Below are 72,089 nucleotides of genomic sequence, written 5' to 3'. Positions count from 1 at the left end.
CCATCATCATCAAGCTTCGGAATGGCAACTACAATCTGATCTTTAAGCTCTTTATCCGTGGTTATTTCAATCAACGCCCGAGCAAAGCTGCTTCTCCCCCAGTTTTCCGTGCACATATCGGCTGTATAGCCATCCAGCCGTTTTGGCACACCTAACTTGGACGCTAATAAGCTAAGGCCATCATCGGTGTAAGTTGCAATAGGAACATTATGGAGTTTTACCCACACCGGGACTGACTTAATACCCTCTTTCTTTAAGCTAACTGATGGAGACCACACATTTAAGAACAAGGGCACTTTCCGGATCAGCCACGGTCCTCCTTCCAGAACTTTCGCCATACCCTCTTTAGAATCAAATTTAAAGAAAAAGAAGCCCTCTGAATTCATCATAAGTTTAGCAAACCCGTATTTTGCCCAGACATTCTTAGCATAATATTCCACAACAGGATAAGGAAGCCGATTACCCAGAAAATAACCATATAAAACGTTCTCAAACTTATCCTGAGCTTTACGAATTACCTCTCGAGGAATGACCACATCAGCATCCGGCTTGGTCTCAGTCGAATCCAAACTTCTAAAGTTGACTTCCCGTTTCTTTGAGGACGTGTTCTTGACCTTATCGGCATAAGACATCGTATTAGCACACTTCACATGTTCCTCCCCCCTTGTGTGATCAGCCGTATTTATGTCCTCATGAACTGGAACAGTAACTTTTTCCAGTTCATCAATGATATTAATCATCTTAGGCTCCTGTTGAATAACCCCACGTCTCGATAACAACGGATTGCCATCAATTTTTAGAGGCTTGGAGAACAAAGACGATTTGTCACGCATGTCTTGGACATTCGATAACCTAGGGCCCTTCGAACTGATAAAGATATCCCCATGCAGCCTTTCAGTAAATGATTGAAACCCTAAGTCCTCCAAACCCTGCTCGCTAATAGGATTTTGAGAACTACCCACAGTTCCAGACACGTTGAAAGAATTAGACGTCATAACAAAAACATGCAGCGTAACTGAACGATCGGAAAACCAACAGCCAAAGCAAAACGACTATGAACCCTAGACAGAAAAGAAACGAAAAACCCTAATCCGGACTTCAAAAGATTAGAAACCAGGGTAGAGTCAAGAAAACCTTACTCAGAAGGATCGACAAACCCCAATACCTAACCCAGATCTATCAAGATGAGGATTAGAAATCAAGAAATCTAGGGTTACTTCAGGGTCGCCGAAATCGCCTAGGCAGCCAGAGAAAAGCCATTTCCATACCTTCTGTAAGTATTCTTTCGTTCTTTTCATTCGTTTTATCGTTAAAGTCAAACTGTGTTTGACTTTCTGCTTTGACCAGTTTATGGTCAACGCGAAGTTCGTTTGAACTTCATAACGTGAGCGTAATCACGATAGTTATAGTCCTCAGTGACTATACCTATTGATTTCCACGTTATCTAGGCTCAGTGACGAGTCGTAGTTTCGGCCAAAATGCGTTTTCTCACGTAGTTTGTAACCAAACTACTCTAGGATATCAAAACCGTTTGTTTTGATATCAAAACCTGTTTTCTAACTTAACTAAACATGTTCTAGCATGTTTAGCTCGTCACTTTTTAGATTAGTGCTTATGTAAAGTCGTAAGTCAAGCGGACTAAACACCCGCTTAGACTTTCGAACACGACCCGTTTGGTCGATCATTAGGATCCGACCAAACATGTTTAGTGACCATAGTAGCATAGGGAATAACCTTCCAAGGTTATACCTTATGGTCACCTAGTTTTAAGTAGTTTTATGATAAGTAGTTTATATGCCTTAGGTAAATTACCAAAATACCCTTTTCATGCATAATTGGTAATTAAGCATATGTAACCTAAGCTTTTGCCACGTAACTGATTATGTAACATATTTTTTGGGTAAAGGGTTACCCCGGTGAATCTATTATAAACCGCAAATAAGTACAAGTAGTGAGGATGAATTCCACACTAGTTCATATACAGGACATGCCCCATATATGTAAGCCAACAATCATAAAAGAACCTATGACATCACATCAAACCTAGCCTACTACACATCATGCAAAGATATCTAGTAGACAAAACAATACATAACCAAAATCTTCAACCTCCATCATCGAAGATGAAGTTGCCACGAACCGGCAGCCCCTTTAGACGAACCAATGACAAACTAACCATTGGAGATCTTTGTGGAAGAGGTGCTTGCCCCTGTACTAGAAGTCGAAGGATATGTACCCGAATCTTTAGTTTCATCATAGACAACTTCAACCCCGTCCTCATCTAAATCCACATGAACCTGTCTACCCCCTTTATTTCTCTCTTGATTTGAAACACCCCGTCTCCCAATACACTCGAGTGCAGAAAACGGATTATGAGTCTGGATTTTATGGGAAGTAGAAACCTGCTGAGAAGTAGCGGCCTTTTTCTTCCTATCCACCGGTCTGTATTCAAATTTAGGCTTCTGGTTATTAACTTGAACGCCATTCTTCTTTGCACTCTTCTTAACCGGAACTTCAGTAAAACCATCCTCGTCTACTATTGGCCTGTTAATAGGAGTTTTGGATGTTGAGCCAATACGTGTAGGACATTCCTTAGAGTCATGCCCAAACACACAGCAGTGAGCACATCTCGGAGGTTCCCATTCATACTCCACCCGAATAGTCTCGGTAACATATTTGTTTCCATCCAATTCAGGAATAGCCATGGTTACAGTGCCTTTCAAATCCTGATCAGCTGATATTTCAATGAGAGCCCTAGCATAACTACTCCGTCCCCAAGCCTCATTACACATATCAACAGTATACGAATCCAGCCGCACAGGAGATCCAATTTTTGAAGCCGGCATGCTTAACCCATCATCAGAATAAGCCACTAGAGGGACGTCATGCAACTTCACCCAAACTGCAACCTTTTTCAACTCTTCTTTTTTAAGGGTGTTTGTAGGGGACCAAATGTTGAGAAACAAGGGTTTGTTACAGATCATCCAAGGACCCCCTTCAAGAACAGCGTCCATTCCCTTTCTATCTTCAAACTTGAAGAAAAAGAACCCATTTGAATTCATCATCGTTTTCTGAAGACCATGTTTTTTCCAATTTGTTCTCACAAAGTAATCAACAACCGGATATGCAATTCTATCCCCCAGGAAGTAACCATAAAGAGTGTTAGCTAACCTGTTGTTAACTTGACGAACAAAGTCAATAGGCAGCACTACATCCACACCATCCAATGAGGCATCTGAGATTAGCTTTCGAAAATTGACTTTCGGTACTTGGTTAGCCACATCATTGGTCTTCCTAGCACTTTCCTCTTCACTTTGAGCCTGATTTGGATTACCAACCCGTTTAGGACCACTCTGCTCAACTTGTTTGTTTAGAACCACATCAGCATAAAAATATTGTTGTACTCGAGCATTTTCACCCTGTTCCTGCTTTCGGACACGAGCAGGGCTGGCATCATTTAGCGGGAGCACAAATGATACCTTTCGCCTATCAAAACCATTGCATAATCCTCATCTGGTGAATCCGAACAGCCAAGAACGTAGTCAGTATCATTCAGCGGTAACATGAACCGAACCTTCTTATTACCCACTTCTGAAACCGTAGGAATTTGTGAATTCTGTCTTGGCTCAAATGGTTTTCCGTCAATATTCTTGATCTTTCTCGCAAATACATTTGAATTTTCTGCATTTTGATCATCCATACCGCAGCAACACAAACCCAACTATGCAGCCGCAACCTCAATCAAAACAATCTCAGATGAAACGGATTGATTTGCTGAAGGAAAACAGATCTGCCTAGCCGATTTAAGCAATAATCAAACCAAGGGAATATAGCCGTAACAAACCTGAATATAGCCGATTCTGGTAAACCCTAATCTGATGTGCAAAACTCTCTTTAACACTATGATAATTCAGCCGCAAACAACAAAGCACCAACAATCCAAACAAACCGACAAACGAAAAGCAAACCAGAAACCCTAACCTAGCAAGAAACCCTAACCCATGAAACTCATAAATCTGATAAACGAATTGGTTAATCAGGCTGATATACCAACGAATCAATAGTTCAACCAAGGGATTTGCGGGCGGCGATTAAAGAGAATAAAAAACCCTAGACAAAATCGATCAGATCCTTACCAGAATTCGTATTAGATGTAAGACTCTAATGATTAATCTGAATAAGAAATCACGATGAAAGAGGTAGAGTTGCGTGAAGATCAGTAATCGCCATTACATAAAGAGGCATATAATACTTGTCATAGGACTAGTTAGACGTCTCGAACGCGCTTTTGCGCGCACGACGCGTTAAAGTAGCGTAAGCTACCTTAATGGGTCACGATGGGTCGAAAGCACTTAGGTTAGGTTCCGATTTAGGATGTAGGCTTTGTCAAACCATATCACATGAGTTCCAACACTCATTTGGTTTACAAGACTTCATTCTATCTGATCTTCCGATTTAGGCGTCTATTGTTTGACTAGTGGTTCGATTACTAGGTGCTATTTGATTTCTCTGGTTTGCTCGAGTTTGTTGAAGTTCTATTGATTGAGGATACTTTGCACTCCATGTGAGTACATAGTTCCCCTATTTTACTGTTCTTAAATGTTTTGGGGTGATTCATATGTACGAAATGTTTTCAAGGTTTAAACGATGATTTCAAAAACGATTAAAACGATTTTTACTAAACTAATAACGATTTCAATAATGTGAACAAAACTTGATGGTTGTAGTTACATAACAAATGACATTCATTAGCATTGATCAAGCCGACCAATATTAGGTTATGGTACCATAGGATCTGACAAATCCCGTTACTTTACTACACCCATGGTTATGTGTGGGGGTTGTGGGTAGCGACTGAATCTGATGTTTGTTTTCTTACCCTTTGGTGGTTTGTTAATACGATAAGCGAGAAGCGAGGTGATCGAGTCACGAAGGTTTGAATGTTGTTAGCGAGACGACCATAAATAAGTTTTCACAATTAAAACGAGGATGCTTTTAAACGATTTAAACGAGTTAACGATTTGGAAACTATTTGAAAACGATTTAAACAAGTTAAACGATTTGGGTAAACGATTGGTTTCTGGTTAGTGTTTAGATAACGGGACGGGTGTAATGTGATGAAAGCATGGTGGATACGCCATTGGTACTTCCTATATATAAGTGTTTTCAACATATTACATACCGTGGCGTTATTTAGTTCACTTGGGTAAACGATTTTGAAACGATGTCACACAAACGATGTTTTCTAAAGGTTATAAACCATACGAGTTTTAACGAGTTTTTACAAGATGTTTTACAAGTTGGTTTTCTAAAACAAATGTTTTTGGGGTTAAGAAGCATGGCTATGAGATTTTATAAACTATAATCAACTTGATTTGAGTTGGTTAACTATGTTGCAATACATTTTTCAAAACAAGGTTTGTATTTTGACTCTTGTAGTCTAATAAAGTACTGTAACATATAAACGAGCCATGATTCCGATACTCTTATAAAACCTATGTACTCGCCAACATTTCTTTGCTGACTAAGTTTTTACATATGTTTCAGGTGTTGTTGCTTGATGTGGTTTCTAGGATGCATGCGTCACTTAGGATCTGGACAAGGCCTTAGTGACATAATAACAATGATAGTCAATATTTAACGTGTTTGTTTGGTGTCAAGACAATGTAATAATTAATTTTATCATAAAACAAAACTATTTTGTATCTATGGTTGTGAAACAATAGCTTCTGTTGCAACACTCCCTGACGTTTCCGCCACGGTTTGTTGTCCTACGTGGTCGGGGTGTGACAGAAGAAGTTGGTATCAGAGCCAATGGTTATAGGGAATTAGGTTATTAGTAATGCTTTGACCTAGACTATAACTTTAGCACCCTAACACAAGTTTACTTGTGTTTAGAATTTAAAACAATACCGTCACCTATCCTTAGGTGATAACCACAACGAGAACACAAATCCGAATCTGCTTCGAAAATTAATCATCCGTTCTAGGATGATTGATTACTAGGTTTTGAACCCTTTGTTATATGGTTTTGAACCCTTCCAGTTTGATTCATATTTGGCTTAGTGCCTTTCGAATTTTCAAAAACTCGTCAAAGTTTGGGTCTAAATAATGTGAACACGTGCAAATTGGAAGAGTGAATGCCTGTACTCTGAGTTTTCTGTCTAAGGCTAGAGTGTTCGTACAAATCCACATAACCGGACCAGTCACTCTTACCTGGGAACTCTTGGGGTGAGTATTCACTTATAGGCGAGCATGTCTTCGCAATACATTATTTTGATTCATTTACTTTGATTAGTCACTGTGTGTCGTTTGTTTGTTCGAGGTAACGAACAATTGATCGCCTTCCTTGTGTTTTGTCAATGCCTCTTTTGTTTTTCCAATTGTTGATCTCGCTCGTGGATTAGCATTCAATCTGAATGCAAACGAGGCTCGAGCTGACAACCTCGTTGTCAGTGGTACCTTTGTTGTCAATGGTACGTTTCTTGTTAACAATCGACCCGCATCTATTCTTTTTGATTCTGGTGCCGATAGAAGTTTTGTTTCGTTATCTTTTGAACCTTTGCTTGCGATACCTAGAACTAAATTAAGGAAACCCTTATCTGTCGAAGTTGCTACTGGTATACCTCTTGTCCTCGACTCTGTTATTCGTGATTGTTAATTAAACCTTGATAACCATCTTTTTCCTATTGACCTCACACTGATGCAACTTGGGAGCTTCGACGTTATCATTGGTATGGATTGGTTAACCAAACACCATGCTGAGGTGGTTTGTTTCTGTCACACCCCCAAAAATCCACACGCGGAGTACCACCGCTTGGAGGCGTGACATGACCAGGATCAAGCCATCAATCATATCGAACATAGCGCATAATAGTTAAAGTAATTCATAAAACCCAATTCAATACGATTGATGTTCAAACCAAACTTTGTTTAAGTAGCGGAAGCATGTAAGTAAAACCCAACATAAATAATAATGTACGAAATATTATAAGTGTTTAGTAAGCATTCACGATCCATTGCCTACAACGACCTGCTCCTCCTTGTGCAAGCTCCATAAGTACCTAAGGTCCTGCAAGGCATGCAGCAGAGAGTCAACAACTAGTTGAGCGAGTTCACAGTGTACAGTTCAGTAATTGTAATAGTATGAGTAGCATTATGTTCGTTCATTAAGTCGTGTATCGTATTAGTTTCCATCGCGGGCCTCTCGGAATGTATGCGAAGATTTGGGGAAATACTCCCAAATATCCTAGACCATGTATATTTGTATCGCGGCCACCCTGACATTTCTTGCGAAGTTTTAGTATCTATAGTTCGCGGCCTTCCCAAGGCATGTGTGCGAATGATTAGTCATAATATCGCAGCCAACCCCTGGCGTGTGTGCGAAGATCAGTTCAATTGGTATACTAGTCTAGCCGTATCTTATCATTACTCTTCCTCACCCGAGGACCATATCATTAGGTTCTATTAATTCAGTATGTACGAATAAATCATCCAAATCCCATTCCCACCCTGGGAACCCCATGCCTTGGCTGTGTGAACTCACCTTGGTTTGCTCGGTATGATTAGTTACTCGTTTATCAGTTGATCAATCACGTCCTAACATGGTTACCAATAACAGTCAGTTCTACATGCACACAGACCACATCTTTCACGTACATTTAGTTCACAGATTCGTTGTTCACATAAAGCACACTTATTGTATATGTAATACACACATGCATTTCTACTTAACCTGAATACGAATTTAGTGATTAATATTCAGTTATACTTAACATACCAATCGATACATAACATATATGAATATGTGAATATTAATTCAGCCAAGTTATCAATTCAACTAAGAATAAAACAACATACCCAATCGATATATGAATATATGAATATTCAATTCCACTAAGAATAAAACAACAGTTCATGCACCAATATCAATATATGAATATTAATTCAACCACATGCCCCCCTGGCAATTCACATACAAATATGAACAACATGGTCGAAAATCATGAAGTGATCTTTATATTATTTGGCTGCACTTTCAATATAAATCACATGCCTACAATTCCAAGACAAATCGGCAACAGTTATACCCACCAAGTCACAAAGCATTCTTTAATCATAATCAATAAACACTACATAATCATGAATATCCTCTAATGACACACCACCGTAGGGTCCCCAGCATGTGCATAATCATCAAACAATTATCATGCCACACCAATGTTTACATATTACTATTTCATGATAAAACATATTACACTCTAGTTGATGTAAAGAAGTCCTAATTTATTCTTACATCTAGATCGTTCCATGTATCCAGAAAACGACAAGCATGAGCCATGCCATCATCAAGAGTCAGCAAGTAAATTAACAAGAATAACTTCATGTACTAACCGAAATATGAAGTGCCTAGTCTGAAAGGGAGAAGTGCTTCGGATGGGTGGCTGTCATCGATCATCAAGAATGAAAAGTAGAAGAGAACTAGGGTTTGAAATCTCATGTGCGACTAGAAAATAATGGGGACGACACCACATATATTACGCATAACATAAGAGTGCATGAGGGCTTTTAGGGTGTGGGCCGAGAAGTAGAACTGGGCCGAAGCCCTTTTGATGAAACTCTATGTTTCGTCACGTGAAGATGGACGACGAAACTCATGTTTCGTCGAGTTCTAGAGTTAATGAGGAACATGATTCGTCAGGGTTGTCACATCTTATAACTCACATAACTCTATAATATTCTCAGTCGTTCATTAACACATTAACACATTGGTTACTTTAGACAAGGTTCACGTAGATTATGTCACATAACGGTATGCAAAGGAAACAATTACATAAACAACCCCTAAGCACTCAATTAAGAATTAACACATCCACTAATCGCGTACTGTACATCTAAGTTACATCTAAGCACAACGAAAATCTCCAAAATACGAGTTGTCACAGTTTCTATAAGATTGTTCGTATTCCTTTGTCTTCTGGCGATGTTCTGGAGATACGTGGCGAGAAGCCATCTGGAGGCTTGAAGCTTATGTCGTGTACAGAGGCCCAAAGTTATTTGAGAAAAGGATATGTTGCTCTTCTAGCACATGTCACCGAGGAGAAAGACAAGAGTAAGAGTATTCAGGATATTCCGATTGTTCGGGATTACCCAGAGGTGTTTCCTGGTGAACTGCCTGGTTTGCCTCCAGTTCGTCAAGTTGAGTTTCATATCGACCTTGTACCAAATGCCAACCTGATTGCGAAAGCACCTTACCGTCTTGCACCATCAGAGATGCAAGAGTTATCGAAACAGCTTCAAGAGTTATCTGATAAAGGATTCATCCGTCCGAGTTATTCACCCTGGGGAGCTCCTGTTCTCTTCGTGAAAAAGAAAGATGGGTCTTTTCGAATGTGTATCGATTATCGTGAGCTTAATAAGCTTACCATCAAGAATCGATATCCCCTACCTCGAATTGATGATCTCTTTGACCAGCTGCAAGGTGCTTCATGTTTTTCTAAGATCGATCTGCGTTCTGGGTATCATCAACTTCATGTTCTCGAAGAAGATATTCCCAAAACTGCTTTCCGCACGAGATATGGGCATTACGAGTTCCCAGTCGTGCCTTTTGGCTTAACAAATGCTCTAGCTATCTTTATGGACTTAATGAATAGGGTCTGTAAACCCTATTTAGACAAGTTCATTATTGTATTCATCGACGATATTCTCATTTATTCGAAGACTCGAGCCGATCACGAGCAACGCCTTCGCTTAACGTTGGAACTCCTTAAGAAGGAACAACTTTTCGCTAAATTCTCTGAGTGTGAATTCTGGCTTAAAGAAGTTCAGTTTCTGGGTCATATAGTCAACGAGCAGGGTATTCATGTGGATCCATCCAAGATTGTTGCTATTAAGGATTGGAGTACGCCAACGACACCTACAGAGATTTGATCTTTTCTTGGTCTTGCTGGTTATTATCGTCGATTCATTTCTAATTTCTCGAAGATCGCGGTTCCACTCACTGCTTTGACTCAAAAGAATAAGCCTTTTGAGTGGGGACCCAAACAAGAAGAAGCGTTCCAAACGCTGAAGCAGAAGTTATGTAATGCTCCTGTTCTATCTCTGCCCGAGGGAAGCGATGATTTCATTGTCTATTGCGATGCGTCCAACTTAGGCCTTGGTTGCGTCCTCATGCAACGAGGTAAGGTTATAGCATACGCATCTAGACAGTTGAAAATCCACGAGAAGAACTATACGACTCATGATCTTGAGCTAGGAGCTGTTGTTTTCGCGCTTAAAATCTGGAGACACTACCTCTATGGAACGAATGTGTGGTGTTCACAGACCACAAAAGTCTCCAACATATTCTTAATCAGAAAGAGCATAACATGAGGCAACGACGTTGGGTTGAACTCTTGAACGATTACGATTGCGAGATTCGATACCATCCTGGTAAGGCGGATGTTGTAGCCGATGCGCTTAGTCGAAAAGAGCGAGTCAAGCTTCACTCTGTCCAAGTTCTATCCGATATCCAATCTCGTGTCCTTCAAGCTCAACGATCCTGTGTGATCAAGGGTTTATTGAAAGATGAGCTACCGCTTCAACTTGAGCTTAAGCTTGAAAGGAAAGACGATCTTCACACCCTAGTGATGGATAAATCTCACAAGTCTCGATATTCAATCCATCCTGGTGCTGATAAAATGTACAAGGATCTTCGTACTAAGTTCTGGTGGCCTGGTATGAAGAAAGATGTTGCCTTGTATGTATCAAAATGCCTAACTTGTCTCAAAGTCAAGGCCGAACATCAATGACCTTTTGGTTTGCTTGTGCAACCAGAGATACCGGTTTGGAAGTGGGAGAACATTGCGATGGATCTCATCACTAAGTTACCGCGTATATCTAAAGGTCACGATGCTATCTGGGTTGTTATCGATCGATTAACGAAATCAGCTCATTTTATTCCAATTCGCGAGGATCTATCTGCTGATAAACTTGCAAAGATTTATTTTGATGAGATTGTATCTCGACATGGTGTTCCTTTGGATATCATCTCTGATCGTGATGCTCGATTTTCATCTCATTTTTGGAAAACCATGCAATCTGCTATGGGAACCCAACTAAATCTAAGCACTGCTTATCATCCCCAAACAGATGGACAATCCGAGAGGACGATTAAAACTTTGGAGGATATGCTTAGAGCATGCGTGATAGACTTTGGTGGTAATTGGGACTCTCATCTACCAATGATCGAGTTCTCTTACAACAATTGTGACAACCCTCACCAAACCAGGTATCCGTACGGTTTAATTAACAATAAATTGCTGCTTAATTACTGTGCTTACTTGAAATTACTGATGAACTGCCACTTGACTGTTGATACTTGTACATAACTGCATCATACTATGATTTCCGTCACTACATTATTTACATACTAAACCCTAGTGACAAACATGATGCACAAAAGCACAGTAGCACTATGAACGGATAACCTATTGAACATGCTGATAAAGCCAGCATCAGGCAGATACTGCCTCTAAGGCCTGTATGAGCCAGAAATATTTTACTACGTCCGTAGTGAGTGTAGGGATACAAGGGTTGTAGAACTGCGTCTCTAGGAATAAGATACAATGATCGAATGTGCCTAAAACGTACTCTAAGCACAAAACACAGCACTTTAATGAACAAATCAGCTTCTAGCTAGCTAATAAAGTGCCAAAACATGAGAAAAACATTACTAGACACTTTCCAAAGTGTCGGGAACAAGTTGTGTCACTAAAAATGGTATTAATGACACTTAAAAGCTTTGTTAAGCGCTTTAACGGATTACTATCCAACCGAACAACCGGACTATACCCGGAACATAAAAATATTGACATTAACATTATTGATCTTTTTCTGAGCCAGTTAGGGTCCCTGAACACCCTAACACCCGCGTTAAAACACATCACATAACTAACTAAGTTAATCCCTAAACTTAACTTAGTTAACCTAACCTTAAACTAACTAATACTTGGAAATGGACTTGCTCCCCCCCCATGGCCAATTTCGGTCCCCATGTAACAAGTCTTGTACCATTTTTGATTTTAATATTGCTTGGTGTCCCATATCTAGACAACACTTGATCCATTGGTCCTTAATCTCACCATTTGTCTATAAGTAATAACCTAAACACACAAGATCATTCACTTAACTCATCACCACAAACTCTCTCCTCTCTTGCTCCCTATAGTCTCGGCCGAACACCCCCCTCCTCTACAACCATTTTCGAGCTCTCATCTCTTCATTCCAAGGTCATACAAACATCAAGGGTCACGTATTAGGAAGCTTGGTGCACTCGGAGTTCGAAGGACCTCTTTCTCTAGCTTTTATCCACCTCATTTGCGCATAGATTCTTCCCTAGCCTCGAGCTAGAGGTATGATGCTTAAAACACTATCTTGAACTAATCTAAAGCGGTTAATATGTGGTGTAATGATTAAAACTCGGAATCTTGCAATTTGAATCATTAAAGTCTACTAAAAACATGAAAAACGATGGTTAAAAGCTCACTAGTTGTGTAAATGTTGTAGTAATTGAAATTTGTGATTATTTAGACCCGATCTATGTTGTGGTAGCTTGGATCATCGTTTAACCCGGTTTGGTCATGATCACGAATCATGACATAAGGTTGTTTTGAATAGAACAAGGGTTAAAAGGTGAAACTCTACCACACGCGAATCATGAACTTGTGTAAAAATGTTTTACTTGTGGAATAGTGTTTAAAACTAGCAGATCTACATATCTGCAAGTGGTATTTTCAAAAGACCGACTGTCAAAGAAATCATGTTTTCTAAAAATGGATCTTACACTAACAAGCATGATTTTTATAAACCACAAGTGTGTAAACACTTGTGAAATGAAGAGTTTCGACAAAATAACAAACTTTGTAAAAGATGACGAGAAGTTGTAAAGATGGATTTACTCTAAAAACGAGGTTTTTACGAGATCGAATTACTTTATATAAAGATCCACAAAATATAATGGGATTTACACTATAGTTTCGGAAAAGCTATAAGTTCATGTGATTTATGCGATTTACATACTTGTCGACTACTTGATGTGTCGGAAATTGTTTGATTGAATAAAGAAGTTGTTGAAATTGATTTAGTAAAAGAAAATGATACGCTTGAAAGCGTGGCCACCTCCAGTTACAGAGGAAACTCTGGCCAAATTTTTCTAAAAACCTAACACTTAGAATTATTTGCACTATAAGTGTTAGAAATATCTTTTCGACATGTTTTCAGAATATATTTCGCCACGACATTATTTACAAATATTCGGAGGTGGGATTTTCACAAAATTAAACGCGATAAATATATATTTGGTAAGTATATATTTTCACAACATTGTTTATGATTATTTTGTGAAAAATACACAAATATTATTTTTAGAGTTAAAATAATATTTACGAACGTTAACAGATCCAAAATAATACGAACGCCTCTACGATAACTATATATGTTACACTGGTAATATTTATTACCACTCGAATGATAAAACGTAACTTACACATTATACGGAAATATTCATGAACGCGTAATTTTGTCGACGTATTATTTTTGGGGAAATTATGTGAAATGAAAATATAATATTTTTGAGAAAAATATTATATTTTGGAATTAGAAATAAATATATATTAAGTGAGACTTAATGATATAGTTCGAACGCACATGTATTAAATCCCCCATCCTTGGGAAGGAAATTAACTACCAAGTATATACGAAAAGTAAACCCGAAATAGTTGTCTAACTATTTCCCCAAAAACTTAAACTATAAAGCTAAAGCACGGCCGTCCGTCTAATAGAGTTAGCACATGTAGGTCGTTGCACAGCTGCCTGATTTGGAGTACTTGGTAGAGACGCACCGACTGTGAGTTCATGTCCCCCTTTTCTCTTAACTGTTTTCAGTTTTCTAAACTGCGGGGGTGAAATACATGTTACTTTGATTATGAATACTTTACACATGGTATGGTTTGCGTAAGGAGGATTACTATTTAGATCATGTGAATGGGTAGGCGGAAACTTGAGGTCATTAATCCTCAGGGTAGGACCGAGGGGCAGGAGCGATAGATCTATTTGGGTGTAGCGAGCCCAGTCCCAGGCCCAGCATAACGGACCTCGGGATGACTTTGTACCCGGCGCATAAATCTGCTAGGTTTGAGCCTTCCTACTTGCATTTCACACATATCAATGGCCTTGCAAACCATTGGTGATCTCTTTTTCCTTATTTGCTACATACCAGGATTTTGATAAATACAAAGGTTTATTTACTCACTTACACATGAACTCGCTCAACATTATTGTTGATTTTTCAACTTACATGTCTTTTAGGGAATTAAAGGATCTGGCAAGGTATGGCACGTTTTCCCGCTGCACTAGTTTCTGAAGTCATCCGGGGTTTAGGGAATGTGACTCTTTCCTGGACAAGTCACAGTCCTTAAACTGTGTTTATGTTATGTTTGAGTTTGTAATGTTTGTTGAACAAGGTTGTGGTTGTTAGGGCGTATTCCCGTTAAAACAATGGTATTGTATTTGGTTTTCAAAACTTAATGGATGATCTTGCATGTTTTTAATTCGTATAGCTTTGTTATGATTAAGCTATGGTATTAAGAAGTCACACCAAATTAACCACGCTTCCGCAAAGCCAGGGTTTGACAGCTTGGTATCAGAGCTCTGATCATAGCGAACTAGGATTCCTTCTCGAGTCTAGACTATGATCACTAGGGCTCTCACGAAAACATTTTTACTGCATACCACTTAAGTCCAGATCCAAAACCTTTTTATAAACAAATGTTGAGCACATTTCATTTATTATTTTTAGGCTCAGTCTTGGAGGCTTAGGCTCGATCTTGGAGGCCGAGGCTCGATCTTAGAGATCCAGGTAGATGTTTATTATGTTAGGCTCAGTCTTGGAGGCTGAGGCTCGGTCTTGGAGGCCGAGGCTCGATCTTAGAGATCGAGGTAGATGGCTAGTGAGACTAGGAAGAGTAGGCTCAGTCATAAAGGCTGAGGCTCGGTCATGGAGGCCGAGGCTCGAACTAAGAGGTCGAGGTAGATGATAGAGCAGTCTTAGAGACTGGGAGAATTTGGAGTGTCAGTCTAGGAGACTGGGAGGCTAGTGGGACTAGGAGAATTATGTGATATCTTACTGGGTGACTTATGTGATTACCTGATTGTATGACTGATTATTTATGCATATTTGTGTTTATGTTACAGACTCATGGACTCGCCCGGTACAGGCGATTCGGACACCACCGGACCCATACCTGTAGTATCTGATGACCTCGCATCCTCAGAGCACGAGGTGCACACTTCTGACTATACCAGCACTGACGAGGACGATTTCCAGCCCTTCGCACTACCCGATGGTGCTGATGAGCCTGCAGATGGCCCTCCCGTTGAGTACCTACCATTAGTAGAGATTCCGGCTCCTATACCCTTAGCCGTTTATCCTGCGTATGATTTACTTCTTGACGCCGAGGCTGACGGCGATATTGATTTGTATGATGACGAGCCGATTGAGGATGAGATCCAGGGCGAGGCCCTTCTTCCTGCTGGCGATCATCTGATGATGGCTGACGCTCCCGCCGAGGACTCACCCGCGCATTCTTCGGTCCCAGACTCCTTTGAGTTTGTGGCATCCGCACCTTCCCACACTTTGAGCGCACAGCACTTTTCGCATGGTTCAGATCCTGACCAGGCATCCTCTGTTGCTCCTATTCCCAGTTTTGCGTTTGACCATGATGACATAGAGGATTCTGATCCTATCTTTCCCCCGGGATTCGACCCGGATCATGACATAGAGTTTATACCTATGGATCAGCCCATGGAGGATCCAGCTGACCCAGTCGATCCTATCGACCCCGAGTTTGATTTCGAGATGGCTTTTGACGATCCCGAGCCTGCCATCGCCCCTGAGCAGGCAGCCGCTCTAGACCCTATGCCTGAGCATGACCCCGTACATGCTGGCATCCCTGTTGAGCCTGTTATAGCTGACCCGCCTGTCGATGATCACCTTGTGGATGCTCCATTGCTGGAGGGTGATCATGTCATTGCTGCCGATCATGTCGATCCACCTCTTATTGCTGATGCACCAGTCGATCCTTTTGTTGCTCCCCCACCTGATCCCGTTCCACTAGAGCCCGAGCATGCACTGTTCGCGGCACACATGGATCCACCAGATGAGCACGCACAGCACGGGTGGATTCCTGCTGATGAGGATGTTCCACCTATTCCCCCACACCACACTGATACACGACATGTTGATTTCTCTTTTCAGGTTCCTCAGTTTGTACCTCCAGCGAGACCTGGAGAGGGTTCTTCGGCCCATCCTTTTGGGCATGTGCCGATGTCTGTTCCTGTTATGCCACAGTTTCCACCTGTTGTACCCCCTGTTTCTCCTTTTCATGTGGCACCTTTTGATCCCACCAGTGCGCCGTTTCTCTGGTCATCACCGCCTGTCATGCCACCGACTGACCCCTACCATCCCTTTCATGTGGGGCACACTATTGAGGACGTGTTGATGTCTTTCGTTTTTCAGCATGAGTCACACACGCAGCGCATCCAGGAGCTTGAGAGAGCTCAGCTGCCACCATGCCAGTGCCATGGTCAGACATACTCTCCCTTGCAGCCCTCTCGACCTGTACCCCCAGCTTATGTTGCACGTCTTTTTGCTTTAGAGCAGCAGGTTGCTTCTTTCATCCGTACTCAGAGAGCCATGGAGGAGGACTGGCTCCAGTTACATCGTTTGTTTTACACTCACTTTCCCCCTCCTCCACCGCCATCTGTATAGAGCTCATCAGTGCTGTTTGGGTAGACGTTGGTGAGAGGACCGCGATTGCTTTTGACTGCACAACATTTTTGGAGACTACATGATGATTCTGACTTTTGTTGACATGTATTTGATGTATTTGACACTGACTTGATATAGTTTTTGGACAGGGGTGATGTAGCCCCTAGTTGATTGATGATTGTATGACACAGTGATGTACTGATACACTTACTATGTGGTCTCGATATATGGCAATCGCAATATTCTCATCATATTTGATTCGCTTGATTGCTTATTTATATTTTTATGACATGGGATGTGGTGTGATTGGTATTTGTGATATATTGATAACATGAGATGTTATGTGCTATTACTATTACTATATACATACGCTTTACTATGGCCTGACCGACGTAAACACATCTTTAGAAGATGCCGCCAAGACGTCAACAACAGCAAATGCCTACCACTCAGGCCGAACTACAGCAAGTCATCGCTGCTGCCATTGCTCAATAGTGGAAGCAACTCTGGCAACACCGGCAACAATAACAATCCACCTCATGGTAACCCTAAGTCATTAAGACATACCATGACCTAAATGGATTTCCTTAGCAAGAATGCTAATGCCAATCATATGTTATAATGTATGTGCAGGGTGCACCTACAAGCAGTTCTTAGACTGCAAGCCCGTAAACTTTGATGGCACAGGAGGTGCTGTCGCTTTTGTCCGCTGGGCTGAGAAAACTGAATCTGTTCTTCGCATGAGCAAATGCGCACTGGATCAGCAAGTCACATATATCTCTGGGCTATTTTTGGATGGAGCCCTATCCTGGTGGAATTTGCAAGTACAGACACTTGGCGAAGCTGCTGCCTACGCGCTGACCTGGACCGAACTGAAGGAACTCATGCGCAAAAAGTACTGTTCCCGCGCTGAAATCCAGAGATTGGAGACCGAGTTCTGGCATTTGAAAATGGAAGGTCCAAAGATAGCAGAGTACGTTCAGAGGTTCCACGACTTGTCGCATGTGGTACCCTACATGGTCACTCCTGAGTTCAAGAGAATTGAACGTTTCATTTGGGGATTAGCTCCCCAAATCATAAGCATGGTGACCTCCTCCAAACCTACGACTATCACTGAAGCCATTGATTTGAGCGTGGCTCTCACCGAGGAGGCAATTCGTTTGAACAAGTTTGATGAAGCTGAGCCAAAGAAGAAAGAGACTCATGTGGAGTCATCAGGGGGAAACAAGCGGAAGTTTTCAAACTTCAAGCAGGGCACCGGGGTGGTGGTTAAGAAAGGGGAATCAAGTATGTCAGCTCAGGTTACAGCCGGTAATGGGAAGAAAGGAAAGAGATACATGGGCACCCAGCCCAAGTGTAATAACTGCCAGCGCCATCATTCTGGCCGTTGTGGGTTGAAGATTTGTGAAGCATGTGGAAAGACTGGCCACCTGAAGGAGTCTTGTTGGGCCACTGCTGGCCAGGGAGGCCAGAGAGGATTTGGAAACAGAAACACCAACCGAGGCGGAAATGGAAATCGCCCCCAAGGGAACAATGGAGGTGATGGAAACCGAGTCAACAATGCTAACCAAGCGGGCGCTGTAAATCGTAACCAGAGAAACAATCAAGTTGGAAACGGTGGTGGAAATGGGCAAAGGCCCGAATGTTTCAACTGTGGTGATCTTGGGCATTACAAGAGGAATTGCCCGGAATTAAACCAAGCCCGCGGAAGGGTTTTCAACATAGAAGCAAGGGAAGCGCGCCAGGATCCCAATGTTGTCACTGGTACGTTCCCTGTAAACCAACGCTATGCATCCGTTTTATTTGATACTGGCGCCGCTTATAGCTTCGTGTCGTTAGAGTTTAAGAATATGCTTGGTTTAGCCGCTAGTAAATTAGATATTCCGTACTCAATCGAATTGGCTAATGGAAAATTGGTAGAAGCCGGTGAAGTTATCAGAGGTTGTGTAATCGAATTGGGAGAGCGTGAGTTCGCTCTAGATCTACTACCAGTCCAGTTGGGAAGCTTTGACGTGGTAGTAGGGATGGATTGGTTATCAAGTAACAAGGCCGAGATAGTTTGTCATGAAAAGGTTGTTCGTATCCCAACCGTAGATGGCGAAACAATTGTGGTTCACGGAGAGAAGCGTGAGACGCCATTAAGAATTATTAGCTGCCTGAAAGCGAGAAAGTGTTTGCAGAAAGGATGTGTTGCTTTTCTGGCACACATTGTGGATAAGAAAGCTGAAGAACCGAAGATCGAAGACATCCCTGTCGTGAGGGAGTACCCAGAAGTCTTCCCAGAAGATTTGCCTGGCTTGCCGCCTCAAAGGCAAGTGGAGTTCCGCATTGACTTAGTTCCCGGCGCCGCGCCTGTGGCTAAGGCACCGTACAGACTTGCTCCGTCTGAGATGCAGGAACTGTCGACACAACTTCAAGAGTTGTTAGACAAGGGATTCATCCGACCGAGCTTCTCGCCTTGGGGAGCTCCAGTTTTGTTTGTCAAGAAGAAGGACGGTAGTTTTTGGATGTACATCGACTACCGGGAGTTGAACAAGCTGACGATCAAGAATAGGTATCCTCTGCCACGGATTGATGATCTGTTCGACCAACTTCAAGGTTCAAGCTTCTATTCGAAGATCGATTTGCGATCTGGTTACCATCAGTTAAGGATACAGGAGGAGAGTATCCCAAAAACAGCCTTCAGAACTCGTTATGGGCACTACGAGTTCCTCGTTATGCCGTTTGGTCTGACAAACGCACCTGCAGTGTTCATGGATTTGATGAATCGAGTTTGTAAGCCGTACTTGGATAAGTTCGTGATTGTATTCATCGATGATATTTTGATTTATTCAAAGACGAAGGCTGAGCACGAGCAGCACTTAAGAGCCATTTTGGAGCTGCTAAAGAAGGAACAGCTATACGCCAAATTCTCTAAGTGTGAGTTTTGGCTACGAGAAGTGCAATTCCTTGGGCACGTGGTGAATGGAGATGGAATACATGTTGATCCCACAAATATCGAAGCGATCAAGGATTGGGAAACGCTAAAGACGCCAACCGAGATTCGACAATTCTTGGGTTTGGCTGGCTATTATCGAAGGTTCATCGAGAACTTTTCAAAGATCGCTCAACCATTGACGCTCCTCACGCAGAAAGATAAGAGGTTTGATTGGGGAATCAAACAGGAAGAAGCGTTCCAGATATTGAAGGATAAGCTCTGCAACGCGCCAATCTTAGCACTACCGGAAGGTACAGATGATTTTGTGGTATACTGCGACGCTTCGCGTCAAGGATTGGGTTGCGTGTTGATGCAACGCCAAAAGGTTATTGCCTACGCGTCACGCCAGCTGAAGGTACATGAAAAGAACTATACCACACACGATTTGGAGCTTGGCGCAGTGGTTTTTGCTTTAAAGATCTGGAGACACTACCTTTATGGGACGAAGTGTACAATCTTCACAGATCACAAGAGCCTGCAGCATATATTCAACCAGAAGGAGTTGAATATGAGGCAAAGACGATGGGTTGAGTTGTTGAACGACTACGACTGCAAGATAAAGTATCATCCAGGGAAGGCGAACGTGGTCGCCGATGCCCTAAGTCGAAAGGAGAGGATCAAGCCCATAAGGGTTAGGGCTTTAGAAATGATTATTCAAACCGACCTTTCCTCACGCATTCGTACAGCGCAGAAAGAAGCTCTCAAGGAAAGAAACCTTGAAGAGGAATATCTCCGTGGGATGGAGAAGCTATTGGTACCAAACAGGGAAGGAACGTTATGTTTCGAGAAAAGGATTTGGGTTCCTTTGTTTGGAGGTTTAAAGAAGGTTATTTTCGATGAAGCTCACAAATCACGGTACTCTATCCACCCTGGAGCGGATAAGATGTACCAGGATCTTAAAGATTACTATTGGTGGCCTAGGATGAAAGGCGATGTTGTTGTTTATGTGAGCAAATATTTAACTTGCGCTAAGGTTAAGGCGGAATACCAGAAGCCTTCAGGACTTCTGCAACAACCGGAAATTCCCAAGTGGAAGTGGGAACAAATCTCCATGGATTTTATTACGAAATTGCCAAGAACGCCAAGAGGCCATGACACCATTTGGGTGATAGTGGACCGATTAACGAAGTCAGCACACTTCTTACCTATTCGAGAAAAGGATAATACGAGTAAATTGGCCGAAATATACATGAGAGAGATTGTTACACGCCATGGAGTACCTCTCTCAATCATCTCCGATAGAGACGGAAGGTTCATATCAAGGATTTGGCAATCCTTCCAAGAAGCTTTTGGCTCGAAGCTGAATATGAGCACTGCTTTCCATCCGCAGACCGACGGTCAAAGCGAGCGGATGATTCAGACTTTGGAAGACATGCTGAGAGCATGTGTCATGGATTTGGGCGGTAGCTGGGATAAGCATTTACCCCTGGTTGAGTTTTCTTACAACAACAGCTACCACATCAGTATTGGTGCCGCGCCATTCGAGGCTTTATATGGGCGCAAGTGCAGATCACCGCTCTGTTGGTCTGACGCCGGTGATAGACAGTTGGTTGGTCCTGATGTAGTCCAGGAAACCACCGACAAGATTGCACAGATACGAGATCGCATCAGTGCGGCTCGTGACCGGCAGAAAGCCTACGCGGATCGAAGCAGGAAACCTCTAGAGTTTGAGGTTGGTGATATGGTTTTGTTAAAGGTATCACCCTGGAAGGGTGTGGCACGCTTTGGGAAGCATGGAAAGTTGAATCCGCGGTATATTGGTCCGTTCAGGATTTTGGAAAGAATGGGGACCGTAGCATACAAGTTGGATCTACCTGCCGAATTGAATGGAGTTCACGATACATTTCACGTATCCAACCTAAAGAGAAGTCCAACGCAAGATACCGTTGTCATTCCTACCGACGAAATTCATGTTGACGACACGCTCCACTTCGTTGAAGAACCTGTTGAGGTCACGGATTGGAAAGTGAACAAGACCCGCCGGAGCAGTGTCAAGCTCGTCAAAGTTCGTTGGAATGCCAGACATGGCCCTGAATTCACCTGGGAGCGTGAGGACCGAATGAAAGAGAAATACCCCCACTTATTTCCCGAGAACCCTGCTTCTAGAAGCAGAACTTAAAATTTCGGGACGAAATTTTTCTAACGGGGGGAGAATGTGACAACCCTCACCAAACCAGGTATCCGTACGGTTTAATTAACAATAAATTGCTGCTTAATTACTGTGCTTACTTGAAATTACTGATGAACTGCCACTTGACTGTTGATACTTGTACATAACTGCATCATACTATGATTTCCGTCACTACATTATTTACATACTAAACCCTAGTGGCAAACATGATGCACAAAAGCACAGTAGCACTATGAACGGATAACCTATTGAACATGCTGATAAAGCCAGCATCAGGCAGATACTGCCTCTAAGGCCTGTATGAGCCAGAAATATTTTACTACTCCCATAGTGAGTGTTGGGATACAAGGGTTGTAGAACTGCGTCTCTAGGAATAAGATACAGTGATCGGATGTGCCTAAAACGTACTCTAAGCACAAAACACAGCACTTTAATGAACAAATCAGCTTCAAGCTAGCTAATAAAGTGCCAAAACATGAGAAAAACATTACTAGACACTTTCCAAAGTGTCGGGAACAAGTTGTGTCACTAAAAATGGTATTAACGGCACTTAAAAGCTTTGTTAAGCGCTTTAACGGATTACTATCCAACCGAACAACCGGACTATACCCGGAACATAAAAATATTGACATTAACATTATTGATCTTTTTCTGAGCCAGTTAGGGTCCCTGAACACCCTAACACCCGCGTTAAAACACATCACATAACTAACTAAGTTAATCCCTAAACTTAACTTAGTTAACCTAACCTTAAACTAACTAATACTTGGAAATGGACTAGCTTACCCCCCCCCCCCCAATGGCCGATTTCGGTCCCCATGTAACAAGTCTTGTACCATTTTTTATTTTAATATTGCTTGGTGTCCCATATCTAGACAACACTTGATCCATTGGTCCTTAATCTCACCATTTGTCTATAAGTAATAACCTAAACACACAAGATCATTCACTTAACTCATCACCACAAACTCTCTCCTCTCTTGCTCCCTATAGTCTCGGCCGAACACCCCCCTCCTCTACAACCATTTTCGAGCTCTCATCTCTTCATTCCAAGGTCATACAAACATCAAGGGTCACGTATTAGGAAGCTTGGTGCACTCGGAGTTCGAAGGACCTCTTTCTCTAGCTTTTATCCACCTCATTTGCGCATAGATTCTTCCCTAGCCTCGAGCTAGAGGTATGATGCTTAAAACACTATCTTGAACTAATCTAAAGCGGTTAATATGTGGTGTAATGATTAAAACTCGGAATCTTGCAACCTGAAGCATTAAAGTCTACTAAGAACATGAAAAACGATGGTTAAAAGCTCACTAGTTGTGTAAATGTTGTAGTAATTGAAATTTGTGATTATTTAGACCCGATCTATGTTGTGGTAGCTCGGATCATCGTTTAACCCGGTTTGGTCATGATCACGAATCATGACATAAAATTGTTTTGAATAGAACAAGGGTTAAAAGGTGAAACTCTACCACACGCGAATCATGAACTTGTGTAAAAACGTTTTACTTGTGGAATAGTGTTTAAAACTAGCAGATCTACGTATCTGCAAGTGGTATTTTCAAAAGACCGACTGTCAAAGAAATCATGTTTTCTAAAAATGGATCTTACACTAACAAGCATGATTTTTATAAACCACAAGTGTGTAAACACTTGTGAAATGAAGAGTTTCGACAAAATAACAAACTTTGTAAAAGATCACGAGAAGTTGTAAAGATGGTTTTACTCTAAAAACGAGGTTTTTACGAGATCGAATTACTTTATATAAAGATCCACAAAATATAATGGGATTTACACTATAGTTTCGGAAAAGCTACAAGTTCATGTGATTTATGCGATTTACATACTTGTCGACTACTTGATGTGTCGGAAATTTTTGATTGAATAAAGAAGTTGTTGAAATTGATTTAGTAAAAGAAAATGATACGCTTGAAAGCGTGGCCACCTCCAGTTACAAAGGAAACTCTGGCGAAATTTTTCTAAAAACCTAACACTTAGAATTATTTGCACTATAAGTGTTAGAAATATCTTTTCGACATGTTTTCAGAATATATTTCGCCACGACTTTATTTACAAATATTCGGAGGTGGGATTTTCACAAAATTAAACGCGATAAATATATATTTGGTAAGTATATATTTTCACAACATTGTTTATGATTATTTTGTGAAAAATACACAAATATTATTTTTAGAGTAAAAATAATATTTACGAACGTCAACAGATCCAAAATAATACGAACGCCTCTACGATAACTATATAAGTTACACTGGTAATATTTATTACCACTCGAATGATAAAACGTAACTTACACATTATACGGAAATATTCATGAACGCGTAATTTTGTCGACGTATTATTTTTGGGGAAATTATGTGAAATGAAAATATAATATTTTTGAGAAAAATATTTATATTTTGGAATTAGAAATAAATATATATTAAGTGAGACTTAATGATATAATTCGAACGCACATGTATTAAATCCCCCATCCTTGGGAAGGAAATTAACTACCAAGTATATACGAAAAGTAAACCCGAAATAGTTGTCTAACTATTTCCCCAAAAACTTAAACTATAAAGCTAAAGCACGGTCGTCCGTCTAATAGAGTTAGCACATGTAGGTCGTTGCACAGCTGCCTGATTTGGAGTACTTGGTAGAGACGCACCGACTGTGAGTTCATGTCCCCCTTTTCTCTTAACTGTTTTCAGTTTTCTAAACTGCGGGGGTGAAATACATGTTACTTTGATTATGAATACTTTACACATGGTATGGTTAGCGTAAGGAGGGTTACTATTTAGATCATGTGAATGGGTAGGCGGAAACTTGAGGTCATTAATCCTCAGGGTAGGACCGAGGGGCAGGAGCGATAGATCTATTTGGGTGTAGCGAGCCCAGTCCCAGGCCCAGCATAACGGACCTCGGGATGACTTTGTACCCGGCGCATAAATCTGCTAGGTTTGAGCCTTCCTACTTGCATTTCACACATATCAATGGCCTTGCAAACCATTGGTGATCTCTTTTTCCTTATTTGCTACATACCAGGATTTTGATAAATACAAAGGTTTATTTACTCACTTACACATGAACTCGCTCAACATTATTGTTGATTTTTCAACTTACATGTATTTCAGGGAATTAAAGGATCTGGCACGGTATGGCACGTTTTCCCGCTGCACTAGTTTCCGAAGTCATCTGGGGTTTAGGGAATGTGACTCTTTCCTGGACAAGTCACAGTCCTTAAACTGTGTTTATGTTATGTTTGAGTTTGTAATGTTTGTTGAACAAGGTTGTGGTTGTTAGGGCGTATTCCCGTTAAAACAATGGTATTGTATTTGGTTTTCAAAACTTAATGGATGATCTTGCATGTTTTTAATTCATATAGCTTTGTTATGATTAAGCTATGGTATTAAGAAGTCACACCAAATTAACCACGCTTCCGCAAAGCCAGGGTGTGACAACAATAGTTATCATGCTAGCATCAATATGGCACCATTCGAAGCTCTCTACGGTCGAAAATGTCGTTCACCTGTCTGTTGGAACGAGACCGGTGAAGCTCAGCTTACTGGACCTGAGCTCGTTCTGGAAACAACAGACAAAATCAAGAAAATCCGCGATAATCTTGTGACAGCACGAAGCTGTCAAAAGAGTTATGCGGATATGCGACGCAAGCCCTTAGAATTTCAAGTCGGAGATCGTGTCCTACTCAAGGTTTCACCTTGGAAAGGAGTCGTGAGATTTGGAAAGAAAGGAAAACTTGCACCTCGATATGTGGGACCATTCAAGATTGTGGAAAGAATTGGGAAGGTTGCCTATCGACTAGAGCTACTTCCAGAGCTTGGAAATATTCATCCGACTTTTCACGTGTCCAATTTGCGAAAGTGTTTAGCTGACGTTGATCTTCACATTCCTCTCGACGAGATCCGAATCGATGAAACGATGCACTTTGTCGAGAAACCCGTGGAGATAGTGGACCGTACATTCAAACAGTTGAAGAACAAACGGATTCATTTGGTTAAAGTTCGTTGGGAGTCCAAACGTGGCCCAGAATTTACTTGGGAATGTAAGGACCAAATGATGACCAAATATCCGCATTTGTTTTCACAAGCTTCCTCTAGTTAAAATTTCGGGACGAAATTTCCTGAAGTAGGGGAGACTGTGACAACTGTGCTCTGTAATCGATGTACGATATAAAACAATGTTGATTATTAATAAAACAATGTGCTTTGGTGTTATTATATGTGTTTTGGTGTTATTTTGTGTGTATTTGTGTTTGGTCATTTTATAATTCGATTCAATTCCAATTTCAAGCTTTAAATCGCTTTCTGGAAGGTTATACGCGCACTGATGCGTAAATATAACCAGTTTAATGCAACAAACACTCCAGAATAGTGAAATAGGCTTAACATATCTTAAAAAACCTCCACATAACTTAGAAATAAGTTCTGGATGGTTTGGTGTGTTAAAATCAACTTTGTTCGATCGCAGGGACTATTTGTGTCAAACTACAAAACTATACCGATTTGTGTAGTAACGAACACTCCGGAACTTGATCATAAGTTAAATATACCATAAATATCCTTTACATAGCTTAGAAATAGGCTTTGAAGGGTTCGGTATGCAAAAATAAACTTTATTGATCAATAGGGACTAAAAGCGTCAAAAAGTGCACAAGTTTGCATTTTCGCGCATATCTTACGTTCTGAATATATCCGGACATCCAAAAAAAATTATGTAAGCACTAAAATATTTTATTATAGTGTTTGGCATATGAAAATTCCATTCGTCGCTTGATTTGGATCGTTTTTGCGTCCGTTACGACTTCCGTCGTAATTAAGCGAATAACGCAACCGTACGACCAAACGAACCGACATCCGAGATGTTTTTGAGCATATTTTAAGTTCCCTATACTTTAACTTTATTTTAGATCCTTGAAATGGGGTTAACGGGGCTTAAAAGTGCCAAAAAAATCAAGTTTTACAAGTGTATGGACCATTTTTGAAATTTTTGGCAGATTCAATGAACCTAATCCATTTTGAAGTGTTGATGGTTTTCACCCATGGTTTTGCAAAACCATGGGCTGGTATTCAATGAACATAGTCCACATTAGGGGCTCCCATGGTTTTAGAAAACCATGGGCACACATGTAAGGTCCAGATCAAAGCTCAGTTTTCGAGGAACGATCTTAATGGTTCTAGAAATCCTATATATATACCCCATCCATTTCACTTCAAAACCCACAATTTGAAATCTGATTTATGCTCTCTAAGTGGAAGTATATGCTTCCTACCTGAGAGAAAAATCGGAATCAAATCTTGCGGGGACCTTCTGTAAGTATTCTTTCGTTCTTTTCATTCGTTTTATCGTTAAAGTCAAACTGTGTTTGACTTTCTGCTTTGACCAGTTTATGGTCAACGCGAAGTTCGTTTGAACTTCATAACGTGAGTGTAATCACGATAGTTATAGTCCTTAGTGACTATACCTACTGATTTCCACATCATCTAGGCTCATTGACGAGTCGTAGTTTCGGCCAAAATGCGTTTTCTCGCGTAGTTTGTAACCAAACTACTCTAGGATATCAAAACCGTTTGTTTTGATATCAAAACCTGTTTTCTAACTTAACTAAACATGTTCTAGCATGTTTAGCTCGTCACTTTTTAGATTAGTGCTTATGTAAAGTCGTAAGTCAAGCGGACTAAACACCCGCTTAGACTTTCGAACACGACCCGTTTGGTCGATCATTAGGATCCGACCAAACATGTTTAGTGACCATAGTAGCATAGGGAATAACCTTCCAAGGTTATACCTTATGGTCACCTAGTTTTAAGTAGTTTTATGATAAGTAGTTTATATGCCTTAGGTAAATCACCAAAATACCCTTTTCATGCATAATTGGTAATTAAGCATATGTAACCTAAGCTTTTGCCACGTAACTGATTATGTAACATATTTAAACATAAAGAGGCATATAATACTTGTCATAGGACTAGTTAGACGTCTCGAACGCGCTTTTGCACACACGACGCGTTAAAGTAGCGTAAGCTAATATATGTTGTTCTTAGAATAAATATGTTTCGTGTTACAGTCGGCGAGGCGATGGGCGAAATTGGCGATTATCTCCTAAACCCTAATTCCATTCGTATCTAACATGTTCTTGATCGATTTTGATTAGTGATTAGGGTTTGTCGATTCCTTCTCTTAAGGCAACTTGACTATACCTTGATCCCTAATTGATTGAAGTTAAGATTAGGGTTTTTTTACAAGTTGATTTATTTTGTCTTCGCTGCCGTTCATCATACTACTAATCTGGTTTCCGGTTGTTTTTTATCTTCGAATTGGTTCGGGTGACGGCTGCTTACTTCGCTTCTAGGGTTTATTCTTGATCTGATCTAAGCGGCGATTCAATATTACATCAGATTAGGGTTCTCCAGAATCGGCTACATTCAGGTTTGGCAGTCAATTTTCAGCGACAATTCAGTCAAGGATTTGCGGCGGTGTACTCAATTCCGACTAGGGTTTGCGGCTGAATTCATTGTCAGCCGTCACTAGGGTTTTGATTGCTTTAATTGCTGACTTTCTTGCCTGTATAATCATTTGATATGGCTGTTGATAAGGATGAACAAACTGAGGATAATTCAAACGTTTTTGCGAGAAAGATCCGAAATATCAATGGGAAACCTTTTGAGCCAAGACAAAATTCACAAATTCCTACGGTTCAGAAGTGGGTAACAAGAAGGTTCGGTTCATGTTACCCCTGAATGATACTGACTATGTTCTTGGCTGTTCGGATTCACCAGATGAGGAGTATGCAATGGTTTTTGATAAGCGAAAGGTATCATTTGTTCTCCCGCTAAATGATGTCAGTCCTGCTCGTGTCCGTAAGCAGGAACAGGGTGATAATGCTCGAGTCCAACAACATTTGTATGCTGATGTGGTACTAAACAAACAGGTAGAACAGAGTGGTCCTATGCGGGTTGGTAATCCAAATCAGAATCAAAGTGAGGAGGAAAGTGCTAGGAAGGCCAATGATGTAGCTAAGCAAGTTCCGAAAGTCAATTTTCGAAAGCTACTCTCAGATGCCTCATTGGATGGTGTGGATGTAGTGCTTCCGATTGACTCTGTTCGCCAAGTTAACAACAGGTTAGCCAACACTCTTTATGGTTACTTCCTGGGGGATAGAATTGCATATCCGGTTGTTGAATACTTTGTGAGAACAAATTGGAAGAAACATGGTCTTCTGAAAACGATGATGAATTCAAATGGGTTCTTTTTCTTCAAGTTTGAAGATAGAAAGGGAATGGATGCTGTTCTTGAAGGGGGTCCTTGGATGATCCGTAACAAACCCTTGTTTCTCAACATTTGGTCCCCCACAAACACCCTTAAAAAAGAAGAGTTTAAAAAGGTTGCAGTTTGGGTGAAATTGCATGACGTCCCTCTAGTGGCTTATTCTGATGATGGGTTAAGCATGCTGGCGTAAAAAATTGGATCTCCTGTACGGCTGGATTCGTATACTATTGACATGTGTAATGAGGCTTGGGGACGGAGCAGCTATGCTAGGGCTCTCATTGAAATATCCGCTGATCAGGATTTGAAAGGCACTATAACCATGGCTATTCCTGATTTGGATGGAAACAAATATGTTACGGAGACTATTCGGGTGGAGTATGAATGGGAACCTCCGAGATGTGCTCACTGCTGTGTGTTTGGGCATGAATATGTGGAATGCCCTACACGTATTGGCTCAACATCCAAACCTCCTAGTAATAGGCCAATAGTAGATGAGGATGGCTTCACTGAAGTTTCGGTTAAGAAGAGTGCAAAGAAGAATGGCTTTCAAGTTAATAACCAGAAGCCTAAATTTGAATACAGACCGGTGGATAGGAAGAAAAAGGCTGTTGCTTCTCAGCAGGTTTCTACTTCCCATAAAATCCAAAGTCATAATCCGTTTTCTGCGCTCGAGTGTGTTGGGGGACGTGGTGTTTCAACTCAAGAGAGAAATAAAGGGGGTAGTCAGATTCATGTGGATGTAGATGAGGACGGGGTTGAAGTTGTCTATGATGAAACCAAAGATTCGGGTACATATCCTTCGTCTTCTAGAACAGGGGCAAGCACCTCTTCCACAAAGGGTTCCAATGGTTAGTTTGTCTTTGATTCATCTAAAGGGGCTGCCGTCTAGTGGAAACTTCATTTTCGATGATGGAGGTTGAAGATTTTGGTTATGTATTGTTTTGTCTGCTAGATATCTTTGCATGATGTGTAGTAGGCTAGGTTTGATGTGTTGTCATAGGTTCTTTTATGTTTGTTGGCTTACATATATGGGGCATGTCTTGTATATGAACTAGTGTGGAATTCATCCTCACTACTTGTACTTATTTGCGGTTTATAATAGATTCACCGGGGTAACCCTTTACCCAAAAAAAAGTAGCGTAAGCTACCTTAATGGGTCACGATGGGTCGAAAGCACTTAGGTTAGGTTCCGATTTAGGATGTAGGCTTTCTCAAACCATATCACATGAGTTCCAACACTCATTTGGTTTACAAGACTTCATTCTATTCGATCTTCTGATTTAGGCGTCTATTGTTTGACTAGTGGTTCGATTACTAGGTGCTATTTGATTTCTCTGGTTTGCTCGAGTTTGTTGAAGTTCTATTGATTGAGGATACTTTGCACTCCATGTGAGTACATAGTTCCCCTCTTTTGCTGTTCTTAAATGTTTTGGGGTGATTCATATGTACGAAATGTTTTCAAGGTTTAAACGATGATTTCAAAAACGATTAAAACGATTTTTACTAAACTAATAACGATTTCAATAATGTGAACAAAACTTGATGGTTGTAGTTACATAACAAATGACATTAATTAGCATTGATCAAGCCGACCAGTATTAGGTTATGGTACCATAGGATCTGACAAATCCTGTTACTTTACTACACCCATGGTTATGTGTGGGGGTTGTGGGTAGCGACTGAATCTGATGTTTGTTAACTTACCCTTTGGTGGTTTGTTAATACGAGAAGCGAGAAGCGAGGTGATCGAGTCACGAAGGTTTGAATGTTGTTAGCGAGACGACCATAAATAAGTTTTCACAATTAAAACGAGGATGCTTTTAAACGATTTAAACGAGTTAACGATTTGGAAACTATTTGAAAACGATTTGAACAAGTTAAACGATTTGGGTAAACGATTGGTTTCTGGTTAGTGTTTAGATAACGGGACGGGTGTAATGTGATGAAAGCATGGTGGATACGCCGTTGGTACTTCCTATATATAAGTGTTTTCAACATATTACATACCGTGGCGTTATTTAGTTCACTTGGGTAAACGATTTTGAAACGATGTCACACAAACGATGTTTTCTAAAGGTTATAAACCATACGAGTTTTTAACGAGTTTTTACAAGATGTTTTACAAGTTGGTTTTCTAAAACAAATGTTTTTGGGGTTAAGAAGCATGGCTACGAGATTTTATAAACTATAATCAACTTGATTTGAGTTGGTTAACTATGTTGCAATACATTTTTCAAAACAAGGTTTGTATTTTGACTCTTGTAGTCTAATAAAGTACTGTAACATATAAACGAGCCATGATTCCGATACTCTTATAAAACCTATGTACTCGCCAGCATTTCTTTGCTGACTAAGTTTTTACATATGTTTCAGGTGTTGTTGCTTGATGTGGTTTCTAGGATGCATGCGTCACTTAGGATCTGGACAAGGCCTTAGTGACATAATAACAATGATAGTCGATATTTAACGTGTTTGTTTGGTGTCAAGACAATGTAATAATTAATTTTATCATAAAACAAAACTATTTTGTATCCATGGTTGTGAAACAATAGCTTTTGTTGCAACACTCCCCGACGTTTCCGCCACGGTTTGTTGTCCTACGTGGTCGGGGTGTGACATCCAGTGATAGTACAACCTGTACCTGTTAATGCAATGGTAGCTGAAGAGCATGATGTTCAGGGTGCAGTTGCTGATGAGCCTGAGACAGAGATTTTAACAATTAATTCTGACGATGAAGGCATAGAGATTATGTGTGATTCGGGAGATGATGAAGAACTTCCTCCTGAAAATGAAGCTGAAGTTGTTGTTTCTACTGTTCCATCGGTGATTACTGCTGAAAATCTAGCTTTGTTATTAAAATCAGTGACTGATAAGATGGGAAATCCTCCTTCCGATCTTACAGTTTCAAATAAAGAGCCAGAAGAAAACCCAAGGGATCCTGATTCATTACCTTTAAAGCGAAAAAGGAGGGATCCTCGACTCGGTATGTATGTTGAGCAGAGCAAAGATCAACCTGTGATTACTGCTGAAGAAGATGATGGTTTATATGATTTTGATTTCGAGAAGAATGTCAGTGATACCACCACTACAACAGAAGATATTTTTGAATTTAATACTGATTCTCAAAGAGATGTTTTGGAGACCACCACTGCAGATGTTCAGGTTTCAAATGTTAATGTTGATACTGCTATTGAGACAATGCCATCTGGTGTTTCTGAATCTGCTGGTCCTTCTAGAGTTGATCTTGATATGCCTAGCAGTTCAAGTGGTAATAGGCCTGAAGAACCGTTTAGAATGTCGTTTGATGATGATTCAAGCGATGATTGTCACACCCCCAAATTACCACCTAGGGTATGTCCCTATTGGAGATGCAACGATTCAACAAAGAGCCACCAATCATATCAAACACCAGTTATAATGTATTAAAATACCCAATTAAAAGTAATGTATCGTTTGAAAAGTTAAACCAAAACCAAAGTATTAAGCGGAAGCATAAACGTATAAGTGTGTAAATGAATGAAAACCAAATCAACGTAATTGTTTGTTATGACCACAACCACTCCAGCAGCATCAGACGGCAAGCTCCCAAGTTCCTTCAATAATTACCTACAAGCATGTAAACAAGTGTGTCAGACTACGCTGGTGAGTTCAAGGTTTGTGTTCGTTTACCAAGTTGTGTTACCGATCAAGTGAGTAAAACAGTTTACAAGACGATATGTTGTTTGTTGTTATGATGTTTGATGTTTCGATGTTGCTCATGTTAGATACTCTAGGGAGTGTGCCCATAAGTATCCGGGGAGTGGGCACCCCTTAACGACCGTTTGCTATGTTGCCTTCGTTAGATACCCTAGGGAGAGTGCCCATATGTATCCGAGGAGTGTGCCTCTAACAACCATAGCCATACCCAGATAATTAGTTCACGCCCGTCCTTACGGCCCGGTGTGAGGTTTCCCACCTAATAGCGCTATCAACTAATCACCCCCATTGCCCTCCAGGCAATAATCAAAACCGATTAAGTTATTTACCCAATGTTTCCCTTCCAAATGTTTACCAGTTGTTCCAAACCACCGGGACGCATGCTTGAGAAAAGTGCAGTGAACTCACCTTGGTTTTGCTCGGTTAGATTGTTTACTCATTTGTCAATTGATCAAGCACGTCCTATCATTGTTACCGACAACAATCAATTTCATGTGTACTACATATTTCACGTATGATTAATTCAAGTATTCCTTAATCACAAACCACACCATTTAATATATAAGTATCACATATATGGTTCAAGTAATAACACTTAACATATAAAATCGACAGGGACTTATAATTCCTATACAAAATTTGAATCACCAATTCACATTCCACTGACTTGAAATCAAAGATGTGTGACTAGCATATTACCTATTAAATTCGGATCCCCATGCTAGCACATGTTCTGACAATACCCATCGAGTAATTACCAAGATCATATTCCTATTCATTCCTTACCAACCCAAAGGGAACATATCAATTATTAATGGCACATAAGCACACCAACTACTATCAGTACATATGCTTCCTATATGAACCACGTTACAAACATGCATACATTCAGTTCCGTATTACAAGCTCAAGTTTCAAGCATTATGCGTGCGGCGAAACTCGCTGTTTCCTCGGGTTGAAACATGCAACGAATCTGATGTTTCGTCGAGAAGCAGTTAACGCCTATACGCACAAACCGTAATCATGTTTTGCAGCCGATCACATCATCATTAGCGATTAGCGGTTCGTATTCAGCGGTTTAGTTAGATCATTAATCATTCATTTAATACCTACAGATCATCAATATGTTGATCGTATACTAAACTAATGCAACTAGTTTCCGATCGGTATCATCGGAAACGATTAACCTTGGCAACGATCGCATACGCTAGAATCAACCAATAAACAACATCAAACAGTAACATAATCGATCAGATTCAATAACACGTATAATCAATATCACAAACGTGCATGGCCAGGTTGTACCCTAGGCTTGCGCAGTTGTACAACACAGATTTCTCAAAGATCATATGGTTTTATGTTCATGCTCTAAAATCCGAACCATTAAACCATCCTAACCATCCCGTTACATATATCATTCTTCAATAGTTAAAGTTGTTTCTCATAAGATTTGTGGCATCAATGTTCACATGTATACACATGCCAGTTCTGTTAATCACGTTCATGCATAAACAAAACAAACAATTAATACAAAGCTTTGATATACTAACCGAAGTATTATGGAGAGTCTGGTGATGGTGATCACGAGGGGGGGGGAGGGGTGCTCTACTGCCGCACGAAGGAGATGGAGAAAGGGTAGGGATATCGTTTGAGTTTTGTGCTTTCTTGTTACGTAAACTAGGTGTGCAATTAAATAACCCCAGCTCCCCAAAAACATGGTCTACTTGGGCTCTCATCGGCCCACTATAATCTTAATCTAATAATTCCCATACTTAATTTGGGCAGTAACATGATAACCGAGAAAATGGGCTCAAGCCCATACGCTTGGGCCGCCCAAAACAGGAACATAATGGGTCAAGGTGATGGCGGGTTTAGGATCTAGTTTAATTAGGTTCTCTTAGGGCTTCAAGGGTTTGAGATGCGGCCCGCTAACACAACCGTTTAAAAGAAACACTAAGTTATGGTCCAAAAATATTAGTGTGCTAAATTAACGAAGTTATCATATAATTAACAGAATTTAACTAGCACGAAACGTGTAACGCATGGAAGAGAAATGATGAGGAGTTAAGATCGCAAGATGGAACGTTACTGACTTTGGGAGTTCGGGTTGTCACAATGATGATGAGTTCATTAGTATGAGAGAAATGAAGAAACGGTTAATGGTAGTTGAGCAAGATTCAATTCATAAAGACGCCAAAATCATCCAACTTGAAGATACTACAGTTCAAAAGAATCAACAAATTGAACAGCTTCAAGGAGATGTCAGTTTGTTATTCAACATGGTATATGATTTACGTGGAAAGTTGGAGAAGAAATTTGGGAATGAGTTTTCTGACCCAACAGATGTAGAAAACAGAAGAAAAGCCTTTGATAAAGATGATGCTGAGCGAAGTGCTGCAATGGAAAAGTATTTTGAGAGAGTGATTGATCCTGTTGCAGAGAAAGAAAAGGCTGAGAGGATAAAGAAGAAAAGGGAGTTTGTGATACTGAAGAACAAGAATCTTAATCCTGATGATGATGATGCTGAGGCAACTCATCACTTAATGGATGTTGGTGAAACTCTCTATGACAAGGTTGGAAACAGATCTGGTGTTGTTAGCTGGGGATTTGATCATGATCGTAAGAGATGGTGGATTAAGAGAAAAGTTGGTCCTGTTGAATGGTACAAGGCTCCAGCGCAGTTTCAGACATTTACCAAGATAGATCTGACAAACTTGTCAAATGCGCCTTATGTGAATGAAAAGCCTGGAGGTCGTGGTCATTTGTTTTGTGAGAGGTTGAAGAGGGAGGTTCTTCGTGGTTTTCCCTCCATGCATACTGCAGAGTCTCTTGTTAAACCAGTTAAAGGTGTTCGAGATCCATATACTAACAAGCGAATGAAGGTCGTTCACTGGCCTGCAACTGATAAAGAGAAAGTGATTCCTCTAGTGAGGAAGATTCCTAAAGGCGCTTTGAAAACGTTGCATTTTTGGGCTTATGATAAACGTCTAGGGCAGGCAGTGATCGTTTGTGATGATGATGTGAATTTCCGCTTGGTGGATCAAGTCGATTTATTGAATCTTGCTTATGAAGATCTGCAAGTGTTAGCTCAGATGTCACACCCCGACCACGAAGAACATACAAATCGTGGCGGAAACATCGGGGAGTGTTGTAAAAGAATTTATTGTTTCAAATCCATGGCAAATGAAGTTTCGTTTTATTAATCAAATATGAAAGTATACATTGTTTAAACAAGAACCAAAGAGTACATAACATAAATTAACTAGTTTTTTTGGGTAAAGGGTTACCCCGGTGATTCTATATATTCACAACGAAAAAACCAAGTAGTGTAGAGAAGCCTACACTAGTTCTAACATGAGGCATACCTCATGAAAGTACATCAAATCAAAACAAATACAATCAAAGGAAACCACCTAGCCAACCAACCTAGGAAACAAAACATAAACACAAATTTAAAACACACTAGCCACCGTCATCACTGATTGTGTTTGAGCCGATCTTCCACTCCCCAAGCAACCGCTGCACCTTAGCAGTCTTTCGCATCTTCGCACCCATGAGCTTGTACCGAACCGTATTAAGAATGACTTCACTTATCACTTCCGGTGGTCTCATTTGATTCTTGAATATTCTCGCATTACGCTCCTGCCAAATAATGTAAGCACTAGCCGCAACCAGAAGACGAGCCGCATAGTTAGCCACCGACCTCGACCTAGCCCGGGGCAATAACCAATCTACAATATCTGTCCACTTTGGCTGAACAGAGACCATATCAACCTTTTGTCTAACCGATAGCCAAACCTGAGCCGAGAAAGGGCATTCAAAAAACAAATGACTGTGAGAATCATTATCCTGATAACATAACAAGCAGCACATCATATTCATATTCTTTCTTCGCTCTATCCCCCATTGCAAAATCTTATCTTGAGTCAGCAGTTTACCCCTCATAATTAACCACATCAAGAAAGCATGCCTTGGAATACATTGCGCAAACCACACTAGACTACCCCATTCTACCTCCGGACTTCGGTAACGAATGGAATTCCACACCCCCGAAGTCGTTACCTCGTCAAAATCATCACCGTCCCGCCATAATAGCTTGTCCTGCTTGTTCAGCTCAATATGGACGTTATCAAGCTGGTTAAGGACTGGAAACAGATCCCTCCAAGCAACCGGCCAAGACCATACACCATTAGCTTGAACTTCAACAACCTTATTATCCAAACGAAAACCCGCATTAGTGATAGTGCGAGGCGTCAGAAAGTTACCTAACGGCCCAATATTACACCAATTATCATACCAAGCTGAAGTGTCCTCCCCATTGCCAATTTTAATCCACATATAAGGTCTTAGGGACTGCCGCAATTGCAAGAGTTTCCTCCAAGACCACGAGCAGTTCGAAGGAATCTTACACATCCAGAAATTTTTATCTTTCAATCGATGATCGTGCACCCAGTCGACCCATAACGAGTTCCTTCTAGAAAGAAGACTACCCACATGAGAAGTCATAAGGGCCACATTCATGTCCCCAATGCGCCTAATACCCAAACCACCTTCAAACTTCGGAGTACAAACAGTTTTCCAAGAGACTTTGGCCTTACCTCTATGGAATGACGCATCTTGAGACCATAAAAAATTTCGCATTCTAGTCTCCAAATCTTTTATTACACGGCTCGGAAGGAGAAAAACAGAAGACCAGTACACATGCATCGAAGACAAAACAGAACTAATCAACTGCAATCTCCCTGCAAACGACAGAAGTTTATTCCTCCAGTGCGTAATCCGTTTCTCTAAATTCTCCACTAAACTACTACAATCTTTATAACTAAGCTTTGAGCATATCAGAGGAACCCCCAGATACCTCACAGAACATAAATTAACTAGTTCTTGTCTCGTTTTAAGTCACTAAGGCATAGGTCCGCCTAAGTGTGTCTTGATAAGTCCTATGCGTCATCTCCTGAAAACACATGTGAAAATAAGTACGTCAGCATAAAAATGCCTGTGAGATACATAGGTTTTGTGAAAACAGAATTCATGACTTATGTTTGAGAAAATGTTTAGTCATGAACCTTGTAATTTGCTTTGTCTTGTAAATCATTTGAAGAACGGTAAGATCAGATGATATGTATAAGTAAGAGAATAATGCATGGTTAACTGAATAACCATGTAAATTGAGTTCGTATAAGATAAGTTGTTTGTAAATCGAGGTCTTGTGAAAAGTGTGTTATTTGTATAAAATGTCATATGTCTCAAAATGAAATGATTCAAATAACACTACAATATGTAATACCACACAAACACTTATATATAGGAAGTACCAGCGGCGTATCCACCATGCTTGTGTCATATTACACACGCCTCGTTACTTAAATCACTTACTCAAACCAAACCATCAAGATGAAGTGTTTAACAATTGTAGAAATGTTCATGTATAGTTAAATGTCTATTGTCAAAATGTAAATCATGTCAACAGATACAACTGGTTCACACGGTTCAATGGTTACGAACGGTTCATATAATCAAAAGGGTTTAGACGGTTCACATAGTCAAATGGTTACAACAGTTCAAAATGTAGTATAATGTGTTCATATGCTGGATGAGCATATGCAACAGAAATGCAATGTAGAATAATGTACTACGTATGCACCCAATGGGCGTACATAGCATGGAAAGTATTGTAAAGTGATGTACTAAGTATGCACACAATGGGCACAAATAGCACGAAATGTAATGTGAAGCAATGTACTAAATACGCACACAATGGGCATACATAGCATGAAACATAATGTAAAGCAATGTACTAAGTACGCACACAATGGGCATACATAGCATGAAATGTAATGTAAAACCATGTACTAAGTACGCACACAATGGGCATACATAGCATGAGATGTAATGAAATCATGTACTATAATGTACTAATGAATATAGCAGGTATATGATGTGAAAACATGGAAAGCATGAAAGTAACAAGTAGGCACATGTGTTTCACCCCAAAATAGTTTGGAAAACAGTAAAAGAGGGGTTCAATGTACTCACATAGACACCTTGAAAGCATTTGAAAGATGGGGTTCTATGTACTCACCTGAGATTGCTTTGAAGTTCTTGTGTAATAATCACACAATGCTAGAGATCATGGAATATCAAACGGCACCTAATAGGTAGCTATGTTAATATACCGGACCTAAATCGGAAGATCGGATAGTATGCGGGTTCGTAAACCAAACGAGCATGGAGACTCGTGAAATATGGTTTAACAAAGCCTACATACTAAAATGAAACCTAAACTAAGTGCTTGCGACCCATTACGACCCGTTTAGGTAGCTTATGCTACCTTAACGCGTCGTTCGCGTATAATGCGTTTGGAACGCCTAACATCGTGACCACAAGGTATAACCTCGGAAGGTTACAGCTATGGTCACCTAATGTGTTTGGTCGGATCCTAATGATCGACCAAATGGGCCGGGTTCAAAAGTATAAGCGATGTTTTAGATCGCTTACCTTACGACCCTATATAAGCACTAAACTAAAAGTGACGAGCTAAGCATGTTAGAACATGCTTAACTAAGTTTAGAAAATAGGGGGATATTGTTGCTCGGCTTCAGCTCAACCGCCACTCGAAGTCGGTAAATGATTATGTGAGTAGACTTGTAGTGGCAGCCTCTGCTTATCTTATTTGGCAGGAACGTAATGCAAGGATTTTCAAGAATCAAATGCGACCGCCGGAAAAGATCTATGATTTAATTATCGAGACTGTTCGGTATAAGATTATGGGAGTCAAGTTGAAGCGGAATGATAGAGTGCGAAGACTCTTAGGAGAATGGGGGATTCCAGATGCGACTACAAATGGTGATGGCGATTAAGTAGGCGCTTGTTTTTTGATTTCCAATGTCTAGATTGTAGTCTAGTTGTGTTTCTTTTGTTTGATTTGTGGGATTGTTGGTTTACTTTCATGGGGGCTTGTCCCATGATTGAACTAGTGTAGATTCACTACACTACTTGTTTTGTTTTGGTTGTGAATATATAGAATCACCGGGGTAACCCCTTTACCCAAAAAAAAAAAAAAGTTTAGAAAATAGGTTTGGCATCAAAACAAACGGCTTCGATGCTCACGAGTAGTTTGGTTACAAAATACGCAAGAATGCGCATTTTGGCCGAAACTACGACTCGTCACTGAGCCTAGATAACGTGGTAATCAGTGGGTATAGTCACTACGGACTATAACCATCGTGATCACGCTCACGTTATGAAGTTCTACTGAACTTCGTGTTGACCATAGGCTGGTCAACGCAGAAAGTCAAACAAAACGTTGACTTTCGGACTCGAAAAGCGAATAAAAGGACGAAAGAACACTTACCAAGGGTCCCCGAAAGCTAATCTCGATCCAGGAGCTCAGGTATGAAGCAAACGCCTCAACTTTCGCAGTTTGTCAAGTTTAGTCCCTGTAAGCGAATTAACTTGTTTTTGCCATACCAAAGCCTTCAAAACTTATTTCTAAGTTATGTAAAGGTTATTTAAGGTATGTTAAGTATATGATGGTGTTCCGGAGCATTTGTCGCATTTAAACTGAGTACGTTTACGCACCAGCTTGCGTATAATTCTCCAGAAAGCGATATAAAGTTTGAAATTGAACAAGAATTGTTATGTGCAAAAGATACACATATTTATACAAGGTCCCAAGTATGAAATACAATATTTCATCGGCTTGGTATTTGTTTGATGGTCGCGGTGACACAGGTGTCACAGTCTCCCCTACTTTAGGAAATTTCGTCCCGAAATTTATTCGTAGGAGTCTATTTGTGACTCTGCCAAATAACCATCAGCGATATGCAAGGCAATATCCTGTCATTTCCTTAACGGCCATTCCTCAGAAAACAAAATGAATAGACGGAGTCATTTTCCTCAACGAGTATTCTTCAGAAATGGAAATGACGGAGTAAGCAAATGGATGTTCATTTCTTCAACGGACAAATCTTCAGAAACGAAAAATGAACAGACGGAGTCATTTTCAATGGTTGCTTCATCAGAAATGGAAATGAAGGATTACACAACGGATATTGATTTCCTCAGCGGATAAATCTTCAGAAACGAAAATGAACTAACGGAGTCATTTTCAACGGTTGCTTCATCAGAGTTGGAAATGAAGGATTACGCAACGGATATTCATTTCCCCAACGGATAAATCTTCAGAAACGAAAATGAACTAACGGAGTCATTTTTAACGGTTGCTTCATCAGAGTTGGAAATGAAGGATTACGCAACGGATATTCATTTCCCCAACGGATAATTCTTCAGAAACGAAAATGAACTAACGGAGTCATTTTCAAGGGTTGCTTCATCAGAGTTGGAAATGAAGGATTACACAACGGATATTCATTTTCCTAACGGATAATTCTTCAGAAACGAAAATGAACTAACGGAGTCATTTTCAACGGTTGCTTCATCAGAGTTGGAAAATGAACAGGGTTAACTCTAGACACATGACAGAACTTGCTGTGATTTCTGTGCACTAAATTCCATAATTATGTATGCATCCATAATTACGTAATCCCTTGCACAGTCCGCACAGTTTGTTTTGTAATGTTTTGGGGAAGGATATCAAACTTGTGATGAGGGTGACTAGACTTCCATCGGGTCCTTTTAATTAGATCGACAGGGGATCTTGTTAGTTAGGCCACCAAGGAGTCCTTCCAGCTATATCATCACATGATATCCCTAACCAGATTTTTGGATGAATCTGTTTAACTAGACCACTCAAGGGGTCTAATTATGAAGTAGTACTTTATAGCCCAAGGGACTTAACTGTAACGTAGAAGTCCATTAAGGATTCTTAGTAATACCTTTGGGTATCCTACGATGAATCTCTTGTACAAGGATGTAGGATTCTACGAGGATTTGGATAACATAATTTGGATCACACAACAACACATAAGGGAACACATAAGCACAAAGTCACATAATTGTTTAACTTAATTATAATTCGTTGTTAACTTGTTTATCGATTGAATACGGATATGGAAACCAGTCGACGGGCTTCAATGTCCACTGGGATCTATCTGAGAAGATAGGAAGATCTCCCAAAATTCGATTTTTGATTACAAGGAATCATCGCATTCGAATTAAGGCATACAACAATTAAGGACTTACGGAAAATCCTTAGGTACCCTATTAAGGATTTATAGTGGTACTTTGGGTATTCGTCACGTGTTGTAACTTGCGTCGTGTATTTCGTTTTCCTTAGAAGAAACAGGTACTTAGGAATTTCGTGGAAGACGCAAGAGATCATAGAATGGGAGAATTTTGGGGGTAGTTTGTTCTTCAAGGAATACGGTTCTTTGATTGTCGGTATTGTAAGGGATATGTCGTTTATACATGCAACCACAGAAATACATTGCAATGTAAATAAAAGATTTATTTATAAACAACGATAACAACTGTTTCTTGGATCTTGACAACAAAAGAAAATAATACATAAGACGTGATTATTTCTAAACGATGTTGTCTTCTAGTCAGTCAGATGCTCATCCCTGTGCTGGATTTGCATTAGCAAGCTTTGGGCAATTTCTTCGGAAATGACCCATCTCGCCACATTTGAAACAAGAGCCTGGTAGAAAACGACCTTGAGCAGGATTGTTGCCCGCTTGGTTTGGCGCAGCTGCAGCTGGGCAGACTCTTGCTGTATGGCCTATAAGTCCACAAGTTTGGCATTTGCGGCACTGTACATTGGCGTGATGATGGAGGCTACATTGGTTGCACAAGGGTGCAGTTCCATTGTATGGTTTTCTAGCAGGGGGCTGAGCTGGTTGGTTGGGGACGGCTTGACCATTGTGAGCGACCACGGCGAAGTTCTGAGAAGCCTTTCGCTTCTTTGACTTCTTAGGGGATTCAATCTGTTCATCCATGGTCTTTGATTCCTCGATTGGGTTCGATTCCCTGACCGGTTTCTTGTCACCTTTTCGGAAAAGTTTACCTTTCCTGATCTTTGATTCAGTCAAGGTTGCAGATAGCTCAATGGCCTGTCTAACTGTAGTAGGGTTGCTACCAGTCACAATGTCTTGTATTGAGTCAGGGAGGCCATCAATGTACTTTTCGATTGCCTTATCCAAAGGTGTAACCATATCCGGGCATAACAAACTTAACTCCTCATAACGATCCGTGTAGGCTCGATGCTCACCGCTAACTTGCTTAAGATCGTCGAACTCCGTTTCCAAGGTCCTGATCTCGTGACGAGGACAAATTCCTTCATCATCATAGCTCGAAGCTCTTGCCATGTTTGAGCCAGTGCCACATCGGCACCCTATCTCTCATCACACCATTCCACCATGTCAAAGCTCGTTTCTCAAAGACGCTAGATGCGAATTCTACCTTTCGCTCGTTTGGACATTGAACATGTCTGAAGGTGCTCTCTAAACTCTCGAACCATTGCAGAAGTGCAGTCACTCCTTGAGACCCAGAAAACTTTGATGGCTTAGCCGAGTTGAACGTCTTGAAGTTGCAGGGGGCATTATTGTTATTGTTGGCTTGGTTCCATTGAGCAAAGAGGTTTGGGAATTGAGCAGCCATTTGCTGTGCAATGATCTCTGCCAGTTCTGCAGTCGCTATCTGGTTTTCGCGTCGAGGAGGCATTCTAAATGAGAGACAAGAAAGAAAACAAATGAAATGGCATTGGGTAAGAATAGGATGTTACAATTACCGACCATAATCATGGTTGATGGTCATTTGTTTGAACCACGAAGCAAACAAACAACACCAAGGCTGAATCAAAGCAAATAGATCCTCATGGTGTATCGCGAAGACATGCTCGCCTATAAGTGGACACTCACCCCAAGAGTTCCCAGGTAAGAGTGACTGGTCCGATTATGTGGATTTGTACGAACACTCTAACCTTAGACAGAAAACCCAGGGTACAGGCATTCACTCTTCTAGTTTGCACGTGTTCACACTATTTCGGGCCCAAAACTTTGACGAGAGTTTTGAAAATTCAAAGGGGTTCAAAAGCTTATAACAGAGGGTTCAAAACCTTATAACAGAGGGTTCAAAACCTAGTAATCAATTATCCTAGAACAGATGATTAGTCTTCAAAGCGGTTTTGAAATTTATGTTCTTGTTGTGGTCATCGCCTAAGGATAGGTGACGGTATTATTTTATGACTAAACGCAAGTAAACTCGCGTTAGGGTCCTAGGAAGGTTATAGACTAGGTCAAAGCATTCCTAATAACCTAATTCCCTATAACCATTGGCTCTGATACCAACTTTTCTGTCACACCCCGACCACGAAGAACATACAAATCGTGGCGGAAACATCAGGGAGTATTGTAACAGAATTTATTGTTTCAAATCCATGGCAAATGAAGTTTCGTTTTATTAATCAAATATGAAAGTATACATTGTTTAAACAAGAACCAAAGAGTACATAACATAAATTAACTAGTTCTTGTCTCGTTTTAAGTCACTAAGGCACAGGTCCGCCTAAGTATGTCTTGATAAGTCCTATGCGTCATCTCCTGAAAACACATGTGAACATAGGTACGTCAGCATAAAAATGCCTGTAAGATACATAGGTTTTGTGAAAACAGAATTCATGACTTACGTTTGAGAAAATGTTTAGTCATGAACCTTGTAATTTGCTTTGTCTTGTAAATCATTTGAAGAACAGTAAGATCAGATGATATGTATAAGTAAGAGAATAATGCATGGTTAACTGAATAACCATGTAAATTGAGTTCGTATACGATAAGTTGTTTGTAAATCGAGGTCTTATGAAAAGTGTGTTATTTGTATAAAATGTCACATGTCTCAAAATGAAATGATTCAAATAACGCTACAATATGTAATACCACACAAACACTTATATATAGGAAGTACCAGCGGCGTATCCACCATGCTTGTGTCATATTACACACGCCTCGTTACTTAAATCACTTACTCAAACCAAACCATCAAGATGAAGTGTTTAACAATTGTAGAAATGTTCATGTATAGTTAAATGTCTATTGTCAAAATGTAAATCATGTCAACATATACAACTGGTTCACACGGTTCAATGGTTACGAACGGTTCATATAATCAAAAGGGTTTAGACGGTTCACATAGTCAAATGGTTACAACGGTTCAAAATGTAGTATAATGTGTTCATATGCTGGATGAGCATATGCAACAGAAATGCAATGTAGAATAATGTACTACGTATGCACCCAATGGGCGTACGTAGCATGGAATGTATTGTAAAGTGATGTACTAAGTATGCACACAATGGGCACAAATAGCACGAAATGTAATGTGAAGCAATGTACTAAGTACGCACACAATGGGCATACATAGCATGAAACGTAATGTAAAGCAATGTACTAAGTACGCCCACAATGGGCATACATAGCATGAAATGTAATGTAAAACCATGTACTAAGTAGGCACACAATGGGCATACATAGCATGAGATGTAATGAAATCATGTACTATAATGTACTAATGAATATAGCAGGTATATGATGTGAAAACATGGAAAGCATGAAAGTAACAAGTAGGCACATGTGTTTCACCCCAAAATAGTTTGGAAAACAGTAAAAGAGGGGTTCAATGTACTCACATAGACACCTTGAAAGCATTTGAAAGATGGGGTTCTATGTACTCACCTGAGATTGCTTTGAAGTTCTTGTGTAATAATCACACAATGCTAGAGATCATGGAATATCAAACGGCACCTAATAGGTAGCTATGTTAATATACCGGACCTAAATCGGAAGATCGGATAGTACGCGGGTTCGTAAACCAAACGAGCATGGAGACTCGTGAAATATGGTTTAACAAAGCCTACATACTAAAATGAAACCTAAACTAAGTGCTTGCGACCCATTACGACCCGTTTAGGTAGCTTATGCTACCTTAACGCGTCGTTCGCGTATAATGCGTTTGGAACGCCTAACATCGTGACCACAAGGTATAACCTCGGAAGGTTACAGCTATGGTCACCTAATGTGTTTGGTCGGATCCTAATGATCGACCAAATGGGCCGGGTTCAAAAGTATAAGCGATGTTTTAGATCGCTTACCTTACGACCCTATATAAGCACTAAACTAAAAGTGACGAGCTAAGCATGTTAGAACATGCTTAACTAAGTTTAGAAAATAGGGGGATATTGTTGCTCGGCTTCAGCTCAACCGCCACTCGAAGTCGGTAAATGATTATGTGAGTAGACTTGTAGTGGCAGCCTCTGCTTATCTTATTTGGCAGGAACGTAATGCAAGGATTTTCAAGAATCAAATGCGACCGCCGGAAAAGATCTATGATTTAATTATCGAGACTGTTCGGTATAAGATTATGGGAGTCAAGTTGAAGCGGAATGATAGAGTGCGAAGACTCTTAGGAGAATGGGGGATTCCAGATGCGACTACAAATGGTGATGGCGATTAAGTAGGCGCTTGTTTTTTGATTTCCAATGTCTAGATTGTAGTCTAGTTGTGTTTCTTTTGTTTGATTTGTGGGATTGTTGGTTTACTTTCATGGGGGCTTGTCCCATGATTGAACTAGTGTAGATTCACTACACTACTTGTTTTGTTTTGGTTGTGAATATATAGAATCACCGGGGTAACCCCTTTACCCAAAAAAAAAAAAAAAAAAGTTTAGAAAATAGGTTTGGCATCAAAACAAACGGCTTCGATGCTCACGAGTAGTTTGGTTACAAAATACGCAAGAATGCGCATTTTGGCCGAAACTACGACTCGTCACTGAGCCTAGATAACGTGGTAATCAGTGGGTATAGTCACTACGGACTATAACCATCGTGATCACGCTCACGTTATGAAGTTCTACTGAACTTCGTGTTGACCATAGGCTGGTCAACGCAGAAAGTCAAACAAAACGTTGACTTTCGGACTCGAAAAGCGAATAAAAGGACGAAAGAACACTTACCAAGGGTCCCCGAAAGCTAATCTCGATCCAGGAGCTCAGGTATGAAGCAAACGCCTCAACTTTCGCAGTTTGTCAAGTTTAGTCCCTGTAAGCGAATTAACTTGTTTTTGCCATACCAAAGCCTTCAAAACTTATTTCTAAGTTATGTAAAGGTTATTTAAGGTATGTTAAGTATATGATGGTGTTCCGGAGTATTTGTCGCATTTAAACTGAGTACGTTTACGCACCAGCTTGCGTATAATTCTCCAGAAAGCGATATAAAGTTTGAAATTGAACAAGAATTGTTATGTGCAAAAGATACACATATTTATACAAGGTCCCAAGTATGAAATACAATATTTCATCGGCTTGGTATTTGTTTGATGGTCGCGGTGACACAGGTGTCACAGTCTCCCCTACTTTAGGAAATTTCGTCCCGAAATTTATTCGTAGGAGTCTATTTGTGACTCTGCCAAATAACCATCAGCGATATGCAAGGCAATATCCTGTCATTTCCTTAACGGTCATTCCTCAGAAACGAAAATGAACAGACGGAGTGATTTTCCTCAACGAGTATTCTTCAAAAATGGAAATGACGGAATAAGCAAATGGATGTTCATTTCTTCAACGGACAAATCTTCAGAAACGAAAAATGAACAGACGGAGTCATTTTCAATGGTTGCTTCATCAGAAATGGAAATGAAGGATTACACAACGGATATTGATTTCCTCAACGGATAAATCTTCAGAAACGAAAATGAACTAACGGAGTCATTTTCAACGGTTGCTTCATCAGAGTTGGAAATGAAGGATTATGCAACGGATATTCATTTCCCCAATGGATAATTCTTCAGAAACGAAAATGAACTAACGGAGTCATTTTTAACGGTTGCTTCATCAGAGTTGGAAATGAAGGATTATGCAACGGATATTCATTTCCCCAATGGATAATTCTTCAGAAAATTCTTCAGAAACGAAAATGAACTAACGGAGTCATTTTCAACGGTTGCTAATTGCGATCTGTCTCTCCTTGCTCAATTCCTGTTTTGACTTCTTTGACTTATAGTTAGTCTATTTTATTTCTCACTTTAGTTGTATTATGTGGAGTAGTTGTTATGAATCGCAGTAATCGATGTATACTTATCGCTATGAACCGCCTTACGACTGTGAACAATAGGAAGTAACAATGCGATAAAGACAATTAAACGCTAATCGAACTAATCTTATCAACATCGCGCTCGCAACTCGAATTACTCATTTTGGTGATTGTTATACGTGTGTGAGTGCCTTATGTGTTACTTGTGCATGTTTACTTATGTTATTGTTGGAACCTGAAGGTTTATTCATAGAGAATTATAATAGTACAAGGTTGATCTTTTAATGTTTTAACTATTTTGTAATGGGTCGAATATTGTAATGGGTTTGGGGTGTTCTCGAGTGGGCCTTGGACTGTTCTCGTGTGACAACTCGAATTTCCACGATTTCTATCTTCGCATTTAATACACGTTATTGTTTGGATTGTTTGTTTACACGACTAGTTGTTTTGCAACGGAACACGCTTGTAATATGATAAATCGTGTTATGAATGATATGTTTTATTTGTGTGCAACATACGTGTCTTTATGGATATACAGTTGTATATTTGCTAGTGTATGTTATGTGAGTAGTATAGTTATTAGTAAACATGGAGCTCTAGCCGAAAATACCTCCATTGCCAAATACCTTTACCCCACGAAAACACCATTTGGTGAAAACACCTTGGTGTTTTCGTCTGAATATGGGCTGGCGAAAACAGGAACTGGGCTTTGGCCCAGTAGCGAACTATAGCATTCTGTTATAACCTCTACTACTAGAGTTTAATCGAAAACCCTAGAACACCTCTTCAACGGAGTGCCAACGACTGCAATCCTTTGGAACCTTTCTTCTGAATCAACCTGTTGGCTTTGTATCTCGGTTAGTGTCTAACCCGCTCGGGATTGATTGTCTGTTATCATCGTATATTGTGAAATTGAAATCATGATTCTGTGATTTTATGTGATGTTTTGATTCATGTTGGATACGGTATTAGGTGATTGAATACGGTTTCGTGTAATAATCATGATCGAGTGATAGCATAATAATGAATATGTGGATTGGATGTTTCTGTCATGAATCATGAGGATTAGATCTGATGTTGTGATAATATTTGGATAGATCTCAACGTATATTCAATTTAATGTATAATAATCATATGAATTCAGGACTGAATGATTTCGTATTAATGCTTGGTATGTATGGATGATCGTATAAATTAATATGACTGAATGATTATATGATGAAGTCGGCGTAATGTAGATGATCATTATGTCTTCTGTGTTTAACGTAACCGATGATGATGGTAAGCGATGTAGCTGGTGAAACCCCCCCTCCCACGAAATCCCTGTCCTCAACGAAAACACAAAAGTGTTTTCGGCCCTAGGTGATTTCGGCCCAAGTTATGTTTTCGGCCCAATTGTGTTTTCGCCAACCAAGGGTTTCCGGCCCAATGGTTTTCGGCTATAAGTGATTTCGGCCCATCTAGTATTTTCGGCCCACTAAGTGTTTTCGCCATGCATTGTGATTTCAACAGAACATGATTTCGTTGCATGTGTTTAGTCATACATTCTGAACAGTGATCCGTTACTTCTGTTAACTCTACTAGTTGTCAAACTCTGTCAGTTTACTGTTCCTGTTGAGTATGATAATCCTGTTAAGTGGTTAACTTTGTCATGTATATTAATGAATACACATGTTAGAACAAACTGTGAGAAACATTTATGTAAAGCTGAAATTGCACGAACTTGATTAACTGCTTATGTGATATATGATGATTAACTGACAAACGCACTTGGGGATAATACTGTGATGCAAGTTGCATGAGAAACATTACGAACATGTACTGACTGAACATACGTGCATAATATAGGACTCGACTGATAAACTGTGAGCACTTAACTTAGCATACCGAGCAAACCAAGGTGAGTTCACACCCATACTAAGGCATGGGATTCCCAAGGGCTTGGGAAAGGGATTGAAGGAATAAGATTGAATAGATTTGTACTGACACTAATACTAGACTACCATACCACTGTCCTCGGTTGTGCAGGACACATGCTTATGCTATTCACTGTCCTCGGTTGTGCAGGACACATACTTACAATCTACGTAGACTTATACTTACTACTATCCTCGGTTGTGAAGGATACGCACGTAAAACCTACGTGCATTTATACTTACTACTATCCTCGGTTGTGAAGGATACACACGTAAAACCTACGTGTACTTACACTCACTACTATCCTCGGTTGTGAAGGATACTTATGGTTACGAGTAGTCTAGTGGTTATACAACATGGGAAGCCCCCACCAATAGAACGTACTAACGGCCCAGTAGAGCCACCTGTCTCAAACGAACTTACTATTACGCATTTACTTTCTCTGAACTCGCTCAACTAGTTGTTGATCCTCTGTTACATGCCTTGCAGGTCGTTAGGTATATGGAGCTTGCACAGGGAGGAGCAGGTCGTTGTGGGCTTGGATCGCGATTGTTTCTTTAAACGCTTATGACATTACATTATTAATTATGTTGGGTTTACTTGCATGCTTCCGCTACTTAAACAAATGTTTGGTTTTGAACATCAATCATGTCTTGTTGAATTATATTATCTACTTTTATTATTAAATGCTATGTTCGATATGATTGATGGCTTGATCCTGGTCAGTCTCGCTCCCAAGCGGTGATACTCCGCAGGTGGATTTTGGGGGTGTGACAGATTGGTATCAGAGCCATTGGTTATAGAGAACTTGGTTTTAATATGGGAAAACGTTTTTATTAAAACCGGACTATAACCAGAACAGTGCTCTCAACGATCCACAACGACGCTTCGCTCCACGTGCAAGACTCGACATCCTAGGTAATAAGGTTTATGTTTATTACCTGCTTGATAGAACTGCTTAGAACTTTGCTCGTAGTATGCTAGATTACATTGCTTACTATACGTTGTTACATGAGAACCCCTTTGTGCTTACACTCTTCTGTCATCGCTCTATTCGCGAACCTCCCTAACTCATGTTGCATTTGCTATGAAGATCATGTCTGGACGAATTAATATGACTCAAGCCCAGCTAGAGGCTCTCGTTCAAGCTCAAGTTGCTGCGGCACTTGCAGCTGCTCAAGCAGGTAGTATACCCTGCAGTATAGACTCACACTAGGATCTTTAGATCCTACATTAATTCTCGTATTTAACTTTGCCCTATCCGTACACAATAGGTCAACACGCGCAGCAGCCTGTCTGCACTTTCAAGAATTTCATGGATTGTCGCCCTAGCACGTTCAGCGGCACTGAAGGAGCGGTTGGACTCCTCCACTGGTTTGAAAAGCTCGAGTCTGTGTTCGAGATGTGTGAATGCCCTGAGGCTCGCAGGGTCAAGTATGCCACTGGCACTTTGGAAGGGATCGCGTTAACTTGGTGGAACGCGCAAGTGCAGATCCTAGGGTTGGCAGCTGCTAACGCCACCCCTTGGAATGACTTCAAGGAACTGATCAAAAGGGAATACTGCACTCGGGAAGACATCCACAAGCTGGAGGATGAGTTTTATCATTTGAAAATGACTGGGTCAGAGATTGAAGCATATACTAAACGGTCAAACGAGCTGGCCGTGCTGTGTCCAACTATGGTGGACCCTCCATACAAGCGTATTGAGTTGTATCTCAAGGGTTTGGCGCCAGAAATCCAGAGCCACGTAACATCGGCTAATCTTGACAACATTCAGGCTTTTCAGCGCCTCGCTCACCGCATCACAGATCAGGCAGTGGATCAGAACAGACTGCCAAAGCGTATCAGCGCTACTGCTACCGTTACTGCTTCTACTACACTTGCTACTTCCAGTGAAAACAAGAGAAAATGGGATGGGGATTCTAGCAAGGGGTCAGCTTCAGTGCAGTCACAAGCTCAGCAACGAAAGACAGACAGTTACCAGAGTCCCAGTCAGCACTCCTCAGGCAGCCACAGACAGGGAGGATATCGAGGAAACCTCCCGAAGTGTAACACCTGCAACAAACACCACATTGGCCAGTGTAATAAGGGCCGCTGTCAAAGATGCCTCAAGATGGGTCATGAGGCCAAAGATTGTAGAAGCCCTCGGCCTGCGAACCAGAATCAGCAGCAGCCCCAAGCACAGCAGAATCAGCAGCAGGGCAACAAAGGGTGTTTTCATTGCGGTGCAGAGGGTCACTTCAAAAGGCACTGCCCTCAGCTGAACAGGAACCAGAACAACAACAACCATAACAACAATCAGGGAAATGGCAACAACAACAACAACAACAACAACGGAGGGAACAACAATGGCAATGAAGCAAGGGGTCGTGCGTTTGTGTTGGGGCAGGGTGATGCCAGAAATGATCCCAACGTTGTTATGGGTAAGTTTCTTCTCGACGATATTTATGTTACTGTTTTGTTTGATTCGGGTGCGGATACGAGTTATATGTCTTTGAAAATGAGTAAATTGTTAAAACGTACACCAACACCCCTAAACACCAAGCATGTTGTAGAGTTAGCAAACGGTAAAAGAGTAAAGTCCGCACAGATAGTTAAGGGTTGTAGCATTGTCTTAGCTGGTCAGACCTTCTCCATCGACCTTATTCCTATAGTTCTGGGTAGTTTCGACATCGTTATCGGCATGGATTGGTTATCCAAGCAGCAGGCAGAGATTTTATGTAAGGAGAAGATCATTCGTATTCCTCGTTCGGGAAAGGAACCTCTTGAAGTTCAAGGCGACAAGAGTGGTGCTGTGGTCGGCATCATCTCTTTCCTGAAGGCTCAGAAATGTTTACGAAAGGGTCTGCTATCTTGGCACTGGTTACTGATGCAGCTTCGAAAGAGAAAAGAATACAGGATATTCCAGTCGTACGCGAATTTCATCAGGTGTTTCCTGAAGATTTACCTGGTTTACCACCTCATCGCCAAGTCGAGTTCCAGATTGAGTTAGCTCCTGGAGCAGCACCGATAGCCCGTGCACCGTATCGTTTAGCTCCAACGGAATTGGAAGAACTGTCAAAGCAACTGCAAGAGCTCTTGGATAAGGGCTTCATTCGTCCAAGCTCTTCGCCTTGGGGAGCTCCAGTACTATTCGTGAAAAAGAAGGATGGCACTTTCAGGATGTGCATAGACTACCGCGAACTGAACAAGGTCACAGTGAAGAACCGCTATCCTCTTCCTCGTATTGACGATTTATTCGACCAGTTGCAAGGGTCGAGTTACTACTCCAAGATAGACTTGAGGTCAGGGTATCATCAGCTGAGAGTCCGGGATGAGGACGTCTCCAAAACCGCTTTCAGAACTCGCTATGGTCACTACGAGTTTCTCGTCATGCCGTTTGGATTAACGAACGCGCCTGCAGTATTTATGGATCTTATGAACAGGGTGTGCAAACCCTATCTTGACAAGTTCGTCATTGTCTTCATCGACGACATTCTGATCTACTCCAAGAGTCAGGAGGAGCATGAGCAGCACTTACGCCTTATCTTGGAACTTCTTCGAAAGGAGCAATTGTACGCCAAGTTTTCTAAATGCGACTTCTGGCTTCGTGAAGTCCACTTTCTAGGCCATGTGGTGAACAGGGATGGGATTCATGTCGATCCATCCAAGGTAGATTCGGTCAGGAACTGGCCTGCACCGCGTACACCGACGGAAATACGTCAATTCTTGGGTTTGGCGGGGTATTACAGACGATTTATAAAAGACTTCTCCAAGATCGCACAGCCGCTTACGCTACTGACACAGAATGGTGTCACCTATCGCTGGGGAGAGCCCCAGGAAACCGCCTTTCAGTACCTAAAGGATAGGCTTTGCAGCGCGCCTATTCTCTCATTGCCAGAGGGCACGGACGACTTTGTGGTTTATTGCGACGCGTCGATACAGGGTCTTGGGTGTGTATTGATGCAACGGGATAAGGTTATTGCTTACGCTTCACGTCAACTCAAGGTTCACGAACGGAATTACACGACGCACGATTTAGAGCTAGGAGCTGTTGTTTTCGCGCTTAAGATATGGAGACACTACCTGTACGGTACCAGGTGCACGATTTACACCGATCACAGGAGTCTCGAGCATATCCTTAAGCAAAAGGATTTGAACATGCGTCAACGAAGATGGGTTGAACTTTTGAACGATTACGAATGCGCTATCAAGTATCATCCAGGCAAGGCCAATGTTGTGGCTGATGCTCTCAGCCAGAAAGACACTCTACCTAGGCGCGTACGAGCTTTGCAGCTCACTATTCAGTCCAGTCTTCCTGCACAGATACGAACTGCTCAGATTGAAGCATTGAAACCCGAAAACGTCAAAGCTGAAGCCTTACGCGGCTCAAGGCAACGAATGGAACAAAAGGAAGATGGCGCCTACTATGTAACGGGGCGTATTTGGGTCCCACTTTATGGCGGTTTACGAGAACTTGTGATGGATGAAGCTCACAAGTCTCGCTACTCGGTACATCCAGGGTCGGATAAAATGTACCACGATCTCAAAACAACATACTGGTGGCCAAGCATGAAAGCCCACATCGCAACGTACGTCGGCAAATGTTTGACTTGTGCGAGAGTCAAGGTTGAGTACCAGAAACCAGCGGGCCTACTTCAGCAACCCAAGATACCACAATGGAAATGGGAAGAAATTTCCATGGATTTCGTTACAGGTCTACCCAGATCCCAGCGCGGAAATGATACCATATGGGTGATCGTGGATCGACTCACCAAGTCTGCACACTTTCTGGCTATAAAGGAAACGGATAAGTTCTCCACTCTCGCAGACGTTTATCTTAAGGAAGTTGTTTCGAGGCACGGGGTGCCCACCTCCATCATTTCGGATCGGGATGCACGATTCACGTCAGAGCTATGGCAAGCGATGCACAAATCTTTTGGCTCACGATTAGACATGAGCACAACGTATCATCCTCAGACGGATGGGCAGTCTGAACGAACGATCCAAACTCTTGAAGACATGCTTCGGGCATGTGTTATTGATTTCGGCAACGGCTGGGAAAAGCACCTCCCTTTGGTGGAGTTCTCATACAATAACAGCTATCACACCAGCATACAAGCCGCTCCATTCGAGGCATTGTACAGGCGTAAATGCCGGTCACCTCTCTGTTGGGCAGAGGTGGGGGATAGTCAGATCACGGGTCCAGAGATTGTAGTGGACGCCACGGAAAAGATTGCACAGATACGCCAACGCATGGCGGCAGCACGCGATCGTTAGAAAGCCTACGCAGACAAGCGTAGGAAGCCTTTGGAATTTCAGGTCGGGGACTGGGTTTTACTTAAAGTCTCACCCTGGAAGGGTGTGGTTCGTTTTGGCAAACGGGGCAAACTAAATCCACGGTACGTCGGACCGTTCGAAGTCGTAGAGAAAATAGGCAAAGTGGCCTACAAGCTAAACCTACCAGCTGAACTCGGTGCAGTTCACAATGTATTTCACGTGTCGAATCTGAAGAAGTGCCTATCAGATGAGACCCTTATAGTTCCTTTTAAGGAACTCACTATCGACGAGCGGTTGCAGTTCGTCGAGGAGCCAGTTGAAATCACGGACCGGGATGTTAAGGTCCTCAAAAACAAGAGAATCCCTCTTGTTCGAGTTCGTTGGAACTCCCGTCGGGGCCCAGAGTACACCTGGGAACGCGAAGACCAGATGACAGAAAAGTATCCCCAGTTATTCGAAAACCGTGCAACCACTACTGAGGCTGAAGCTACTACTACAGAATTTCGGGACGAAATTCCAAATCAACGGGGGGATGATGTGACACCCCGGGAAAAACCAGTGAACGATACAACTTACCTAGCTTCCTCAGTGAGTGCGTACCAAATTTCGGGACGAAATTTCTTCTAAGTTGGGGATAATGTGACAACTCGAATTTCCACGATTTCTATCTTCGCATTTAATACACGTTATTGTTTGGATTGTTTGTTTACACGACTAGTTGTTTTGCAACGGAACACGCTTGTAATATGATAAATCGTGTTATGAATGATATGTTTTATTTGTGTGCAACATACGTGTCTTTATGGATATACAGTTGTATATTTGCTAGTGTATGTTATGTGAGTAGTATAGCTATTAGTAAACATGGAGCTCTAGCCGAAAATACCTCCATTGCCAAATACCTTTACCCCACGAAAACACCATTTGGTGAAAACACCTTGGTGTTTTCGTCTGAATATGGGCTGGCGAAAACAGGAACTGGGCTTTGGCCCAGTAGCGAACTATAGCATTCTGTTATAACCTCTACTACTAGAGTTTAATCGAAAACCCTAGAACACCTCTTCAACGGAGTGCCAACGACTGCAATCCTTTGGAACCTTTCTTCTGAATCAACCTGTTGGCTTTGTATCTCGGTTAGTGTCTAACCCGCTCGGGATTGATTGTCTGTTATCATCGTATATTGTGAAATTGAAATCATGATTCTGTGATTTTATGTGATGTTTTGATTCATGTTGGATACGGTATTAGGTGATTGAATACGGTTTCGTGTAATAATCATGATCGAGTGATAGCATAATAATGAATATGTGGATTGGATGTTTCTGTCATGAATCATGAGGATTAGATCTGATGTTGTGATAATATTTGGATAGATCTCAACGTATATTCAATTTAATGTATAATAATCATATGAATTCAGGACTGAATGATTTCGTATTAATGCTTGGTATGTATGGATGATCGTATAAATTAATATGACTGAATGATTATATGATGAAGTCGGCGTATTGTAGATGATCATTATGTCTTCTGTGTTTAACGTAACCGATGATGATGGTAAGCGATGTAGCTGGTGAAACCCCCCCCCACGAAATCCCTGTCCTCAACGAAAACACAAAAGTGTTTTCGGCCCTAGGAGATTTCGGCCCAAGTTATGTTTTCGGCCCAATTGTGTTTTCGCCAACCAAGGGTTTCCGGCACAATGGTTTTCGGCTATAAGTGATTTCGGCCCATCTAGTATTTTCGGCCCACTAAGTGTTTTCGCCATGCATTGTGATTTCAACAGAACATGATTTCGTTGCATGTGTTTAGTCATACATTCTGAACATTGATCCGTTACTTCTGTTAACTCTACTAGTTGTCAAACTCTGTCAGTTTACTGTTCCTGTTGAGTATGATAATCCTGTTAAGTGGTTAACTTTGTCATGTATATTAATGAATACACATGTTAGAACAAACTGTGAGAAACATTTATGTAAAGCTGAAATTGCACGAACTTGATTAACTGCTTATGTGATATATGATGATTAACTGACAAACGCACTTGGGGATAATACTGTGATGCAAGTTGCATGAGAAACATTACGAACATGTACTGACTGAACATACGTGCATAATATAGGACTCGACTGATAAACTATGAGCACTTAACTTAGCATACCGAGCAAACCAAGGTGAGTTCACACCCATACTAAGGCATGGGTTTCCCAAGGGCTTGGGAATGGGATTGAAGGAATAAGATTGAATAGATTTGTACTGACACTAATACTAGACTACCATACCACTGTCCTCGGTTGTGCAGGACACATGCTTATGCTATTCACTGTCCTTGGTTGTGCAGGACACATACTTACAATCTACGTAGACTTATACTTACTACTATCCTCGGTTGTGAAGGATACGCACGTAAAACCTATGTGCATTTATACTTACTACTATCCTCGGTTGTGAAGGATACACACGTAAAACCTACGTGTACTTACACTCACTACTATCCTCGGTTGTGAAGGATACTTATGGTTACGAGTAGTCTAGTGGTTATACAACATGGGAAGCCCCCACCAATAGAACGTACTAACGGCCCAGTAGAGCCACCTGTCTCAAACGAACTTACTATTACGCATTTACTTTCTGTGAACTCGCTCAACTAGTTGTTGATCCTCTGTTACATGCCTTGTAGGTCGTTAGGTATATGGAGCTTGCACAGGGAGGAGCAGGTCGTTGTGGGCAAGGATCGCGATTGTTTCTTTAAACGCTTATAACATTACATTATTAATTATGTTGGGTTTACTTGCATGCTTCCGCTACTTAAACAAATGTTTGGTTTTGAACATCAATCATGTCTTGTTGAATTATATTATCTACTTTTATTATTAAATGCTATGTTCGATATGATTGATGGCTTGATCCTGGTCAGTCTCGCTCCCAAGCGGTGATACTCCGCAGGTGGATTTTGGGGATGTGACATCTCGGTCCATTGTAGTTAGTATATAAGCTAATCTTAGTTATGATTAGGGGTTAATGGTTGAGTAGAAGCTTAAGGAGGCCACTCGAGATCACGGTTCTTGTGTCTTGTATCCGTCATCAACTTTAAGGTGAATGCAAGATTGTTTTGATTTGATTATCTCATTTATATTCTTAACTGTTTTCTTGAATCCGCTTTTGTTTGGATTCCGCACTCACACAAGTTATTATTGATATCATTGAAAGATCCTATCGGCTTTTACAGTTATGTGTGGTGATCAATCGAATCGCAATCAAATTCAATCGCAATCGAATCGCAAAGGCTAAACGAATGAGAAACAAGGATGCTTGTATGTAGGTATAGTATGATAATTGGTGGAGAAGAGATAGCGCGAGATATGAGTAGCTGGGATTAAAAATAATTTGACTAGGATACTCCATCGCATCGCAACGCTCGCAATCGAAATCGAAACAACAAAACTCGTCGCACCGAACACTCAAACCAAGCGACCGATCGATCAAGCAACCAGCCGATCGACCAGCCGTCCGCTCGGACTGCTGTCTGATCGGACAGGCTGTCCGATCGAGCTGCCTGGCCGAATGACCAGCCCTTTCCTCTTTGGGTAACCCTATAAATACCCCATGTCACTTTCATTCTTTCCACTTTTGGCAAGTGACATCCGACTAGCGCATTCTCCTCACTTTTCTTCGGATTTCTCTGGATTTCGGTAAGATCTCATCCTAAATCTTGTACTTTCTTGATCTACACGCACTCCTACACCTTTCTATCTTTTTAATCTTAACTTTTAACCGTGAAATCACCAAGATTCAAGGTGTTCTAGGATGACGTCATCATGTGTTCTTGAAGAACTTCGTGTTTTGGCCTCAATCCACCAACAACAACTTAGATCTAACCGATATCCACATAAACAAGCGAAGATCTTTCATAGATCTAAACATATTCACAATGAAAAGGATTAAAAGATTGGTTTTCTAACTTTCCTTCAACTCTTTTACACTCAATGCCTTCAAAACCGATAGAAACGGAGCTTGTGCCGAACTACTATGTGACAACCCGTATTCCAGAACCTTTCTTTGTGTATTATTGAAACTTGTGTTAACAATACGTGACTAGTTGACGTGTTTGATTTTAATAGAATATTACATTCTGTATGCTATGTGTTATGTGTTATGGAAATTTAGAATGTGAAATTGTGCCCGATCGCACAAGCCCTTTGGGCCGCAGACTTCTCTTTCTCGGCTCACTATACTTGGACTCGAGACCTAGAGGGCAACCCAATGAAGGGTTCGGCCCACCCCCTTATGCGAATACACATATCCAACTTACGGGTTTGTTTCTGATAACTTTGCAAACACTTATCACACACAAACCCTAAGCTATCTCCTCTCCTCTCTCTTTTGTGCGACGGCAACAACCCTCCATCACCGACGGTAGTAGCTGAAGACTACCTCGATCAAATTAGTCACATTACACACTTCCGGTTAGTGCCTTGTTATCTTTTGGTTGTATGATCATTGGTGTTGTGTTATGTTTGGGTTAACTTGGGGTTTTATGTTAGTAGATATATTGATGAGGTTGTGATCATGAATCGAGTGTGTGCATTTAGTTTGATATTATTATGTATAATGAAAACTGTCTTGTTTGGTGATGTGAATCATATAATAACGAAATTGTTAGAAGGCATAGTGAGCTTTTGCAAGAACATGGATGATGTTGATCGCATGAATTAAATTGGATATGTTTTGTATGCTATCCAGGTCCGAGTGCATGATTAATGGGTTAACGATTTTCTTTTGAATATAAGTTGCGTTGCCATGATAGTTTGATATTGCCCAAGAACTAGGGTTGCACGATAGTATTCGAAACTGTTAACCTAATGATATGATTGAATGCTTAATTGTTATACATGATTAGAGAATAATTAGATTTCTTAATTGCTGAATAATTGTTGATTTGATCCAAGTTGAAACTACCAAAACTGTTAGCAAATGTTACGGAATTAATAAGCTGCAAATTAGGAAGCTGTTACACATACAGTCTTGACACAGGTTGCGACTCGAGATCCCTAGTCTCGACTCGAGACCATACGTTACCATCACACAGACAAGACTCGAGACCACGGTTGCTGGTCTGGTTGCGACTCGAGACATGACTCGAGACCACCCGGTCTCGAGTGATAAATGCATGACTCGAGATCCCTTAGTTGCGACTCGAACGTTGGGACTACAACCCGAGACCACACTATCTCGACTCGAGATCTCTAGTCTCAACTCGGGACCACTTAATCACACATTCTGTTTGGACTTGTGTACTGTTTCAAGCCCAACCACTTGGGCTGCATACTTGGACTTTGTTTGTTTACGTGACTTCTACTGTTGAACTGCCATGATTACTCGTGTATGCCATGATCAATACTTGTATGCAACTTGTTAGTATACGTGTAGAAAACCATACGTGCATCACTTGAACCATGAACCTGACTTGTATGGTAACCATGTTAGGACGTGGTTGACCACATACAACTCAAGTGACTTTTTGTTTATCTGCCGAGCAAACCAAGGTGAGTTCACACTCTTACCAAGGCATGGGATTCCCGGGGTAGGGAATGGGATTGAATGATTACTTGCACTTACATTGTTATGGGGAATTACGGATCACTGACCTCGCTAGGGGAAGGTTACTTATAGATACTGCTAGACTAGTGATACAAATACTACTCTTCGCACACATGCCTGGAATGGCCGCGATACGAATACGAATCTTCGCACACATGCCTGGAATGGCCGCGATACTAATACTAAACTTCGCACACATGCCTGGAATGGCCGCGATACAAATCATAACTAGTCTAGAATACATGGGAAACTCCCACTAATCTTCGCAAACATGCCTGGAGGGCCGCGATACAAGTAAATACGATACATGATTTATTAAACAAATATACGGCTTACGAAACGAACACTATAACTAAACATCCTACTGTGAACTCGCTTAACTTTGTTGTTGACTCTCTGTTACATGCCTTGCAGGTCGTTAGGTACACATGGAGCTTGCACAAGGAGGTGTGGTTGTTGTGGACATGGATCATGGATGCGTTGTTAAACATTTATGACATTTCAAACTTTATACTTATGTTGGGTTTACATTTATGCTTCCGCTAAACATTGAAAATACTTATATCTTGAACACCTTTCGTATTGGTTTGGTTGAATCACATTTACTATTTACATTGTTCAATATGATTGGTGGCTTGATCCTGGTCAGTCACGCCTCCAAGCGGTGATACTCCGCGTGTGGATTTTGGGGGTGTGACATACTACTCATTCTAGTGGTTGTGTGGCTCGAGATCCGGGTTCTATCCACAAGGTTCACCGATTTCGGGTTAAACGTGAAACACCGTCCCAACAGTTCACTAATCGGATTTGGGTGATTCCTATCCGATCAGGAGAACCAAGTATTGACAAGTTTCTGTTGCTTAACTCGTTATCAAAATGCCTTGATAAAACTACAACACAACCAAGTGTAAGACGAACAGGTCGACCAGGACGGAGTGTCATCCGATCGAACTGCTGTCCGATCGAACAGCCAATCCGATCGACTGGACAAACCGAACGGCTTGCATCTTGGGTCCCACACTTAAATTAATTCATCGACATTCAAAGTCTGATCGTTGAATGAGTTGTTGTCCGATCGGACTACCATCCGATCGGGTTAACCGCTCGAACGTGTGACCATTAGACTTCAACACTTAAACAATTTTCAACATGTTCAATGCACTAGGAATGCCCCCGATCGAACTGTTGTCCGATCGAGTGACATCCTGCTGTGAACTTGTTCTCACTAAAGTGCCCAACCAAATGGGTTGCTGGCCAATTGATTGAACTGTCTTGATTGGTATCAGAGCCATTGGTTATAGAGAACTTGGTTTTAATAAGGGGGAAAACGTTTTTATTAAAACCAAACTATAACCTGTACAGTGCTCAACGATCCACAACGACGCTTCGCTCCACATGCAAGACTCAACACACTAGGTACTACTATTCATGATTACATTGCCTACTTGCTAGATTACATAGAACTTTTCTCATGGTATGCTTAGATAAACGTAACACTATTTGCTTGAGAACACTGTGTGCTTACTCTCTCCTGTCGTCGCATTTCTTTTCGCGAACCTCTCTCTCACTTGTGTTACCCTTGCTATGAAGATCATGGCTGGACGCATTAACATGAATCAAGCCCAGTTGACGGCTCTCATTAACGAACAATTTGCTGCGGCACTTGCAGCCGCACAAGCAGGAGGTCAACACGCTCAACCACCTGTTTGCACTTTCAAGAATTTCATGGACTGTCGTCCTAGCACATTCAGTGGCACTGAAGGAGCAGTCGGACTCCTCCATTGGTTTGAAAAGCTCGAGTCCGTATTTGAGATGTGTGAATGCCCTGAGGCTCGCAGGGTGAAGTACGCCACTGGTACTCTAGAAGGTATTGCGCTGACTTGGTGGAATGCGCAAGTTCAGATTTTAGGGTTGGCAGCTGCTAACGCCACCCCTTGGAATGATTTCAAGGAACTGATCAAACGGGAATACTTCACACGTGATGACATCCACAAGTTAGAAGTGGAGTTCTTTCATTTGAAAATGACGGGGTCGGAAATTGAGGCATATACTAAACGGTCAAACGAGCTGGCCATCCTGTGTCCAACTATGGTGGACCCTCCTATCAAGCGTATTGAGTTGTATCTCAAAGGGCTAGCACCAGAAATTCAAAGCCATGTGACATCGGCCAACCTTGATAACATCCAGGATATTCAACGTCTTGCTCATCGCCTCACAGATCAGGCAGTGGAACAGAATAGGCTACCTAAACGTATCAGTGCTACCGATGCTACTACTTCTGCTACTCCCAGTGACAACAAGCGGAAATGGGATGGGGATTCCAGCAAGGGTTCAGCTACAGTTCAGTCTCAGGTTCAGCAGCGAAAGACTGATACTACCAGAGCCCTGGTCAGCAATCTTCGGGCAATCAAAGACAGGGTGGATATCGAGGAACCCTCCCAAGGTGCAATACTTGCAACAAGCACCACAATGGCCAGTGCAACAAGGGTCGTTGTCAGCGGTGCCTCAAGATGGTTCATGAGGCTAAAGATTATAGAAGCTCACGGCCAGCGAATCAGAATCAGCAACAACAACTACCTGCTCCACGAAACCAGCAGCAGCAACAGCAGCGAGGCAACAGGGGATGCTATCAATGTGGTGCTGAAGGCCACTTCAAGCGAGACTGCCCCCAGTTAAACCAGAACCAGAACAACAACAACAATAATTAGGGAAATGGAAACAACAACGGGGGAAACAATGATGGAAATAACGGCGCTAGGGGTCGTGCATTTGTGATGGGTCAGGGTGACGCAAGGAATGATTTTTGGGTGACCCCGGTGATTCTATTATAGACAACCGCCAAATAAGAACAAGTAGTGAGGATGAGTTCCCCACTAGTTCATATACAGGACAGGCCCCATATATGTAATCAAAAATGACAAAAAACAACCAATAAACCACATCAACCTAGCCTACTACAATCATGAAAATGACTAACTAGTAGACAAGACAAAACTAACAAACAAAATCTTCATCCGCCATCATCAAAAATGAAGTTGTCCCCAAGAAGCAAACCCCTAGCCCGATCCAAACAAACTCTATCCATTGGAGAACCTTGTATGAGAGGTGCTTGCCCCTGCCGTAGTAGACGTGGGACGCGTGCCCGATGTCATAAACTCATTGCTTTCATCATAAACCACCTCTACCTCATCCTCATCAGACTCCTCATTAGGAACACGTCCCCCTTTTCTGTTTCCCAGTATGGAACTCCCATTCCCCCCACCAACTACAAGAGCACTAAACGGGTTATGAGTTTGAATCTTAGACGAAGTAGTACCCTGCTCATTTATATAGGGAGAACTTCCTGTCTTTTTCTTTCTATCCACAGGTCGATATTCGAACTTAGGTTTCAGGTTATTTACTTGAAAACCACTCTTCTTTGCACTCTTTTTTGACCTAACTTCAGTGTAACCATCCTCATCTACTTTCGGCTTGTTGGTAGGAGGTTGCGACGTCGAACCAATGCATTTAGTACATCCCTCAGAGTCATGTCCAAACACATGACAGTGGGCACATCTTGGGGGTATCCATTCATATTCCACTCAAATAGTCTCAGTAACATACTTGCCTTCATCCAACTCGGGAATAGCCATGGTTAGAACCTCTTTAAAGTCATGTTCAGCCGATATTTCAATGAGAGCCCTAGCATAGTTGCTCCTTCCCCAAGCCTCATTACACATATCACTTGTATCCGAATCCAACCTCATAGGAGAACCAATTTTAGAAGCCAACATGCTTAACCCATCATCTGTATACGCCACTAACGGAACCTCATGCAATTTAACCCAAACCGCAACCTTTTTAATATCTTCTTTTTTAAGGGTGTTTGTAGGAGACCAAGTGTTGAGAAACAATGGTTTATTACGAATCAGCCATGGCCCCCCTTCAAGAACATTATTCATACCCTTCCTATCTTCAAACTTGAAGAAGAAAAACCCATTCGAATTCATCATAGTCTTTTGCAGACCATATTTCTTCCAATTTGTTCTCACAAAGTATTCAACAACCGGATATGCAATTCTATCCCCCAGGAAATACCCATAGAGAGTATTAGCTAACCTGTTGTTGACCTGATGCACAGAGGCGATTGGTAAGACAACATCCACTCCCTCCAATGAGACATCAGACTTTAGTGCCCGAAAGTTAATTTTGGGAGTTTGATCAGCCGATTCAGTAGCGTTTATAGCTGAATTATCAACTTTTGTCGCACCGAAATCCATTTTAGCACTACCCTGTTCAGCTTGTTCCTTTGAAACCATATTAGCGTACGATTGGTGTTGAGAATGAACACGGGGAAGAGGGCTAACGTCATTAAACGGAAGCACAAAAGCAACTTTTCGTTTGTCAACAACCCTAGCGTATTGCTGGTTAGGAGAATCAGAATGACCAAAATCATGTTCTACATCATTTAATGGTGGCACAAAGGTTACCTTCTTGTGCACTCCCCTCGCCGCCATACGTAGCGATTGCTTTGGCTCAAATGGTTTACCATCAATATTCTTGATCTTCTTTACAAATACGCCTGAATTGTCTGGAACATCTGCGATTTGATCATCCATTACCAGCCAACGGAAAGAATCAAAATAAGAATAAGCTGATTGCAAACTCTCTTTGATTGAAACCTGATTTTGAAACCCTAATTCGTGAATTAAGGTAACCAGCCTTTAACACCTTAATATTGAAACCCTAATCAGCCGTCAAGCACCTTACTTGAACCTAGGTTATTCAGCCGTCAATCTTGAAACCCTAATGCTACCAAGAATCCTTAATTCAATCAGAATATAACGAATGGAGTCACTCTCTCTCTAGAAAACCCAAACCACGAACGAACAAGAATCCCACTTAAAGAAGGCAGCCAAAGAAAAACGCAAATAGGAAGAAAAATTCGTAGCCCTAATGTGTAAAAACGGATCCATTGATGATATTACTGATTTGCGAGCATGAATAGAGAATCAAGAAACCCTAATCACACAAACAATCACCATAACCACCAAGAAATCACGAAATTAGGTCAAGAACGGAAGGGGGCACCGTTTTTCTCCATTCCTTGAGAGGAGAAATTCAAGTTATGGCCCAATAACTAAGTGACGCAAGGAATGATCCTAATGTGGTTATGGGTAAGTTTCTTTTCGATGACTTTTATGTTACTGTATTATTTGATTCGGGTGCGGATACCAGTTATATGTCATTGAAAGTTAGTCAAATTCTCAAACGCGCACCAACCCTTTTGAACACTAAGCATGTCGTAGAGTTAGCTAACGGTAAAAGTCTAGAGGCCACACACATAGTTCAGGGTTGTAATCTTATCCTTGCTGGTCAGACTTTCCCTATCGATCTCATTCCTATAGTTCTGAGTAGTTTTGACATCGTCATTATTATGGATTGGTTATCTCAACAATGAGCAGAGATCTTATGCAAGGAGAAGATAGTTCGTATTCCCTGTTCTGGTAAAGAACCTCTCGAAGTTCAAGGCGACAAGAGTGGTGCCGTGGTTGGCATCATCTCCTTCCTGAAGGCCCAGAAGTGTTTACGAAAGGGCCACACTACCATTTTGGCACTTGTTACTGACGCATCATCGAAAGAGAAGAGATTAGAGGATATTCCTGTAGTGCGTGACTTTCCTCAAGTGTTTCCAGATGATTTACCTGGGCTACCGCCTCATTGCCAGGTCGAATTCCAGATCGAACTAGCTCCAGGAGCAGCACCCATAGCTCTTGCACCGTATCGCTTAGCTCCATCAGAATTAGAAGAACTGTCCAAGCAACTACAAGAGCTCTTGGATAAGGGCTTTATTCGTCCTAGCTCTTCGCCTTGGGGAGCTCCAGTACTATTCGTGAAAAAGAAAGACGGTACCTTCAGGATGTGCATTGACTACCGTGAACTCAACAAGGTGACCGTGAAGAATCGCTATCCTCTTTCACGCATCGACGAACTGTTCGACCAATTGCAAGGGTCGAGCTATTATTCGAAAATAGATCTGAGGTCAGGCTATCATCAACTGAGAGTCCGGGATGAGGACGTCTCCAAAACAGCATTCATAACTCGCTACGGCCACTACAAATTCCTAGTTATGCCATTCGGATTAACAAATGCGCCTGCAGTCTTTATGGATCTTATGAACAGAGTGTGCAAACCCTACCTAGACAAGTTTGTCATAGTCTTCATCGACGACATCCTGATCTACTCTAAGAGTCAGGAGGAGCACGAGCAGCATTTACGACTCATTTTGAAGCTCCTTCGAACAGAACAGTTATACGCCAAGTTTTCGAAATGCGACTTATGGCTTCGTGAAGTCCACTTTCTAGGCCACGTGGTAAACAAGGACGGGATTCATGTGGATCCATCCAAGGTAGACTCGATTAAGAGCTGGCCTGCACCGCGTACACCAACGGAAATTCGCCAATTCTTGGGTTTTGCCGGTTACTATAGGAAGTTTATCAAGGATTTCTCCAAGATCGCGCAACCTCTAACCCTACTGACACAGAAGGGTGTCACCTATCGCTGGGGTAATACACAGGAAACATCTTTTCAGCACTTAAAAGATAGGCTCTGCAGCGCACCTATTCTTTCATTGCCAGAGGGCACAGATGATTTCGTGGTTTACTGCGACGCATCAATTCAGGGTCTTGGTTGTGTATTGATGCAACGGGATAAAGTCATTGCGTACGCTTCGCGCCAACTTAAAGTTCACGAACGGAACTATACTACGCACGATTTAGAACTAGGAGCTGTCGTTTTTGCGCTTAAGATATGGCGACATTACCTGTACGGTACCAAGTGCACCATCTACACCGATCACAGGAGTCTCGAGCATATCTTCAAGCAGAAGGAATTGAACATGCGTCAACGTCGATGGGTCGAACTACTGAATGATTACGAATGCGCCATCAAGTACCATCCAGGCAAAGCCAATGTTGTGGTTGACGCTCTCAGTCGAAAGGATACGGCACCTAGACGCGTACGAGCACTACAACCTACTATTCAGTCTAGCCTTCCTGCACAGATACGAGATGCTCAGGTAGAAGCATTGAAACCAGAAAATGTCAGGGCTGAAGCCCTACGCGGCTCAAGACAACGATTAGAACAAAAGGAAGACGGCGCCTATTATGTAACGGGGCGTATCTGGGTCCCACTTTATGGCAACTTACGCGAGCTTGTAATGGACGAAGCACATAAGTCTCGCTACTCGGTACATCCAGGTTCAGATAAAATGTACCACGATCTCAGAACTACGTATTGGTGCCTAGCATGAAGGCCCACATAGCAACTTACGTCGGCAAGTGTTTGACTTGTGCGAGGGTCAAGTCAGAATATCATAAACCATTAGGCCTACTTCAGCAACCCAAAATACCACAATGGAAATGGGAGGAAATTTCCATGGATTTTGTTACTGGCCTGCCTAGATCTCAACGTGGGAATGATACTATTTGGGTGATCGTGGATAGACTCACTAAGTCTGCACACTTCTTGGCTATTAAGGAAACGAATAAGTTCTCCACTCTAGCAGACGTATATCTCAAGGAAGTTGTCTCAAGGCACGGGGTGCCACTTCTATTATCTCTGATCGTGATGCACGATTTACTTCAGAACTGTGGCAAGCGATGCATAAATCTTTTGGCTCTCGATTAGACATGAGCACAGCTTATCACCCTCAGACGGATGGGCAGTCTGAGCACACTATCCAGACTCTAGAAGACATGCTTTGTGCATGTGTTATCGACTTCGGCAACAGCTGGGAAAAACACCTCCCTTTAGTGGAGTTTTCGTATAACAACAGTTACCACACCAGCATTCAAGCCGCTCCATTTGAGGCATTGTACGGGCGTAAATGCCGATCACCTCTTTGTTGGGCAGAGGTGGGTGATAGTCAGATCACGGGTCCAGAAACGGTAGTAGACACAACGGAAAGAATTGCTCAGATACGGAAACGCATGGCGGCAACTCGTGACCGTCAGAAAAGCTACGCTGATAAGCGCCGGAAACCACTCGAGTTCCAGGTTGGGGATCGAGTGCTACTCAAAGTCTCACCATGGAAAGGTGTAGTTCGTTTTGGCAAACGAGGCAAGCTCAATCCGCGGTATGTCGGACCTTTCGAAATCATAGAAAGCATAGGCAAAGTGGCCTACAAACTAAACCTACCAGCAGAACTCGGTGCAGTTCACAACGTTTTCCACGTGTCGAATCTGAAGAAGTGTCTGTCAGATGAGACCCTTATAGTTCCTTTGAAGGAGCTCACTATCGACGAACAGTTGCGATTTGTCGAGGAACCAGTCGAAATCACGGACCGGGACGTTAAGGTCCTCAAGCACACCAGAATACCTCTTGTTCGAGTTCGTTGGAACTCCCGTTGTGGCCCAGAGTTCACCTAGGAATGTGAAGACCAAATGAAACAAAAGTATCCCCAATTGTTCGCGAACAGTACAACCACTACTGAGGGTGAAGCTACTGCGGAATTTCGGGACGAAATTCCAAACCAACGGGTGGAGGATGTGACACCCCAGGAAAACCAGGAAAACTATACAACTTAACTAGCTTCCTCAGTGAGTACGTGCTAAATTTCGGGACGAAATTTCTTTCAATTTAGGGATAATGTGACAACCCGTATTCCAGAACCTTTCTTTGTGTTTTATTAAAATTTGATTGAACAATACGTGACTAGTTGACGTGTTTGATTTTAATAGAATATTACATTCTGTATGCTATGTGTTATGTGTTATGGAAATTTAGAATGTGAAATTGTGCCCGATCGCACAAGCCCTTTGGGCCGCACACTTCTCTTTCCCGGCTCACTATACTTGGACTCGAGACCTAGAGGGCAGCCCAATGAAGGGTTCGGCCCACCCCCTTATGCGAATACACATATCCAACTTAGGGGTTTGTTTCCGATAACTTTGCAAACACTTATCACACACAAACCCTAAGCTATCTCCTCTTCTCTCTCTTTTGTGCGACGGCAACAACCCTCCATCACCGAACCCGGTAGTAGCTGAAGACTACCTCGATCAAATTAGTCACATTACACACTTCCGGTTAGTGCCTTGTTATCTTTTGGTTGTATGATCATTGGTGTTGTGTTATGTTTGGATTAACTAGGGGTTTTATGTTAGTAGATATATTGATGAGGTTGTGATCATGAATCGGGTGTGTGCATTTAGTTTGATATTATTATGTATAATGAAAACTGTCTTGTTTGGTGATGTGAATCATATAATAACGAAATTGTTAGAAGGCATAGTGAGGTTATGCAAGAATTTGGATGATGTTGATCGCCTGAATTAAATTGGATATGTTTTGTATGCTATCCAGGTCCGAGTGCATGATTAATGGGTTAACGATTTTCTTTTGAATATAAGTTGCGTTGCCATGATAGTTTGATATTGCACAAGAACTAGGGTTGCACGATAGTATTCGAAACTGTTAACCTAATGATCTGATTGAATGCTTAATTGTTATACATTATTAGAGAATAATTAGATTTCTTAATTGCTGAATAATTGTTGATTTGATCCAAGTTGAAACTGCCAAAACTGTTAGCAAATGTTACGAAATTAATAAGCTGCAAATTAGGAAGCTGTTACACATTCAGTCTTGACACAGGTTGCGACTCGAGATCCCTAGTCTCGACTCGAGACCATACGTTACCATCACACAGACAAGACTCGAGACCACGGTTGCTGGTCTGGTTGCGACTCGAGACATGACTCGAGACCACCCGGTCTCGAGTGATAAATGCATGACTCGAGATCCCTTAGTTGCGACTCGAACGTTAGGACTACAACCCGAGACCACACTGTCTCGACTCGAGATCTCTAGTCTCGACTCGGGACCACTTAATCACACATTCTGTTTGGACTTGTGTACTGTTTCAAGCCCAACCACTTGGGATGCATACTTGGACTTTGTTTGTTTACGTGACTTCTACTGTTGAACTGCCATGATTACTCGTGTATGCCATGATCAATACTTGTATGCAACTTGTTAGTATACGTGTAGAAAACCATAAGTGCATTACTTGAACCATGAACCTGACTTGTATGGTAACCATGTTAGGACGTGGTTGACCACATACAACTCAAGTGACTTTTTGTTTATCTGCCGAGCAAACCAAGGTGAGTTCACACTCTTACCAAGGCATGGGATTCCGGGGGTAGGGAATGGGATTGAATGATTTGCACTTACATTGTTATGGGGAATTACGGATCACTGACCTCGCTAGGGGAAGGTCACTTATAGATACTGCTAGACTAGTGATACAAATACTACTCTTCACACACATGCCTGGAATGGTCGCGATACGAATACGAATCTTCGCACACATGCCTGGAATGGCCGCGATACTAATACTAAACTTCGCACACATGCCTGGAATGGCCGCGATACAAATCATAACTAGTCTAGAATACATGGGAAACTCCCACTAATCTTCACAAACATGCCTGGAGGGCCGCGATACAAGTAAATACGATACATGGTTTATTAAACAAATATACGGCTTACGAAACGAACACTATAACTAAACATCCTACTGTGAACTCGCTCAACTTTGTTGTTGACTCTCTGTTACATGCCTTGCAGGTCGTTAGGTACACATGGAGCTTGCATAGGGAGGCATGGTCGTTGTGGACATGGATCATGGATGCGTTGTTAAACATTTATGACATTTCAAACTTTATACTTATGTTGGGTTTACATTTATGCTTCCGCTAAACATTGAAAATACTTATGTCTTGAACACCTTTCATATTGGTTTGGTTGAATCACATTTACTATTTACATTGTTCAATGTGATTGGTGGCTTGATCCTGGTCAGTCACGCCTCCAAACGGTGATACTCCGCGTGTGGATTTTGGGGGTGTGACATACTACTCATTCTAGTGGTTGTGTGGCTCGAGATCCGGGTTCTATCTACGAGGTTCACCGATTTCGGGTTAAACGTGAAACACCGTCCCGAACAGTTCACTAATCGGATTTGGGTGATTCCCATCCGATCAGGAGAACCAAGTATTGACAAGTTTCTGTTGCTTAACTCGTTATCAAAACGCCTTGATAAAACGACAAAACAACCAAGTGTAAGACGAACAGGTTGACCAGGACGGAGTGTCGTCCGATCGACTGGACAAACTGAACGGCTTGCATCTTGGGTCCCACACTTAAATTAATTCATCGACATTCAAAGTCTGATCGTTGAATGAGTTGTTGTCCGATTGGACTACCATCCGATCGGGTTAACCGCTCGAACGTGTGACTATTAGACTTCAACACTTAAACAATTTTCAACATGTTCAATACACTAGGAATGCCCCCGATCGAACTGTTGTCCAATCGAGTGACATCCTGCTGTGAACTTGTTCTCACTGAAGTGCCCAAACAAACGGTTTGCCGACCAATCGAACGACCG

General features: G+C 41.4%; 1 protein-coding gene across 1 annotated transcript; it reads right to left on the bottom strand.

The window, feature by feature from the left end:
- Positions 1–36,357: 36,357 nt before the first annotated feature.
- LOC110875943 lies at positions 36,358–37,536 on the bottom strand. The gene is made up of 2 exons (XM_022124135.1): positions 36,958–37,536; positions 36,358–36,744 (listed from the first exon to the last, which is right to left on the bottom strand). The coding sequence occupies exons 1-2, from the start codon at positions 37,534–37,536 to the stop codon at positions 36,358–36,360; spliced, it is 966 nt and encodes a 321-aa protein (XP_021979827.1).
- Positions 37,537–72,089: the final 34,553 nt, after the last annotated feature.

Source organism: Helianthus annuus, chromosome 9 (genome assembly GCF_002127325.2).
Source record: "Helianthus annuus cultivar XRQ/B chromosome 9, HanXRQr2.0-SUNRISE, whole genome shotgun sequence".
NCBI lineage: Eukaryota > Viridiplantae > Streptophyta > Magnoliopsida > Asterales > Asteraceae > Helianthus > Helianthus annuus.
The sequence above is the reverse complement of the archived record's forward strand: the minus strand, read 5'-3'. Positions and strand labels throughout refer to the sequence as shown.

Bases quoted from the DNA above. Each gene is read 5' to 3' on its own strand.
- LOC110875943 (XM_022124135.1), bottom strand. From the start codon at position 37,536: ATGCGAAATTTTTTATGGTCTCAAGATGCGTCATTCCATAGAGGTAAG. The intron at 36,745-36,957 runs GTAACGACTTCG...TTATGTTATCAG, and splicing joins ACGGTGATGATTTTGACGAG to GATAATGATTCTCACAGTCA.